The 72,089-nt window shown below is 43.5% G+C and overlaps 1 protein-coding gene and 2 non-coding genes across 3 annotated transcripts; 2 read left to right on the top strand and 1 right to left on the bottom strand.

The window, feature by feature from the left end:
- Positions 1–22,775: 22,775 nt before the first annotated feature.
- On the bottom strand, positions 22,776–34,751 carry LOC136507496 (zinc finger CCCH domain-containing protein 55-like). The gene is made up of 5 exons (XM_066502203.1): positions 34,666–34,751; positions 33,154–33,835; positions 23,730–23,801; positions 23,351–23,569; positions 22,776–22,997 (listed from the first exon to the last, which is right to left on the bottom strand). The coding sequence occupies exons 1-5, from the start codon at positions 34,749–34,751 to the stop codon at positions 22,776–22,778; spliced, it is 1,281 nt and encodes a 426-aa protein (XP_066358300.1).
- Positions 30,646–30,754, top strand: LOC136509703 (small nucleolar RNA R71). The gene has a single exon (XR_010772451.1). It is a non-coding gene; the product is annotated as a small nucleolar RNA R71 (small nucleolar RNA).
- A 31,526-nt stretch (positions 34,752–66,277) lies between the features above and the next one.
- Positions 66,278–66,386, top strand: LOC136509702 (small nucleolar RNA R71). Its single transcript, XR_010772450.1, has one exon. It is a non-coding gene; the product is annotated as a small nucleolar RNA R71 (small nucleolar RNA).
- The last annotated feature ends 5,703 nt before the right edge of the window (positions 66,387–72,089 follow it).

The following is a 72,089-nucleotide window of genomic DNA, read 5'->3' as shown; positions in this document are numbered from 1 at the left end:
CCTTAAGGGCCCCTTTGGAACACAGGATTCAAAAAACAAAGGAACAGGAAAAATATAGTAATAGGATAGGAATGCAAATGTGAAACATAGGATTGAAAAACAGAGGAATTTAAGGCCTATTTGGAACGCAGGAATCAAAAACACGGGAATAGAAAAAAACGCAGGAATGGGGTGAGCGTATAGTGGTAAAACAGAGGAAAGAAAAAACGCGGGAAATAACTAGAAGGGATGTTTGGAACGCAGGAATCCAAAATACAGGAAAAACGCTGTGACAAGCTTGGTTAGCGCACGAGCATTGCAGGAAAGTTTTCCAAGAGGTCCGCATTCTTTTTTTCCTCCAAAAGTACACGCCTTGTCACCGTTCCTCTGGAAAGGTTTTGCTGAATTTCTTTGTTCCAAACGCGCGGACGCAGTTCCTTTCCTCTGGAACCGAATCCTCTACTTTTCCTACGATTTTCCTTCATTCCAGACGCGGCCTTAGTGAGTATAGTTGTTTGGATGGCCAACAGGAAAACACAGGGTTTCTAGATTCAAGTGAAGTCAGTGGTAGATCACTTCTGTTTTTAATCAATTATCTGCAAGGATCAAGCAACCTGGGCCCTGCCTATCAATCTATCATTTGGGAGCCGGACCCATCCTACGTAGGGGATCACCTGCAAGGATGATAGAGTTGTTTGCCTCTCGATCCTATGAGTAGGAGTAGAAAAAAAATGAGGTTAAACTGGGTGGAAAGTTTCTTTTGTTTCCCCTATAGAATCAGCCGTGTAGGAAATTTTCCTCTATCTTTCCTATGGAGCTTTTCTATGAATCAAACGCTGCTACAATACTTCAATCCTAAGGAATCTGAATCCTACTGTTTTTCCTGTGTTTCACCTCCATTCCAAAGGGGCCAAAAAGTATTGAATTATATAAAAATATTAAAAATTCTTCGATTGAAAAAACTAGCGGGCAAAGGAAGGAGGGAGCTAGGAAGGTTGGGAGAAGGGGAGATAATGACTTACCTTAAAACCCTGAGATTTCTTCGTTACAATGGAGAACCGGGCGAAGGGGGGAGGGGAGAGAAAGAAAGAGAGCTACTTTCCATCTATCGTCCATATTAGTAACGCCTTTGGACCAACACAACCAAGCAACAGAGAGGCACACACGAGGTTCATGCTAGATTATTCCTTTGCCCTTTCTTTTTTATTAGATAGATTTTAATTTCTTTTCCCTAGTCATTATATTATTAAATGCACTGCATTACTGTAGTTCACAATTTAATATATTTAAAATATTTAATTCAACAATTATTCAAACCCATTTAAAAATATTGATATGTAAGCTTCAACATTTTATATAGACACTGTTAAAACAACTGATGCAACCAACCGTCTTATTTTGAAATAGTAAATTCAAAATGCTGGAAAGATGCAACAAAAGGTATTGAAATAGTGACTCCAAATGTTTAAAATGCACCCAGTGCAAAATGTTAAAACATAAAATTCAAATTGTTGAAATAGGGCACCCAAATTGTTGAAATTGTTGATTCAAATTTCTAACAAAGAAGATCAATTATGTTCAATAGTATATTCAAAGTATTGAAACAACAGACATAAATGTTGAAACAATTTTCATGTGAGCATAGGTACAAATGGTGCCACAAGAAGACTGGTGAGATGTAGTTTGAAATAGGCATCAACACTTTCCATCTGCTCTGTGGTTAAGTTAGCTTGCTTTGCTCATTAGACCCTGGATATGGCTCATTATGGTTTTGTTGGGTATGGTAACTAGGTGAGTGCCCCACGCATTGCTGCGGGTATTGAGAGATAATTTCAAGTAATCATATGGTGAATGGGGAAAATTTTGCATGTAGATTCTATAACAGGGCATATAGTACTCTATAAACATTTATAGGCAAGATTTGAAATAGTAACAATAATATTTGTAAGGAAAATGGACCATATGGGTAGTTTCTTTGGGGGACCCTATTTATACCCCCATAGCTGCCCCCTTGGAAGTTATTGGAGTATGATGAAGATATACGAGTGTTGAGACACTTCTCCGAGTGCTCTAGCCACCACAAGTGTATAAAATAAGATTAGGTTATTTTCAAAGTGCTTAGGCTAGTTAGACCCACTTAATTTTGCTAGCCCTAGGTTTAGATGTAGTGTTTAGTGAGCTTTGCATACCTATTTCCGCTTGGTGCTTGCGTGCACCATTGTTGTACATCGGTGGGGCTTGTAGTCTTGTGAGACCACACCAACCGAGTTTGTGGTGTAGCCACCACCTTGTAATAGAGGGAACAAGGCCCGTGACATTTTGGCCAGAAGCTTGATAGTGAACATGGTGGGGACCGATCTGGAGGAGGCTATCTCGGAGACCCACTTGCACGTGGGGAAGACCCGGGGGCTATCCACAGAGTAACCCAACCAGGAGCCTGATCCTTGTGAGGGCATCCTTGCAATGGGCACCAGTGAGGACTACGGGGAAGCAACGAGCTTCTCGATATCTTTGTAAAAATAGGAAGTCATTGACGGGAGTTTGCATCTCTACCATCCATAAGCTTTCGCATTTATATTGTGTACTTAGGTTGTGTGATTTACCTTACTAGATTAGTTTCATAGGCTAGTTGATATAGGATTGGAACCTAGGTTGTTTAACTCTTTTGTAGTAGGGATAGCAACACACCTAGCAAACTTTAGTTGCACATCTAAATAGCTAGATTAATTGTTGCATAGGTTTTGACTAGGTGGAAAATGGAGGCAATAATTTTTTGAAGTAGATTTTAAGTTGCCTAATTCACACCTCCTCTCAAGATTTGAAGCCATACTTGGGAGAAAAAGATGAGCTTGAGTCGATGACGACTCCACTTCAAGAGAGGGAGGATGATGAGGACATCACTCCTCTAGATGCACCCACTGATCGTCTAACCGTTATGCAAGGTCCAATGACCCGAGCTCGAATGCGACAATTAGATCCAAATGTGAGCTCGTTCTTAAGCGATCCTTTTCATAGTTTTGAAAATATATTGCTACCTAATGATGTTATCTTTTTTAGGAGCATTGGTCAAAGGTCCTAAATGGCTAGAGGGGGGTGAATAGCCTATAAAAATTCTCTACAAAATCACTAGAGCAAAGGGTTAGTAACCTAAATGGTGAAATGCAATTTTGCTCTAGCTCTACAAGGGTTGCAAGCCACCTATTCCAACAATTCTAGTTTAGAAATGTCTCTAGATCAATCAATGGCTATGTCACTACTCTCTAACTACCGAGCCCTCAAATTAACTATACTAAAGAGCTTCACTAGAGAAGCTACACATCAAAATATCAAAGTAAATACAAGAGAGTGAGTGAAGTGATTATACCGTTGTGGCAAGAGACAATGAACCAATCAATGAATACCAAGTGAATCACCAGGAGAAGTCCAATCACAACTAACACACATTTTTTCTCTCGAGGTTCACGTGCTTGCCGGCACGCTAGTCCCTGTTGTGTCGACCAACACTTGGTGGTTCGGCAGCAAATAAGTGTTTCACAAACCTAGTCCAATACTTGGGCGCCGCAAGAACCTATCCACAAGTGAGGTAACTCGACACGAGTAATCCACTAGAGTTACCTTTTGGCTCTCCGCTGGGGAAGGCACAAGACCCCTCATAATCACCGGGAGATGGCCACGAACAATCACCAATTTGTTCCAATGCTCCTCTGGTGCTCCAATCTATCTAGGTGGTGGCAACCACCAAGAGTAACAAGAAATCCGCAGCCACAACGATCCCCAAGTGCCACTAGATGCAATCACTCAAGCAAATGCACTAGGAATCACTCCCAATCTCACTATAATGATGAATCAATGATGGAGATGAGTGGGAGGGGTGTTTCTCAGCTCAAAGGGATGTACAGTACGTCAAATGGCCAAGAGAGACACCCCAAGGCCGGCCACAAAGCTTAAATAGGCGGCCACACGAAATAGAGCCATTGATCCCTTGAAGGGGTACCGGATGTACTGACTGGACTCACGCCAGCGTCAGGTCAGGTAGGTCTGATGACACCCCCGAGCTTTTCAGCGCCTGCCACATCTCCCATATTTCAAATCGAGCTGTTGGGGCCTTTGTGCGCGTGCTAGCCCAGGATCAGACGCGCCTATGCCACGACCGGATGCACGGACACCCAGAGTCCGGTTGGCTCTAGAAACTGCACAGAGAAGTTTTTCTCTAACAGGACGTGTCCAGTCAATGATGACCTGACACGCTCGGTGTCCAGTCCTCTTCTTCTCCGCATTGCGCGTGCTACACCGCCGTGACCGGACGTGTGAATAGTGTTCACCCAGCGTTCGGTCGCCCGCCGCCTCCTACGTTCGATCGACTGCCCGAGCAGTGCCCTCTCTACTGCACATGATCGGACGCTATGCATGGGTCCAGTCCAGCGTCCAAACAAGCCATCAAGGCTGGCCGAGACCCAGGGTTTGTGACCAGACTCGGCCCCTCAGGGTCCGGTCACATCGAGATCCAGAGTCCGGTCACCTAGATCATCTCCTTTTCTTTTTCTGTCTCCTCAAACACTTCACCTTGCTTCCAAGTTGCTAACCACAAAGTGTATAACTCATGTGCACATGTGTTAGCATTTTCCAAGCATTTTTCAAGGGTTAATTTTTAGCACACTAGGTCCCTAAATGCATATGCATGAATCGCATCACCTAGTGGCACTCGATAACCACTTAGCCAAAGATTTCCCCTCTTTATACTATGGCTATCGATCCTAAACACACTCACACCCTCTATGGTGTCTTGAGTGCCAAAACAAAAACCTATTTGATACCTTTGCCTTGATCAACACTTGGTTTTTGTTTTTATCTTTCTTCTTTTCCATGTTGGAGCACGTACTTGATCATCACTTTTGGTCACCACCATCACCATGAGCATCATCTAGCTCCACCACTTGGCTTTGGACCATCCTATAATTTCTTGTCTACACACTTAGCTCAAGGTTTAGTCCATAGGTTTCATCAATTATCCAAAACCAAACTAGGGCTTTCAATCTCCCCCTTTTTGGTAATTGATGACAACCTTTTCACAAAGATATTCAATAAAATCTTTTTTGGATTCATGTTGCTTGCCCAAGCATTTTGTCATGTGTAAATGATATGGATAGGTTTCATAAACCCGAATTGGTAGCATTAGCTCCCCCTACATATGTGCTAAGAGTTTGGATTTGAAAGCTTGCACATATGCATAGATAGGAAATGTGGGAGAGTAATGACTACCAAGTGATGCTAAGGTGTAAAGAATGGACCTTTGAAGCGCGATACCAATCGGAGTTGCCATTTGAACACCATCCTTAGCACCATGGTTTGCTAGATACCACTTCAAACAACAAACACTAGATACTTCATGAGATCAATATTAGAAGCAAGGCTCTAGTACCACTTATAAAACAATTCAAGTGTCTAGCTATCCTATGCATACTAGTTTTTTCATTTCATCAATCATGGTCAACAACTAGCATACACCACACAAGCATGGATATCAAATTTAAGACTTGTGCCATGCAAGCAAGCATATGTCATGCACATCCAAATGCAACATACAAGTTTATGAGCTTGCTCCCCCTACTTGTGTGCTTCAAATTTTAGTTGTTTTAGTTGATCCCCTTCCTTTGTCAATCCCCAATCTATGTTTGTAATTCTCTCCCTTTTTTCATTATCTTTGGGAAATTCTCTCCCCCTTTGTCATTAAGTACCACAAAGGTGAGCTCAAATTTTAGATAGGTTGAGGTGAAACCATGTTATGTGAGGATCATTTTCCCAAATTTGTTTCAATCTAGATTACTTGCAAAAGATATTTAACTCAGTTTGATCCAATGGCAAGCTTCTTCACACCTCATTACAAGGGTTATCTTCATAATGTTGAGTTAAACACTTATAGCTCATTTTCTAGATTAAACACTAGGTTCACAAGCCCACAAACATGTCATATGCTACCACTAGATCATTTCAACCATAGAAGCAATAGTGGTACCATACAAGCATCAAATCCATTTGATTTTCATGAATGAGCCTTGGACATATGAGGAATGACTAGATGCACTAACCAAATCTTTAGCAAAGTATGAATGACATGTCGACCAATTTTACCTTGCTTTCCTCGAAGGAGAGGCATGTCATATAATGGGGGTGCATCAACACATATTTGAGAAGTCAAGTATGTTCAATTCATTCCTTAGCTTGCAATACCTTTTCTCATCAAGTGGCTTGGAGAAAATATCGGCAAGTTGATCATTGGTGCCCACACTCTCAAAGCAAATGTCCCTTTTTGTTGATGATCTCTTATGAAATGATGACGGACATCTATATGCTTTGTTCTTCAATGCTGAATTAGGTTGTTGGTGAGCTGCACGGCACTCTCATTGTCACATAGCAATGGCACTTGTTTGAACTTGATTCCAAAGTCACTCAAGGTGGCCTTCATCCAAAGTAATTGAGCACAACAACTATTGTCCTAAATATACTCCACTTTGGCAGTTGAAAGTGCTACACTATTTTGCTTCTTTGATGACCAAGACACAAGTGATCTTCCTAGGAATTGACATGTGCCCAATGTGCTCTTTCTCTCAACTTTGCATTCTGCATAATCAAAATCCGAATATCCAATCAACTCAAATTTTGCTCCTTTGGGATGCCACAATCCAACATTTTGTATATGCTTCAAATACCTCAATATTCTCTTTGTTGCCTTCAAATGACTTTCTCTTAGAGACGCTTGAAATCTTGCACACATGCACACACTAAACTTCACATATGGCCTTGATGCAGTCACATAAAGTAGGCTTCCAATCATTAACCGATACATCTTTTGATCCACCATGTTGCCACTAACATCACTATCCAAGTTTCCATTTGTCCCCATAGGTGTACTAATAGCTTTGGCATCATCCATTCCAAACTTCTTGAGCATGTCTTTGATGTACTTGCCTTGAGTCACAAATGTGTCATTCTTTAATTGCTTGATTTGAAGACCGAGGAAGTAACTAAGTTCCCCAATCATGGACATCTCAAACTCATTAGCCATCATCTTTCTAAACTCTTCACAAAAATATTGATTGGTTGATCCAAATATGATGTCATCCTCATAGATTTGCAACACAAATAAGTCCTTGCCAATCTTCTTGGTGAAGAGAGTGGTGTCAACCTTGCCCATAATGAACCCTTTAGAGAGTAGGAAATCCCTCAACCTCTCATACCATGCCCTAGGTGCTTGCCTCAAGCCATACAATGCCTTCTTCAACTTGTACATATGGTTGGGCTTTTTGTCATCTTCAAAACCGGGTGGTTGCTCAACATAGACTTCTTCATTGATGTAGTCATTCAAGAATGCACTCTTCACATCCATTTGATAGAGCTTGATGTTGTGGTCACAAGCATAGGCTAACAAGATCCTAATTGCTTCCAATCTTGCAACCGAGGCATATGTTTCACCAAAGTCAAGACCTTCAACTTGAGTGTATTCTTGAGCCACTAATCTTGCTTTGTTCCTTACAACTATCCCATCTTGATCTTGCTTGTTGTGAAAGACCCATTTGGTTCTAATCACATTGTGTCCCTTTGGCCTCTCAACTAACTCCCATACTTGATTTCTTGTGAAGTTGTTTAGCTCTTCATGCATGACATTGACCCAATCAACATATTTCAAAGCTTCATCTATCTTCTTTGGTTCGATGGATGACACAAGTGAAAAATGCTTACAAAAAGAAGCCAATCTTGATCTAGTTTGTACACCTCTTGAAATATCTCCAATAATAGTATCCAATGAATGATCTCTTGCAATGTTGGTTGGTTGGAGTACTTGAACTTGATTGCTTGCACTTGATTGGTCATTTGGCTGAGATGATGAACTAGCCACTTGTTGTTGATCTTGCACTTAAGCACCACTTGTACTAGCTTGATTTTGATCTTGAGAACCACTAGCTTGCACACTTGAGTTAGTGAGCACTTGATTTTTGTCATCTTCAACTTCAATCACTTCTCTAGGCCTTATATCACCAATATCCATCTTCTTCATTGCACTTTCCAATTGAGTACCCCTCACATCATCTAGATTCTCATCTTCCTCTTAGGAACTATTTGTTTCATCAAATTCCACATCATGGACCTCCTCAAGAGTACCACTAGCCAAATTCCAAACTCTATAAGCTTTGCTAATAGTGGAGTAACCAAGCAAGAAACCTTCATCACATTTCTTCTCAAACTTGCTCAATCTAGTACCTTTCTTCAAGATGCAACATTTGCAACCAAAAACCCTAAAGTAGGCAATATTTGGCTTTCTACCATTCAATATCTCATATGGGGTCTTCTCCAACATTGGTTGACAATAGAGTCAGTTGCTACAATAGCAAGCCGTATTGATTGCTTCGGCCCAAAATGAATGACTAACATTGTACTCACTAAGCATTGATCTTGCCATGTCAATCAAAGTTCTATTCTTCCTCTCAACAAGGCCATTTGATTGTGGAGTATACTTAGCTAAGAATTGATGCCTAATGCCAAACTCATCACATAATTCATCAATTCTTGTATTTTTGAATTCACTACCATTGTCACTTCTAACTTTCTTGATTGTAGTTTCAAACTCATTGTGAACTCTCTTGATGAAAAACTTGAATGTAGAAAACACATCACTTTTGTCAACAAGAAAGACTACCCATGTATATCTTGTAAAGTCATCCACTATCACAAAGCCATATTTATTTTCACCAATGCTAGTGTATGTTGTTGGCCCAAATAAATCCATATGCAATAACTCAAATACCTTAGATGTGCTCATGATGCTCTTCTTAGGATGTGTGCTACCAACTTGCTTTTCGGCTTGACATGCACTACATGGCTTATTCTTTTCAAATGTGACATCTTTCAAGCCTCTAGCTAGATCATGCTTTATCAATATATTCAATTGTTTTATTTCAACATGACCAAGCCTTCTATGTCATAACCAACCCATGCTAGACTTAGTGAACAAACATGTTGACAATTGAGTTTCACTAGCATTGAAATCAACCAAGTATAGATTCTCATATCTAAATCCTTTAAATATCAAGTTAGATCCATCTACACTTATGATCTCTACATCATCAACACCAAATATGCACTTGAAACCAAGATCACACAAATGAGCTACCGACAATAGGTTGAAATTCAAGCTCTCTACTAGTAGCACATTGAAAATGCTCATGTCATTGGATATAGCAATCTTACCAAGCCCTTTGACCTTGCCTTTGCCATTGTCACCAAATGTGATACTATCATAACCATTGCTATCATTGGTGTTGATTGAATTGAACATTCTTGCATCACCGGTCATGTGTTGTGTGCACCACTCCCACTATCAAACACCCAATGCCTTCCTCCAGCTTTATAATTATCCTACAAAAGAAGATCAATTCTTTTTAGGTACCCAAACTTGCTTGGGTCCTTCAAGGTTAGTCACTAAGCTCTTTGGTACCCAAATGGCCTTATTCTTTGGGCCCAACATGGATGTACAAACAAACTTAGCCCTCACATCATTGGCACCCTTGGTAAGCAAATAACAAGAATCAAACTTAACTGAGGATACATTAGCATTCTTGTTCTTGTTCTTGTTCTTGCAATATTCCTCTATGTGACCAACTTGCTTGCAACTGGTGCAAAACTGACCATTGTTTTTCACAAAAATAGTCTTGTGAGAAGCAAAGGCCGCCTTGCCTTTCTTAGGGGTATAGCCCAATCCCTCTTTGTAGGGAGATGCTCTTTGGCTACCCAAGCACACAAGCAAGTGGTCCTCACCACCATAGCCTTTGCCTAAGGCACGAGTGAGCTCACTGACCTCCTTCTTGAGGGCCTCATTCTCAACTATTAGTAAGGCATCACAAGTGAAACCATCACTAGTAAATGAGGTAGGAGTGAAAGTGCTACAAGAAGGGTTAGTGGGAGCAACAATGATAGGTTCATAGAAAGATTCATTAATTAGTTCACATGTTGAACCTATGTCACATGTTATAACGACCTCATCCTTGCCTTGTTCAAGGTGAGTGCAGTGAGCTTTTTCAAGCATGTTGTGAGCTTTGCTAAGCTCCTCATAGTCTTCCTTTACACTCTCATGAGAAGCATTGAGTTCATCAAAGGATTGCCTGAGAGCATTAAGCTCCTTTCGTAACTCTTTGCACTCCTTCCTCTTTGCCTCAAGACAAGTATGAGTTTGTTCCAACATGTCCATGAGTTCCTCCAAGGAGGGCTCATCCACATTGTCACTCTCACTTTCTTCCCCATCACTCACATCATATTTTACCTTGGTGGACTTAGCATGAAGCATGTTGATGGAGTGTCAAAGAGAGAAGGCTTGTTGTTGACGGCGATGCTTGCTAGTGCCTTCTTGATGGATTTCTTGTCGTCATCACTAGAGTCATCATCATACAAAGAGACATCACTATCCCAAGTAACCACATAGCCACCACCCTTCTTCTTCTTCTTGAATGTCATCTTCTTCTCTTTCTTTTCCTTCTTCTCATTCTTTTCTTTCTTCTTCTCATCATCATCATTGTCACTATTGTAGGGACAATCTGCTACAACATGATCCTTGCTCTTGCACTTGTAGTATCTCCTCACATACTCTCCTTGTTGTGATCTCTTCTCTTTCTTGCGCCATAGCCCTTCTTTTTTTATGAATTTCCCATCTTGCGCACAACAAGAGCCATAGCTTCATCATCAAAGTCACTAGCTTCCTCCTCTTCACTTGATTCTTCTTTCTTAGCTTTGCCCTTACTCTTTGGATGAGGTACTAGCCTTGAATTCTACACTTTTCTTCTTCTTTTCTTCATCCTTCTTCACATCTTGGTCAACCCCCTCCCTTTCCACATAGTATGACTCTTGTTTCATGACATCACCCAGTACTTGGTTAGGGGTTAGGTCCTTCAATCCTTCTCTTATGATGATTAGTCTCAATGTCTCAAATCTTGGAGGTAAGCACATCAAGAACACATGAGAGACATCATCATCATTTATCTTCTCACCCAAAGCCTTCAAGTCATTAATGATCACTTGCAATCTATGGAACATCTCTAGAATGCTCTCATCATCCTTCATCTTGAAGCTTGTCAACTTGTCCTTAAGAATGTACAACTTGGCACTCTTGACCGCCAGTGTGCCCTCATATGTTTCCTCCAATCTCTTTCACACTTCACTAGCTCTTTCACAATCTTTGATTTGCTCAAACACCTTTGAATTAATGGCATTATAGATGGTGTTAAGAGCCATTGCATTGCATTACTTGTTTGCCTTGTCTTGGTTGGTGAGATTGGTGGGATCAAGAATAACATAGTCACTCTCAGTCACATCCCACACTTGATCATTAATTGAACAAAGATACATCTTCATATTTCTCTTCCAATAGTCATAACATGTGTCATCAAAGAATGGTGGTTTGCCCCCCACATGGTTGAACACAACTTGAGCCATCTTTTGACACCAAAGTTTGTTAAGCCTTGATTAAATGGTGACCATGGCTCTGATACCACTTGAAAGGTCCTAAATGGCTAGAGGAGGGTGAATAGCCTATAAAATTATCTACAAAATCACTAGAGCAAAGGGTTAGTAACCTAAATGGCAAAATACAATTTTGCTCCAGCTCTACAAGGGTTGCAAGCCACCTATTCCAACAATTCTAGTTTAGAAATATCTCTAGATCAATCATTGGCTATGTCACTACTCTCTGGCTAATGAACCCTCAAATTAACTACACTAAAGAGCTTCACTAGACAAGCTACACATCAAAATATTAAAGTAAATACAAGAGGGTGAGTGAAGTGATTATACCGTTGTGGCAAGGGACAATGAACCAATCAATGAATACCAAGTGAATCACTAGGAGAAGTCTAATCACAATTGACACAAGATTTTTCTCCCAAGGTTCACATGCTTTTTGGCACGCTAGTCTACTACACTCAAACCTTTCACAGCCATGTCATAACCCTCATCTTAGTCCAACTTCAGCCTCGTTAGTAAACTATCGACAGTGATGATCATAGCCCTCACCGTTGCTATCTAAGACCGTCTGTGGTGTACACTAACACCGCCGTATTGGCTTATGATCCATCCATGCTAAGGTCCTTACTTCCATCGCATTGGAGCATGCCCCACCTATGTGGGTATGCACTAACATCGCCGCATGGCTTATAATTCGTCCGTGATCAGATCCTTATTCCGTCGCAATGGAGCGCAACCCGCCTGTGTCAAGGCGAACATCACCGTTGCTTCAGCATATGAATCGTCTAGTCATAGGGCATGGTCACCGTCTGTCAGCCCCTCAATTTGAGAGTCCTAGGTGCATCTGTACTTGCGTTAGGATCACGCACAATTACGCACAGAATCACACGAATGGTACACAATTATATAGCAAAAGGTTCTGAGCTTTATTGATATCTAAAAATAGGGTCTTACAATTGTGGCCCAAAGGGGCATGGTCATAAGCTTACATATCTAGCGAAGTACTACTGCCATGAAATGGCACTATTTATGGTAGCTTCTAGTACGGTAACATTATACAGCGAAGTGGTGTCCTATTCCACAGGCAACTTGAGCACGGTCGAAACCCTAGCCTCGATGTCATACTCCTACGAACATATTTCCTTGTTGCGTAACTCCTAATCCTCATGGTACGTCTCCTCGTAAAGTCATAGTCTTCTTCTGTGCCAAAGTTTGTGAGTCAACAACGGGTGAGTACATACATACTCAGCAAGCCCTAGCCATAGGGTGGAAATAGAAGTGTAATGGTGTTTATAATTAAGGGTTGGGTCCTAGCGGAGCATTATTAATTCCCACTAGTTCCCGGGTTAACATCAATTCCATTACCAGTCTCATTATACATAAAAGTAAATCTAATCATAGTATCCCATCCTAGCATTTGCCCATTTCAAGGACGTGGCTATTCAAATAGGTTTACTTAACTCTACAGAGGTGTACAAAATTCCCCACATGATAGGTGCAACCTCATCCATGAGCAGTGGACGAAATAGACCTAACGAGACCCCGTACCCGAATGTGCGTGACCTTAGATGTCCATATAACTCTACTACAACTTCTCATGGATTGGAAACACACAATTCCAGGAGGATACCTAATCGTCCCGACATGATGATACCTAATCATCACAATAAATAACAACATGGCTCGAACACGGGCAAAACAATAATCATTGGCTCGAACGCGGAAAAAATCTCAAAAGCTTAACATTGAAGATCACATAGCATCCACGCCAACCAGACCATGGAAGAAAACCTATCCCCCATGTCTGCTCCTGATATTCCGCTGCCTACACCAGCCTCCAAGTTGAAATTATATTTCTATCTAACGGGGTGTGAGATCAAGCCTACCCATATAGACATGTGGTTGTACATAATATCTCACTAAGCAAGAGGGACTACGAACCGGTCCTTATGTGACCAAGGTGAGTATCTCCCATAGGAATCCTCTCCAGGTATCCCTGTCATGGTAAACTACCTCCATAGATTACCACCACTCGCCCCCTATCGGAGTTTAGTTTCAAGTTTACCAATTTTAAGTTCCATTATTATCTCTAAGTTTATTCATATCGTGGAGCTCATAAATTAACAAAATAACCATTTATCTTAATTCAACAACAATCATATCACAATAACTGAGCTTTCCTAGTAGGTTATTCTATAGCTATCTAACTAGGTAGAAATTTATATGCATTTCCTGGTGCATAAAAATGTATGCAAACTACATGATTAAATTCCTTAATGCATCTAGTTTATTTATAAATTTTCTAGGAATTTTTCTAAGCTTGGAAGATGCATTTTTAGCTCTTTGTGTACACTAGCCGGGTGTACCCAGCATTTTCCATCATGTACCCCACGCTGTGTGTGTGCGGGTGACAGGTGGGCCATCCTGCCACATCAGCGAAGACAGTGGTAGCGGCATTACGACCATGGGCCCATGTGTTAGCAGAACAGGGAGAGAGAGGGAGGGAGACAAATGGGGCTGACGGTAATAGCAATGCCATTCTATGTCTGGTCTCACATGGCAGAGACATGGAAGGAGGAGGAGGGGAGACAGCGATGGACGAAGGTGGCCGTCGTGATGTCAGAACAGGGGAAGGACGCCTGAGCTTGTCGGAGTTGGTTACGCCAGCGGCGTCGGTCCTCAGTGGTGACTGGTGATGGGTGGACTATGCTCGCGGAGTCATGCCATAGTTGATGGCGGGGTTGCCGTCGGCAATGGGTGCCCATGGTGGCGGTGGCGGCTCGCCGAAGGGGACACGATGGCGCTGCATCACGAACTCGGCCTTACGAGCCCCAACCGCTGCAACCAATAGCGTGTGCGTGAGAGTGGGTGAGTGGTGCGTGTAGTGGGAGTGGTGTAGTGCCCAAGGTGGCCTCACCGATGATGGCCAATGGCTGTGGCGGCTTGGCGGAGCAGGGTGCACGGTGGCAGCGCAACACAGAGAGGATTACTACCTACTAGCTAGCAAAGGAGATAGAGGAGGCGCTCTGGAACTCACCGGTCACTCTAATCGTCCAAGGACACAGTGGGGAAAGGAGAAGATGGGGAGGCAGCACCAATGGCGCTGGTGAATCCTGAATTGGGGGAAAATTGGAAGAAGATGGAAAGGAGGAGGGGAGAGGGGAAACGGAGGGGGAGATGGTGTGTTCCCATCCTCGGTGGAGCTGATGGTTGAGAGGGCGAGGCGAGGGTGTCGCTGACCGGGCCTATTTATAGGTCGGCTAGGTCAGTTCCTGCCAGAGAGATATTTCTCATGGCTACTCTTATCTACCACGTGCGCTCGTGGTTGACCTTGTTAGGTCAGTTCGCCATAGTGGCCGCTTGGCCGTGCACGCGAAGAAGTGCCTTGGCGGCTACTTTGGTAGCTCGGTGTGGAGGCGACCATGATGTCGACATTAACAAGTTCACAATAAGGGAGGAGAGGGGAGAAGAGGAGAGAAAAGGAGCATCGTGGGGTCCTAAGGTCTCATCGTGTCACCGTTTACCATTGCTAGCACCAAGGTGGAGCGGTGCTGGGCGTTGATGTGCGGGCTATGCCGCGTACGGCTACCAACCATGAGGTAGGCGAAGGAGATGATAGGTGGGGCCTAGGCATCAGTGAGAGTGGGAGAGAAGGGAGGGCGCGGGTGAGGCCGGGCCGAGCACTGGCCTGCGGCTGCTGCTACGCTCGTTGGGCGGCCCACGTGGGAGAAGGGAAGGGGAAGGGGAGAAGTGGAGGGCTGCTGCAGGTTGAAAGGGGAGAGGGGAAGAGAATCAGCCTGTGAGGTTTTTATTTATTTCTATTTCCTTTTCTTTTCCCAGCCTTCATATTCATTGTTTGAATTAGTTATTGAATTCAAATTTGAAATGCAAATATGCAGTGAGTACCACAATATGTCCAGCAAGTCAAGCAAACATTCACACACATGGTTTCATACATAATGTTTTATTTCCTACGTTGGTCTATTTATACTATAAATATCACCTAGGTTAGTTATATATTCTAGTTCCTATGCAAAATTTTAAAAAGTTCAAAATTTTAGTGATTTTTTCAACGAGGTCAAATTTCAGGGTGTTACAAACCTACCCCCCTTAAAAAGAATCTTGTCCTCATGATTAGAACTGATCCTCAAATAGGTAGGGAAATTCCTGTTTAAGATTGTCCTCTCTTTCCCATGTGGCTTCTGCCTCTGTATGATTACTCCATTATACCTGGCAAAATCTTACTGTTGTCCTCCTGGTTTGTCGGGTGACAATATCTAATATCTTGATCGGTCTTTCCTAACTGTAAATCTGGCTACAAATCCATGGCTTCCATAGGTGCTTGCTCTTCTGGTACCCTCATGCATTTCTTTAGTTGTGACACATGAAACACATCATGTATATCTGACATTTCTAGAGGTAATTCTAAGAGATAGGTGCTGACACTTCTTAATGTCACTACTAGGTTTATGTCCCTAGCAACGACGCTAGAAATGTTTGTTGATGGTTTGTATGCGTGTATATAGGAAAGGGGATTCCACAAACGAACAGAACTATCATGTAGCACTTCGCTTGGTGAGTGCCAAGTGTCAAATTTATATTTTCCCAAAGGAAGGCAGGAGGACGTGTTGGGAACTGTGGTTAGGTAGACTAGGTAGGTAGGTTTAGCAACACAGGGGTGATGAGGGTAGTATGGATGATGGACAGAAAAAGATAAAAAAGGGTTTTTGATCACACAGACAGAAGTAGCTAGAAGTGTAGTGTAGCTAAGTGTAAGAAGTAGAGTATGTAATCTTAAAGCAACAAAAGTAACTTAATCATAGTGAGATCGTCCTCAGTACGAGGGGCGTACTTGCGTTGGATTTAACCAAACACGAAGCACAACGAGCCCTACGTTTTAATAACTAGACCCAACGTGGTGGAATATAGAGGAAAGACAGGGCTGTCACCACCTGCCACTACCACAATCTATCCAAGGATCTAGCCGTACCTATAGGCAAGATATAGCCTAAGCACCACGCTTAATCTATAAACTCGTTGTTTCGATCCGACCTCTGGTGAAATAAGATCAAAACACCCTAACTAGACGGTAGAACAAGTACTAACGATGAATGAACTAAACACTAAGATAATAATGATGCAGATGCCAAAGGACAAGCACCTAGACTCACTAATGATATACAAGAGCAAGATAGGACTTGAACTAAGCAAAGCTATATTACTGAATAAAGTACTTGACAAAGTAAAGTACTAAATAAAGTAAATGCTAAACGAAAGATTACAAGAGGAGCTATACTATACCAAAATACTCTTCTGGACTCTGAGACGAGCTCTGCTCTACTCTTATCACTACTAGCTAGCTACTACTTCTAAGCTACTACTCTTGGAGAGCTTCTGAGAGCTTGGGACACTTGGAATGCTTGAGAGATGCTGAGTGATGATCTCCACCGAGCACCACAGACCCTTTTTTAGTGTGTAGAGGGCATGGGGGTACTTGTAAGCAAAGATGAGGCGGTTTGGGGTGACTTGACCGTCGGGCAACGTTAAGGGGCGTTGGGCGACCGTCCATCCCACCGCCTTGCCATCCAACAATGATGGATGGCCTCTAGATGGCGTTTGCATGGTAGGTAAGTCAGTTTCATAGCTGGTGAGGATGTTTGGAGGTCGGTTTGGCCCCCTCCAAGTGTATGACAGTGGGCTCGTGGATCCAAGGAAGCTCAACATGCACCTTTGGATCAAACCGCCATGGATCAACGCTGGAGAAGCAGTGAGGAGGCCATCCCATGGATCAGTGATGTGGCAGGGGACTGGTGGCCATCGAGCGACGCCCCCAGGCATCGAACGACGTGGCACTATGGGCCACGGCCCCCTACCACATCCACTTGCCTCCTTTGCTCCTTATTTGTCCATTTTTATGATTTTTCCTGCATACAAATATTTTTTCCAAGTACAAGTGCAACTAGGTGAATTATAAACAAAATATGGCACATGTGATGCTGTTTTACTTTGGTTTGGGTGGAATGTTGATGGTCAAATTAGGTGTTTAGTGACCATCAACAAGCTCCCCCAAGCTACCCCTTTGCTTGTCCCGAGCAAAGATGCGGGTTTAGCATGTTGGATCAGGAATTGCTTCAATGTGACGCCCTGCAAAAACTCATATACAAACCAATACTACCACTTGAGTTGAGCTAGTTAGTGCTAGAAATTCACCATCAGTCTTAGCCATATGGGGCTTATAGCTTTCGCCTTGCCATAAGCAGTTGCAAGATAGCATAGCTTAGATAGAAACTTTCTTCCCTGCATTGGTTTAGCTAAGACTTCCTAGAGGTTTTCAAGATTTTTGAAAGGAAAACTTGCCTAAGTTCCTCAAATGGTACACTCAATCAGTCAATGATGTTTAAATCCTCTCCAAGGCCAAAAGATCTTAGCCTTTTTCCTACTCTAAGGCTTATATGGAGTTCATAGGTAGGGAATAAAAAGCGAGGCTTACTTGAATTGAATTTATTGCTAAGTCAAACACTCGGATCACAAGGAGCAACAAGTCATACAAAATGATCAAGATGTGCAAGTGTGTGGTATTTGGTGGAAATGGTACTCCTTTTGAGAACTTCCCTTCCTCTAGCTTCCTTTTTTGAGAGGGCATGGCTACCTTATTCTTTCTCTGTTTCTCTTTTTCTTCTCCTTTTTTGAACTATAGAGCTTTTGCTCTTCTCTCTCTCTCTCTCTCTCTCTCTCTCTCTCTCTCTCTCTCTCTCTCTGTCTCTCTCTCTCTCTCTCTCTCTCTCTCTTTCGGTAGCCCATGCCTCTCTTTATAATGATGGATAGCTAGAGGGGGTTTCAACATATTTCTCTTATGGAGCAAGGGGTGCATAAATATGGAATGGTGGTTGCATACTTCTAGTGTAGAAGTAGCATATCTATCTACATGGAGTGTACATGATCTTGATCAAAAGGTATGACAAGCTTCTCTACTTAGATAAACAAGGCTTGACAAAGCTCAAAACAAACAATCAACTTTTTGTGTAGGCTTATCATATCAGAAATCGTATATTTGGCTCTAGTAGGAATTTTTCACCACTGAGAAACTTCTAGCAAGGGTTTTATCTTTTTGTAACAACAAACTCCAGGTTGTCTCAACTATTCCTTAGACAAGTTAAAAGGTTTACTCTAATCTTTGCCACAACGTGTCTCACAAAAGCCTATACTTGGTTCTAGCATTTGCAACTGTTGATAGATTATCGTCGGCAGTCCACCGAGGGGTATCCCACGATGGTAGATTTGTCGGTGGGGATGCGCGTAATCAGGAACCGGATGGTGACACAAGGCGTAGAGACAGCGATTTAGACAGGTTCGGGCCGTCTGATCGACGTAATATCCTACGTCCTATGTCTTTGGTGTATTGTATTGAATACATGATGTCGAGTAGAGGACCCCTGCCTCTTCTTATATACTCTGGAGGGGCAGGGTTACAAGTAAAGTATCCTATTTGGTACTATACAATGTCTTGCGGTGCACGCCGAGTAGCGCCGTGCACACCTTGATCTTGTGGGTCGGGCCACCTCCGATGGTGCGGCCCACATCTTGGGGGCCATACCCCCACAGTTAGTCCTCAAGCCTGACAGTAGGTGACGCAGTCATGTGGTGCCTAGGTCATAAAGTAGAAGACCAGCCGAGCAGGTAGCCAGTCCCTGAGCGTAGCCTCGAGATGAGAACAAGCACATTCACCGCAAGGTGAAGTGTGCCCACTTAGTCCCCGAGCCTGCTGGAAGATGAAGAATGAATCTTGTAGCAGGGTCAAAGAAGTCTGAAAGTTTGCCGACATCGTCTAACATACGTGTATCAAGACCCCAGACGTGCTGCCCAAGATCAGCACCCTGATCCGAATAGCATGGAGCAGCTTGATAGCACACCAACGAGATGTAGCAAGATCCGAGCAGCAAGGGAGTCCCCGGCGTCGCTGGCGATGACCGAGCACCGAGGAGCGAGGAGTCCCCGGCGTCACTGTCGATGACCGAGCACCGAGGAGCGAGGAGTCCCCAGCATAGGTGGTGATGTCCGAGCACCGAGGAGCGAGGAGTCCCCGGCGTAGGCAGCGATGTTTGAGCACCGAGGAGTCCCCGACATCGCTAGCGATGACCGAGCATCGAGGAGCGAGGAGTCCCCAGCGTCGCTGGCGATGACCAAGCACCGAGGAGCGAGGAGTCCCCTGCGTCGCTGTCGATGACCGAGCACCGAGGAGCAAGGAGTCCCCGGTGTTGCTGGCGATGACCGAGCACCGAGGAGCGAGGAGTCCCTGGTGTCGCTGGCGATGTCCGAGCACCGAGGAGCGAGGAGTCTCCGACGTCGCTATCGATGACCGAGCACCGAGGAGTCCCCGGCGTCGCTGGTGATGATCGAGCACCGAGGAGCGAGGAGTCCCCGGCATTGTTGTCAATGACCGAGCACCGAGGAGCGAGGAGTCCCCGGCATAGGCGGCGAGGTCTGAGCACCAAGGAGTCCCTGGTGTAGGCGGCGATGTCTGAGCACCGAGGAGTCCTTGGCGTAGGCGGCAAGGTTCGAGCACCGAGGAGTGCCCGGCGTAGGCAGCGAGGTCTGAGCACCAACGTAGCTGACGACGTCCGTGCGGTGAAGTGTGCCCACTTAGTCCTCGAGCACGAAGAATCCGAGGGCCGAGGAGTAACCGACGTAGCTAGCGATGAAGCACGAGCGGCGAATAGTCCGATCAACTGGTCAGTGACGGAGTCCATGAACCAAGCGGTCCGACCAGTTGATCGGTGGAGAAGTCTGAGCACCAGGTGGTCCGATCACCTGGACGATGATCCTGCAATACAAACATGTAGAACGGGTAGTACATGATGTAAAAATAAATAAACTTCGGAGAAAAATCAGCAATGGTGATGAAACGACGTATGCAGTTCGGCGCTCAGTTGGCGTGAAAATATATTTATGTTTAATATAAACTGCTCAAACAGTTAGTGTGTAGCTGAGTCTCCAGCCCTAGCTAGCCCATAGTCCTTAACGTCGAGCGTGGAGCCCGTGCACGTGTAGGAGGAATAGGCATGACCAAGGAGCTGCTGCCGACCGCCCATAACGCAGAGAGCGGAGCCCATAGCACGTGTAGGGAGGAGCCGGAGACAGGGCTGTCTCTAGAGGCGTCCGAGCTTCAACGTGACTATTTGAGGGTTCAGAAAATCATTTGGAGAGCAAACATGGAGAAAACAGTTCGGAGAAACAGTATGACGATATACGGAGATTGGAGAATATTTAGAAGAATATTAAAACGTGACTTAGCTTTTAGACAGAATGTCGGGTCAGCGGCGTATGGCGTTATCTGGTCAGCGATGCAGGCAGCTTGCTTGCAGCTCGGCGGTGACAAGGGATGTCAGTGAGGGCCGCTGAGGAATGACGACGAGACAACGGCAAGGGCCGTCGGCGAAGGATGTCGGCGAAGACCACCGAGCGGTGACGACGAGTCGATAGTAAGAGACTTCGACGAAGGATGTCAGCGAAGGTCGTCGAGCGGTGAGGACGAGTCGACGGCGAGGGACATCGGTGAAGGCCACCGAGCGGTGACGACGAGTCGATGGCGAGGGACGTCAGCGAAGGATGTCGGCGAAGGCCGCCGAGTGGTGACGACGAGTCGACGGCGAGGGACGTCAGCGAAAGATGTCGGCGAAGGCCATCGAGCGGTGACGCCGAGTCGATGGCGAGGGACGTCGGCGAAAGATGTTGGTGATGGCTATCGGTGAAGGCCATCGAGGGCAGCGACGGTGAGTCATCGACGAGGGACATCGGTGAAAGATGTCGGCGAGGGCTGTCGGCGAAGGCCGCCGAGGGCAGCGGTGATGAGTCGTCGACGAGGGCTAATGAGGGCAGCGGCGGCGAGTCGTCGATGAGGGCCAACCAGAGCAGCAGTGGCTAGTCATCGACAAGGGCTGACGAGAGCATCGGCGGCGAGTCGTCGACGAGGGATATCGACAAGAGCCGACGAGAGCCATGGCAAGTCATCAACGAGGGCCAGTGAGAGCGGCGACGGCGAGTCATCGACGAGGACTGATGAGAGCAGCGGGTGGCGACCTCGGAGGTGGTTCTGAGATCGGATCTGCTGTCGCAGGGGCTGGTGTAGCAGCGATGAATCGTCGTCGTGGACCGGGATGGATCTCCATGAGATTGACGACGAGAACGCGTTGTTGATTTGAAGTCCATCTGGCTCGCCATGGATCAAGCGCACACCCCTACCTGGCGCGCCAACTGTCGATAGATTATCATCGGCAGTCCATCGAGGGGTATCCCACGATGGTAGATTTGTCGGTGGGGATGCGTGTAATCAGGAACCGGATGGTGACACAAGGCGCAGAGACAGCGATTTAGACAGGTTCGGGCCGTCTGATCGACGTAATACCCTATGTCCTGTGTCTTTGGTGTATTGTATTGAATACATGATGTCGAGTAGAGGACCCCTGCCTCTCCTTATATACTCTGGAGGGGCAGGGTTACAAGTAAAGTATCCTATTTGGTACTATACAATGTCTTGCGGTGCACGCCGAGCAGCGCTGTGCACACCTTGATCTTGTGGGCTGGGCCACCTCCGATGGTGCGGCCCACGTCTTGGGGGCCATACCCCCACAGCAACCCACAAAAGTAGTCAACATAAGATGAACTCTAATTTTGCATGCTCAAAACTTGAAAAGTAAAGGGTTGTACAACAAGCTTTTGCAAAGTATCACAGAGCAATTATTCATCATTTCCAAAAGGTATTTTAACATCAATTTTCAGAGCAAGAGTGTTTAAGGCAGCTTTAATGATTCTCCTGTACAATGGTTATAATAGCATAGTTGTATTCATATTCTATTGTCATTGTTATGCTACTATTATTATTGTATATATCATGCATTTTTGTCAGTACAAAGAATTAATGCAGTTAAAAGAGAAGGTATGAATAACTTCATACCAGAGCGGGAGAGGTTCTCCCCCAAGCTTGCCTTTTGCGGAGGTTGGATTCTTCTTCTCGAGGGGCTCTTCTTGAATCTTTCCTTATTTATTACTACTACTATGATAATTTATTACTAAGCCTATTTATTATGAGATTTATTTTATTGAAATATTTTTTTCTTTTTTATATTATTATGAATGTTAGTACTTCATAAGTACCTTTATTGAAAATGTAAACAAGCAATGCAACTAATAACATTACATGTAATGCAAAGTTGAAAAGGGAAATATGCAAATGCAACATATACTAAATGCAATGGAAATGTAGTAAAAGCATACCTTCTAGTACTGGCTCATGGCTATTCTTCCTTGCGCGGAGGTTCTTCTTCCTTGTACAGGAATTCTTCCTCCTTACTTTCTTCAGAGATGTTCACAGGATTAGGCGACAGTGATGTAGATGATGTTTCCTTCTTCTTGTGCCATGTCCCTCTTGGCATTGGCTCATTCTTGCCAGGCTCTTCCTTCTTCTCAATTGGCTTAGGCTTTCTGGTTCTTCGCTTCTTTGGTTGCTTCTTCCATTCCTGTTTCTCATAAAAGATAGGCTTTCTAGAGGCAAAAGCAAATGTTTCTTTCTTTCCATCTAAGTGGAATTGATTTCATCTAGATGCCACATATATACAAGCATTGGCGGTATTAAGGAATGGATAACCAAGGATGAGGGGTGCATCCTTGCTAATTCCCAAATTTAAAACTACAAAATTAGTGGGAACGTAAGCATCTCTAATCCTGACCAGAAGGTCTAGAGCTATTCCTTCCACATAGCACACTAACTGATCAGCTAGTTGCAAATAGACAGAAGTTGGAGCTAATTCAGTGTAAAACAAGTTTTCATAAGTTTCCTTAGACATTATGTTTACACTAGATCCAAGATCACAATTGCATTTTCAAAAGTATGAGGACCAATAGAGCAAGTAACAATAGGACTTCTAGGATCACCTTTCTTAATAGGAACACCCCAACCATCTAAACCAAAATCATACCTTGATGTGACGAGGTTGGCGGTCTCCATGAATTCTTCGGGCTTTCTAGGAATTCTTCCGTTCTTAAAAGATGGGACAGCAGCTGCTAATTCTGCTAATTGAATTTCTAGAAACTATTAAAGCTAAGTTGATTCTTTATAGCGGAAGAAAAATCATCCAATTGAGCATTTATGTTTTCCAACATCTTGTCATTAGCATGGAGTTTCTTATTTATACTATCAGTCATTCTACCTTGACTATAGATAAGATCCTTAAGGAAATGATAACTATTACCTTGATTACTTGGACGTTGCGAATAATTATTGTAATTATTACCTCCTTGGTTGTTGGAGCGCTGATTCCATCCTTGATTTTGAGGACAAAAATCATTGTCATTATTGACAAAGTTGAGGTCTTCATGGTGTAAGGAAAAAGGACCCTATGCCCATTTACTTTGGATTTTGGTGTTTGATGACCAACACAACCAAATTGGACTAATGAATTTGCACGTAACTGTTTTGTAGTTCAATAGGGTGCAAGACATGACTTGTACGAAGGCGACATGATAATCCCATGATCAACATCATAAGCAAGACCCTAGAAGCACAAGATAAGACACAAGATATCCAGCATAGTCCAAGCACAAAGATGGAAACCAAGCCGGATGTAAGATCACGAAGAAACGAGCTTGGCAGAGGTGACTGGATGTGGCCCTAATAGGGATTGAACACGTCTGATCAGTTGCTTGGCAACAGTAGGCGTCAGCAGCTATGACCGAACGTTGAGCGAAGTAGTGATCGGATGCACCAATGACACTGTTCTTCATCACGGCAATGTTTTTAGCGTGACCGAACGCAGCGGCACTAATCGACCAGACGTAGGAATTGCAGCGTCTGATTGAGTCCAGAGAGGTTCCAAAGCAGCGCCAGCATGACTGGACGCATCCGATTGTCAGTGACCAGACTCAGCGCCGAGTTCGATCAACGCGCTAGCTCCAACGGTCGGGATGACTAGACGTGTCCGGTCAAGACGACAACAACGTCCGGTCAGTAGCAGAAAGCTAGGTTTCGTCCCCAACGGCTACTTTCTCAGTGGGGCTTATAAATAGACCCCCAACCAGCCATTTGAGAGGTGGAGCTGAGGAAACATACCAAGGGTGTTAATACATCATTTTAGTGATCTCCACTTGCATAGTGCTTAGTGATTCATTAGGTGATTAGCGTAGGTGCTTTGCGAAGTGCTTAGGTTGATTAGACCACCGCTTATGCGCTTTCTCTAGGTTTAGGCCTAGTGTTTAGTGAGGTTTGCATACCTCGTATACATTGCTTGCGCGCACCATTGTTGTACATCGGAGGGGCTTGTAGTCTTGTGAGATCACACCAATCGCGTTTGTGGTGTGGCCGCCACCGTGTACCAAAGGGAACAAGGCTCGCGGCGGTTCGGCCCGAAGCTTGATAGTGAAGATGGTGGGGAGCATCCAGGAGAGGCTTGCTAGAAGGCACATCAGAGACCCACTTGCGCGTGGGGAAGGCCCGAGGCTATCCACGGAGTTACCTGACCAGGAGCTTAGCCCTTATGAGGGATTCCTTGCGAGGGGCTCCAATGAGGACTAGTGGAAAGCTTGCGCGCTTCTTGATACCTTGGTAAAAATACTAGAGTCATCGATGGGAGTTTGCTTATCTCTACATTACTCTTTAGCTTCCGCATTTACATTGTTGGCATAACTCCTTTTGCGGTAGAGATAGCAACACACTAGCAAAACCTTAGTTGCATATTTAGATAGTTTATCTTTTGCATAGGTTTTTGCTAAGAATAAAAAGAGGCCATAGTTTAGAGTTAGAATTTCAAGTTGCCTAATTCAGCCCCCCCCCTCTTAGGCATCACGGTCCCTTTCAATTGGTATCAGAGCAGGTTGGCTCAATTTGGACCTTTGGCTTCACTGCCGTTGAGCCGACGCTATTTAGAGTGATTGGGATGGATACATCTAGGCCTCCGCACTTTGACGACACTAACTTCCCCTACTATAAAGCTAGAATGGCTTGTCACCTTGAGGCGGTAGACTTGGGTGTTTAGAGTCACTTGTGACAGGATGAAACCTATTAAGAATCCCGATAAACACACAAAGAGTGAAGAAAAAGAAATTAATTTCAATGCTAGAGCTAAAAATTGCTTGTTTGAATCTTTTAGCATGGATGTGTTTAACCAAGTATTCACTTTAAATACAGCACATGAAATTTGGTTAAAACTCCAAGAGCTCCATGACGACACAACTAATGTCCGTGAGTAAAAACATTGTCTAGCTAAACAAAATTATGATTCCTTTAAAATGAATGATAATGAGCTTGTTCGTGATATGTATTCTCGTTTGAATCTAATTATCAATGAGCTCCATTCAATAGGATTAAGAAAGCTAGATGATGCAGACATCATGAGGAAGATCATCTCCGTGCTACCACAAAAGAAATATGCAAGCATCATCACCATCCTTCACAACATGGAGGCTTTGAGCACCATGACCCTGGCCATAGTCATTGGCAAGATAGTGGCATTTGAAATGTCATGCAACATGGTTCAAGAAGAATCCTCTTCATCAAGCAAAGGCAAAACTCTCACATGTAGTGAGAAAAAGAAGATAAAGGGCAAGCGAGATGAGACAAGCTCAAGCTCAACTCCTCAAGTGAAGATGAAGAAGAAGATGAGGATGATGATGATGATGAATCAAGTGATGATGATCAATCTTCCTCCTCCACCTCCGACCTTGATGAACAATCTATCAAGCTTATCAACAAGGTGGAGAAGATGATCCAAAAACTCAATGTCAAGGGTGTGCCCATCCAAATTCAAGATTTCATCTTCACCAATCAAAGAAATGAGCAAAGAAAAAAAGGATGCTATGGATGTGGTGAGTTGGGGCACTTTGTGGAAGTTTATCCAAATAAGACCACACCCAAGACAAAGAAGAAGACGTGCAAGGACAAAGCCCTCACATCAATAAGGTCATGGTATGATTCTTCAAGTGAAGAAGAAGACCACCACAAGAGGAGCGGGCACAAGCACTCATCATCAAGCACCTCACGTGTGTGCCTTATGGCATGAGGTAACAAAAAGCCTATCCCTAGTGATAGTGACAATGATAGTGATGATGAGCTACCTTCTTATGATGAAACTGTGCAACAAAATCTTAACTTTGCTAAAGTTTGCACTAGTCAACAAAAGAAGCTTGAAAATTAAAAGAAAAACTAGATAGCTCACAACAAGCTTATGCTACTTTGCTTGAACAATATGAAACTTTTGCCAATCTTAATATGGAGCTATCTATTAAAATTGAGCAACTTGAGACTAGTGCAAACACAAATAATTGCACAATCAATGATGAGCAACTTATAAAGAAAAATGAAAAATTAAAGGAAAAGTTAGCTAGCTCACAAGATGATTATAAAGGTTTGCTCACTAAAATGGAAACCATGTGCAAACATTGTGATGAGCTAACTAATAAAGTTGCTAATCTTGAAGCCGTTGATACAACCCCCACCGAGGCACCTAAAAAGAAAGGTTCAATCTTTGACATGCCTAAAAAGGATGCCTCTACTTCTTGTAATGATTTATATTTAGACTCACCCTTGTGCAACCAAGTTTGTGTTGAGAAAATTGTTGTAGATACATGCACACAAGAGGTTGTAATGGAGAATAAGCAACTCAAGCAAGAAATGGCTCGCCTTACCAAGGACTTGACTCAAGTAAAAGGCAAAATGGAGCAAGCCCAATTTTATCAAGATAACACCATCAAGGGAGTGAAGAAGCTTGATGAAGGACAAACAGTGGTTTGCTACATGTGCCACATGGAAGGTCACAAAGTCCTATGAGTGCAAGGTGAAAATGGGGGAGGAGCTAAGAAGAAAGAGAAAAATAAAAAGGAAACAAGCAAGCTCTCCAACACCTACACCAACAAGGTGGACAAAAAGGCCTCCACACCTTATCCCATGAAGAAGAAAAATGACAATGTGGTGGCCATCAAGGTGAACAAGCAAGCCAGCAATGGGGCCAAATGCATTTGGGTGCCAAAGGAGATCATTTCCAACATGAAGAGCACCAAGAAGGTTTGGATCCCAAAAGGGAAGTGAGAAGTTCGATGGACTTCGGGAAATTTGGAGACTTGGCAAAGTATGGGTGCATTTCATGGTGTGCATCATTATGGACAAGGTAATTGCCAAGTGGGTTAGTGAATACTATGGACCCAAATTCCCATCCCCATGTTAGGTAACTAGATTTAATTTCTTGCAATTTCAATTAGCATCTAGTTCCTTTTCATGCCTAGGTTTGCATTTGCATGTTTAATCTTTTGTCTTGCATACACTAGGTATATCTTACGGTAGGCTTGCTCGGTTTCACTCTTAACCCTAGGAGCAAACCTACATGGTTTAAATTGTTTAGGAGCACGGCACATAGCTTGTTTTACAATTGCTTATCTAATATGTGCCAAAGTCCAAATTGTAGATAATTTCTCCTAAATATCACTTTCGAAAATGATTCTCACATTCATATGATGTCATCTTTCAAGTGGTATTTTTTATTCTAAAATCAATGTGCATGTCTCCTACAAGTATTCCATACTTGTGTGAACAAATTTAGGGTGAGGTTACTCTACAAGTAGGATGTTTTGAGACTAACACCTTTTCAAGCTTATCATGTGTGTAGTAGTCTCATTGCAAGGAAAATGGAGTCCCCGGAGTTAAGCATCATACTTCAAATATCCACCACCTATTGCAAGTGGTATAAATCAAATTGGATTCCACATGTGGTATTTCTAAGCCGATATCATGTTGATTTCACTTTGGTGTTTATATGCTTTCTTCATGCATTATATAGATTAAACTCCCTTGAGTATTAATTTGCCAATTATGCATAAACTACATTCTCCATCATATGTATGCATATATTTAGGGGGAGCTCAGTCTATGTAATTTGAGAGTCAAATTTTGTGACCTATTCCACCACATACAAAGGATCACAAAGTTTGACCCTCCCTTGTGCTACTAATGTCTTCCTTTTTGCTGTTTGATTCCAAAGGGGCAGAATTTATAGGACCAAAAGCAAGTCCGATCATAATAATTTACAAGTGGTAATGGTCCGAGAAAGGGAGGATAGTGGATTATGGAATTAGGGGGAGGCTTAAATCCATAATGCCACATGGGGACATTTGCAAGGGCAAGATAAGTTTCTAAAGATGTTTACATGTGGTATCTTTTAGCATCATATAACCTTGCCCTTTGCATTGCATCCTAGCAACTAAATAGTTTTTAAATTCCAAAAAAAATATTATTTGCTTGTTTTGGTCGTGTTGTCATCAATCACCAAAAAGGGGGAGATTGTAAGGAAAATGGACCCAAGGCCCATTTACTTTGCATTTTGGTGTTGGATGACCAACACAACCAAATTGGACTAATGAATTTCCAAGTAATTGTTTTGTAGTTCAATAGGGTGCAAGACATGACTTGGACGAAGGCGACATGATGATTCCACGATCAACACCATAAGCAAGACCCTAGAAGCACAAGAGAAGACCCATGATATCAAGCATAGTCCAAGCACGAAGATGGGAACCAAGCCGGACACAAGATCGCAAAGAAATAAGCTCAGTAGAGGTGACCAGACGTGGCCCTAATAGGGACTGAACATGTCTGATCAGTTGCTCGGTTACAGTAAGCGTCATTAGCTATGACCAGACGCTGAGCGAAGCAGTGATCGGATGCACTGATGACACTGTTCTTCATCACAGCAATGTTTTCAGCGTGATCGGACGTAGTGGCACTGATCAATCGAACGTAGGAATTGTAGCGTCCGATCGAGTCTAGAGAGGTTCCAAAGCGGGCACCGGCATGTTCGGACGTGTCCGATCGTCAATGACCGGACAACGCCGAGTCCGATCAATGCGCTAGCTCCAATGGTCGGGTCGATCGGATGCGTCTGGTCAGGACGACAACAACGTCTGGTCAGTAGCAGAAAGCTAGGTTTTGTCTCCAATGGCTACTTTCTCAGTGGGGCTTATAAATAGACCCCCCAACTGGCCATTTGAGAAGTGGAGCTGAGGAAACACACTAAGGGTGTTGATACACCATTTTAGTGATCTCCACTTGCATAGTGCTTAGAGATTCATTAGGTGATTAGCGTAGGTGCTTTGCAAAGTGCTTAGGTTGATTAGACCACCGCTTATATGCTTGCTCTAGGTTTAGGCCTAGTCTTTAGTGAGGTTTGCATACCTCTTACCACTCGGTGCTTACGCGCACTATTGTTGTACATCGGAGGGGATTGTAGTCTTGTGAGATCACACCAACCGCGTTTGTGTTGTGGCCACCACCGTGTACCAAAGGGAATAAGGCCCACGACAGTTTGGCCAGAAGCTTGATAGTGAAGACGGCGGGGAGCATCCGGGAGAGGCTTGCCGGAAGGCACATCAGAGACCCACTTACGTGTGGGGAAGGCCTAAGGATATCCACAAAGTTACCCGACCAAGAGCTTGGCCCTTGGGAGGGATTCCTTGCGAGGGGCTCCAATGAGGACTAGGGGGAAGCTTGCGCACTTCTTGATACCTCGGTAAAAATACCGGAGTCATCGATGGGAGTTTGCATATCTCAACCTTACTCTTTAGCTTCCGCATTTAAATTGTTGGCATAACTCCTTTTGCGGTAGAGATAGCAACACACTAACAAAACCTTAGTTGCACATTTAGATAGTTTATCTTTTGCATAGGTTTTTGCTAAGAATAAAAAGAGGCCATAGTTTAGAGTTAGAATTTCAAGTTGCCTAATTCAACCCCCCCCCCCACCTCTTAGACGTCATGGTCCCTTTCACATGGGTCTCAGGGCAGAAATTGCCTAAATCTCCGATCTCTCCACAAACTTCACAAGTCATGTAGGTGTCCATGGCTTGTACAGTTTCTTGGGCACTCATTTTCTCACAAATTTCTAGTCTCTTTGCGAGCAGATTTACCTTGGCTGCAAGCATGTCAGCATCTTTAAGAGAATGCATACCTTGTTTGTGGGGCTGTAGTCATTCATCGCTCCATCCTTGGTTGGAAACCATCTTCTTGATCAATGCCTTGGTATCTCTGACATTAAGCAAAAAGAATGCTCCTCCTACGGTAGCATCTAAATGGCCCCTATCCAATGGAATTAAACCATGGTAGAAGTTCTGGATCAAAAGCTAGTCTTCCATGCCATGGTGTGGGCATGCGGCGACATACTCTTGCATTCATTTCCAAGCTTTGGGAATTGACTCATCAGCTTACTGTTGAAAGCTAGAGATTTTATTGCGAAGAGCATTGGTCTTACCTATCAGGAAGAACTTAACTTGGAAAGCGTTGGAACACTTATCCCATGTATCTACAGCGTTGCGGTTCGAGTAGAACCATTCTTTCGCTTTTCCCAACAAAGAGAAGGGAAAAAGACGAAGACGTATGGCCTCTTGGGTCACTCCCTTAATGGTAAAAGTACTATAGATCTCCAAGAAATGTTGGAGATATGCATTAGCATCTTTGAGGGCTTTACCACAGAAAGGACTAGCTTGCACCATTATGATCAGTGCAGGCTTAAGCTCAAAGTGAGTGTCTGCATTGATGACATCAGGGCCAGTGGCTACATTAGCAGCCAAAGGGGCAGAAAACCTATGGATCGTCCTATTGGCCATGACCGTGCTAGGAAGAAAAAAAGATAACTAAAAGGAAAATGAAAAAGGAAAAGAAGGTTGCTAAGATGAAGACCTAGCTAGTAGAACCTAACAACAAATTGGTAACATGCACCAGTTGTCTTCCTTGGCAACAGCGCCAGAAATGCTTGTTGACACTTCTTAATGTCGCTACTAGGTTTATGTCCCTAGCAACAGTGCTAGAAATGTTTGTCGATGGTTCATATGTGTGTATATAGGAAAGGGGATTCCGCAAGCACACAGAACTATCATGTAGCACTTCGCTTGGTGAGTACCAAGTGTCAAATTTATATTTTCTAAAAGGAAGGCAGGAGGACGTGTTGGGAAATGTGGTTAGGTAGACTAGGTAGGTAGGTTTAGCAACACGGGGGTGATGAGGGTAGTATAGATGATGGACAGAAAAAGATAAAAAAAGGTATTTGATCACACAGACAGAGGTAACTAGAAGTGTAGTGTAGCTGAGTGTAAGAAGTAGAGTATGTAATCTTAAAGCAACAAAAGTAACTTAATCATAGTGAGATCATCCTTAGTACGTGGGGCGTACTTGCGTTGGATTTAACCAAACACGAAGCACAACGAGCCCTACATTTTCATAACTAGACCCAACATGGTGGAATCTAGAGGAAAGGCAGCGTTGTCACCACCTGCCACTACCACAATCTATCCGGGGATCAAGCCATACCTACAAGCAAGATATAGCCTAAGCACCACGCTTAATCTATAAACTCGTTGTTGGTATCCGAGCTCTGGTGAAATAAGATCGAAACACCCTAACTAGACGGTAGAACAAGTACTAACGATGAACGAACTAAACACTAAGATAATAATGATGTAGATGCCAAAGGACAAGCACCTAGGCTCACTAATGATATACAAGCGCAAGACAAGACTTGAACTAAGCAAAGCTATATTACTAAATAAACTACTTGACAAAGTAAAATGCTAAATAAAGTAAGTGTTAAAAGAAAGATGACAAGAGGAGCTATACCAGACCAGAAGACTCTTCTGGACTCTGAGGCGAGCTCCGCTCTACTCTTATCACTACTAGCTAGCTACTACTTCTAAGCTACTACTCTTGGAGAGCTTCTGAGATCTTGGAACACTTTTAATGCTTGAGAGCTATTGAGTGATGATCTCCACCAAGCACCATAGCCCCTTTTATAGTGTGTAGAGGGCATAGGGGTCATTGTAGGTGTCGAGGCAGTTTGGGGGTGACGGCAAAGGGCCTCGGTCGACTGTCCAGCCCACCTCCTTGCCATCCAACGATGATGATTGGCCTCTGGATGGTGGTTGCATGGCAGGTATGTCGATTTCCTAGCTGGTGGGATGGTTTAGCCCCCTCCAAGTGTATGACAGTGGGCCCGTGGATCCAAGGTAGCTCAACGTGCACCTTTAGATCAAAACGCCATGGATCAACGCTCGAGAAGCAGTGAGGAGGTCATCCCATGGATCAGTGATGTGGCAGGGGCCAGGTGGCCATCGAGCGACTCGCCTAGGCGTCGGCCGATGTGGCACAGTGGGCCCATGGCCCCCTACCATGTCCACTTGTCTCCTTTGCTCCTTATTTGTCCATTTTATGATTTTCCTGCATACAAACATTTTTCCAAGTACAAGTGCAACTAGGTAAATTATAAACAAAATATGGCACATGTGATGTTGTTTTACCTTGGTTTGGGTGGAATGTTGATGGTCAAATTAGGTGTTTAGTGACCATCAACAATAGGCTACCACTCCAATCTTTTCAATGATCTGATATGGCCCAATATACCGCGGTGCTAATGTTGACACAGAAATTCATCACGTGCCAAGGGCACACGAGCAAGCCGGAAGGGTCCGTTTGATGGAGCTAGAGATCCGCCTAGCTTCAGCACAAGGGTGGTCGATCCTGCACACTCCTCCCAAGACATGCCAGTCAATCAACATGGCTTAGTGAGAACACAAAAAACCATAAGTATCCACTTTAACGATTTCTCAATGACATTAAAAAAGAGTGAACGGGTTGGATAATGTGCACGACCTGTATGAGTTTTTTTATTTTTCCCTTGCAGAGGCTCAAGTACTTTCCAATCCTCTCTTCTGTGCTGGGGATATTTTTTTCCAACCGCAAAATATTGTCCACGGTCTTCTGCACAATGAAATCACTGAACTCTTTTGCTGTGTGGCCTTGGTCCCTTGTTTTCTCAATTTGTTTAGTCACAAACTCTTTTAGTGCAGTTTTAAACATCATTCGCACCATGGTCTGATTATCATCATGAGCTTCTCTGTCCTTCACACCACTATGACTGGGTTGCCCTTTGGTACTATTTGAAGGATCAACCACAGAGTTGGGAGCATGGTGATGGTCAGTTACTTCAACTGTGTGAGACAATATTACAGAGTGGTTTACCCTGAACGTATGAATCGGTACTCCAGAAGGAAAAGAGATCATGGCTGGGACAGGTTGATTTGCTGGATCATGACTAGTAAGCTCAACCGAGTGGGACAAGAGTAAAGGGAGGCCATCACGAGGATCGATTATTATCTTTAATATAGTGACCCGCCGGTGAGGTGAAAGTGCTGGTTGGATCATGGATGTTTCTTGCTGCATGGGTCGAGTATGTAGAGATGCAGCTAGCCTTGGATCCCGACTACGCCGGGTTGATTGCTTTGATACTGAATGGGCGGTGACAGGAGCCTTGCCATTGTTCAGTTCCAGATCTCTGTAAGCACAAACATTTTAAAACTAATTATGCTATATTACGTTTGGATCACTGTAAAAGCTTTGAAGATCTATTAAACAGATGTCTGACATACAGAAAAATAATATTTAAAATAATAGACTCTCCACAGTACACATAAAAATACAATCAATGTTGTAATTTATTAGTTGCTTGTATCATAATTCATATATGCCATGAATATAGTGAGCATTAGTCATGCCATGTTTTATTAAGCTGTATCAAATAAGGCAGCGTACTTCAATACACGCATGCACAAGTCTTAGCTTACGAGCCCCTCCTCTCTGGCTTGGTTCCCCATGGGTATGGTTACCAGGTCATTCAACATAAGGTCTACCCATTTTTTATGCATGTGAGTATCCTGAATATCCATCCCAATGCAAGTCTAAAAATTTCATCACACTTTTTGATGGTGACAGACAATTTTCTGAACATATTATACTGTTGGTGAATGGCAATTAGGTAGGGCAAGGTACCTAGAGTAGGTAGACAGGATGGTGCCGCCAAACACCTAGCCACAATTCTTATAACAGAAAAAATAACTTTTCTGTACTGACTAGGCAAGGCAGCACATGAGCCTTTCATGCATTGTTGATAGCACATGAGCCTTTCAGGTGCTAATAAGGTAATAGGTAGTAGAAGTTCGATTTGTCACTGGAAAACGTGAAGGCATGGTTGTCTATGAATACACAAGCAAAAATTTTCGCACATTGTAAAAGGTAGTCAGGAAGTAAACTGATGAGGAGTTAACACAAGATCAAAATGCTTATACTTGCATGCTTAAGTAGAACAATTATTTTGTTCAACTATACCTGTGGGACTGGTTCACAGCACTTTCTGAAGATCCTCCTTTGATTGCATCAGCCCTGACCCACTCCTTGCAAACTGATGTCTTCATCTGAACTTTTCTTCAGTTATTAATCTGACGAACTACAAGATGTAAACTAGTTTCAGCTACACGGCACTGCTCATCCAAAATGTCATCTGAAGCTTTTAGCAAAATATGAATGTAGTGATCACAGGCTTAATAAAGGATAATGTCACTAGTAAAAGAAACAAAAATTGGTAATCTCTATGATGAAATCATGTCTCGTGGCTAAGGTAAATTGTATATGTGCATAAACAGACAGCATTTTTATCTTAAAGTCCAAAAGATCATCATTAGCACTGACAAGGCCTATGGAGCTCACTACTCTTCTAGGAGACAATGTGCATGCAGAGTCATGATCCTGGAGGCAAAACCAAGATGACGGCAAAATGAAACTATACATGATCGAGTTGATTGCAAAGGGGCAAGAAATGTGATGAGCTGACCTCCACCTATCAGTTTTGACAGCTCACACCTAGCATATTGAGGAGGAGCTAATTGCAAATAGGGGTGGAAACAATGTTACAAGCTCAAATGTGTCCCATGGCCCAACTATCGGAACTGGATGTCGTCCTTGCACAACAATCCATACTATTTTAGTCCAATTCCTCTTTACTTCTACCCAAGTTACTATTAAATACTATGGACACAACACTACCTTTCACACACTCTCTCCCCCCACCTCCCTCCACTTCCCCAAACCCTCTACCTCATCGTAGGGCGTGTTCAGTTGACACCTTTTCTCTTTATCTCCAACTCCCTCTCATGGTTCTGACAATGGGTCTAGAAACGAAAAATACTAAAAGAAATTTTTACCTAGCCTCCGCACAATCAGATCCAAAAACTTAATTAAACATTTCATGTAAAACTAGGCGAGCACAATAAAAGAGATAATATTGAGAAAAAGATTTACCTTAAGGGCCCCTTTGGAACACAGGATTCAAAAAACAAAGGAACAGGAAAAATATAGTAATAGGATAGGAATGCAAATGTGAAACATAGGATTGAAAAACAGAGGAATTTAAGGCCTATTTGGAACGCAGGAATCAAAAACACGGGAATAGAAAAAAACGCAGGAATGGGGTGAGCGTATAGTGGTAAAACAGAGGAAAGAAAAAACGCGGGAAATAACTAGAAGGGATGTTTGGAACGCAGGAATCCAAAATACAGGAAAAACGCTGTGACAAGCTTGGTTAGCGCACGAGCATTGCAGGAAAGTTTTCCAAGAGGTCCGCATTCTTTTTTTCCTCCAAAAGTACACGCCTTGTCACCGTTCCTCTGGAAAGGTTTTGCTGAATTTCTTTGTTCCAAACGCGCGGACGCAGTTCCTTTCCTCTGGAACCGAATCCTCTACTTTTCCTACGATTTTCCTTCATTCCAGACGCGGCCTTAGTGAGTATAGTTGTTTGGATGGCCAACAGGAAAACACAGGGTTTCTAGATTCAAGTGAAGTCAGTGGTAGATCACTTCTGTTTTTAATCAATTATCTGCAAGGATCAAGCAACCTGGGCCCTGCCTATCAATCTATCATTTGGGAGCCGGACCCATCCTACGTAGGGGATCACCTGCAAGGATGATAGAGTTGTTTGCCTCTCGATCCTATGAGTAGGAGTAGAAAAAAAATGAGGTTAAACTGGGTGGAAAGTTTCTTTTGTTTCCCCTATAGAATCAGCCGTGTAGGAAATTTTCCTCTATCTTTCCTATGGAGCTTTTCTATGAATCAAACGCTGCTACAATACTTCAATCCTAAGGAATCTGAATCCTCTGTTTTTCCTGTGTTTCACCTCCATTCCAAAGGGGCCAAAAAGTATTGAATTATATAAAAATATTAAAAATTCTTCGATTGAAAAAACTAGCGGGCAAAGGAAGGAGGGAGCTAGGAAGGTTGGGAGAAGGGGAGATAATGACTTACCTTAAAACCCTGAGATTTCTTCGTTACAATGGAGAACCGGGCGAAGGGGGGAGGGGAGAGAAAGAAAGAGAGCTACTTTCCATCTATCGTCCATATTAGTAACGCCTTTGGACCAACACAACCAAGCAACAGAGAGGCACACACGAGGTTCATGCTAGATTATTCCTTTGCCCTTTCTTTTTTATTAGATAGATTTTAATTTCTTTTCCCTAGTCATTATATTATTAAATGCACTGCATTACTGTAGTTCACAATTTAATATATTTAAAATATTTAATTCAACAATTATTCAAACCCATTTAAAAATATTGATATGTAAGCTTCAACATTTTATATAGACACTGTTAAAACAACTGATGCAACCAACCGTCTTATTTTGAAATAGTAAATTCAAAATGCTGGAAAGATGCAACAAAAGGTATTGAAATAGTGACTCCAAATGTTTAAAATGCACCCAGTGCAAAATGTTAAAACATAAAATTCAAATTGTTGAAATAGGGCACCCAAATTGTTGAAATTGTTGATTCAAATTTCTAACAAAGAAGATCAATTATGTTCAATAGTATATTCAAAGTATTGAAACAACAGACATAAATGTTGAAACAATTTTCATGTGAGCATAGGTACAAATGGTGCCACAAGAAGACTGGTGAGATGTAGTTTGAAATAGGCATCAACACTTTCCATCTGCTCTGTGGTTAAGTTAGCTTGCTTTGCTCATTAGACCCTGGATATGGCTCATTATGGTTTTGTTGGGTATGGTAACTAGGTGAGTGCCCCACGCATTGCTGCGGGTATTGAGAGATAATTTCAAGTAATCATATGGTGAATGGGGAAAATTTTGCATGTAGATTCTATAACAGGGCATATAGTACTCTATAAACATTTATAGGCAAGATTTGAAATAGTAACAATAATATTTGTAAGGAAAATGGACCATATGGGTAGTTTCTTTGGGGGACCCTATTTATACCCCCATAGCTGCCCCCTTGGAAGTTATTGGAGTATGATGAAGATATACGAGTGTTGAGACACTTCTCCGAGTGCTCTAGCCACCACAAGTGTATAAAATAAGATTAGGTTATTTTCAAAGTGCTTAGGCTAGTTAGACCCACTTAATTTTGCTAGCCCTAGGTTTAGATGTAGTGTTTAGTGAGCTTTGCATACCTATTTCCGCTTGGTGCTTGCGTGCACCATTGTTGTACATCGGTGGGGCTTGTAGTCTTGTGAGACCACACCAACCGAGTTTGTGGTGTAGCCACCACCTTGTAATAGAGGGAACAAGGCCCGTGACATTTTGGCCAGAAGCTTGATAGTGAACATGGTGGGGACCGATCTGGAGGAGGCTATCTCGGAGACCCACTTGCACGTGGGGAAGACCCGGGGGCTATCCACAGAGTAACCCAACCAGGAGCCTGATCCTTGTGAGGGCATCCTTGCAATGGGCACCAGTGAGGACTACGGGGAAGCAACGAGCTTCTCGATATCTTTGTAAAAATAGGAAGTCATTGACGGGAGTTTGCATCTCTACCATCCATAAGCTTTCGCATTTATATTGTGTACTTAGGTTGTGTGATTTACCTTACTAGATTAGTTTCATAGGCTAGTTGATATAGGATTGGAACCTAGGTTGTTTAACTCTTTTGTAGTAGGGATAGCAACACACCTAGCAAACTTTAGTTGCACATCTAAATAGCTAGATTAATTGTTGCATAGGTTTTGACTAGGTGGAAAATGGAGGCAATAATTTTTTGAAGTAGATTTTAAGTTGCCTAATTCACACCTCCTCTCAAGATTTGAAGCCATACTTGGGAGAAAAAGATGAGCTTGAGTCGATGACGACTCCACTTCAAGAGAGGGAGGATGATGAGGACATCACTCCTCTAGATGCACCCACTGATCGTCTAACCGTTATGCAAGGTCCAATGACCCGAGCTCGAATGCGACAATTAGATCCAAATGTGAGCTCGTTCTTAAGCGATCCTTTTCATAGTTTTGAAAATATATTGCTACCTAATGATGTTATCTTTTTTAGGAGCATTGGTCAAAGGTCCTAAATGGCTAGAGGGGGGTGAATAGCCTATAAAAATTCTCTACAAAATCACTAGAGCAAAGGGTTAGTAACCTAAATGGTGAAATGCAATTTTGCTCTAGCTCTACAAGGGTTGCAAGCCACCTATTCCAACAATTCTAGTTTAGAAATGTCTCTAGATCAATCAATGGCTATGTCACTACTCTCTAACTACCGAGCCCTCAAATTAACTATACTAAAGAGCTTCACTAGAGAAGCTACACATCAAAATATCAAAGTAAATACAAGAGAGTGAGTGAAGTGATTATACCGTTGTGGCAAGAGACAATGAACCAATCAATGAATACCAAGTGAATCACCAGGAGAAGTCCAATCACAACTAACACACATTTTTTCTCTCGAGGTTCACGTGCTTGCCGGCACGCTAGTCCCTGTTGTGTCGACCAACACTTGGTGGTTCGGCAGCAAATAAGTGTTTCACAAACCTAGTCCAATACTTGGGCGCCGCAAGAACCTATCCACAAGTGAGGTAACTCGACACGAGTAATCCACTAGAGTTACCTTTTGGCTCTCCGCTGGGGAAGGCACAAGACCCCTCATAATCACCGGGAGATGGCCACGAACAATCACCAATTTGTTCCAATGCTCCTCTGGTGCTCCAATCTATCTAGGTGGTGGCAACCACCAAGAGTAACAAGAAATCCGCAGCCACAACGATCCCCAAGTGCCACTAGATGCAATCACTCAAGCAAATGCACTAGGAATCACTCCCAATCTCACTATAATGATGAATCAATGATGGAGATGAGTGGGAGGGGTGTTTCTCAGCTCAAAGGGATGTACAGTACGTCAAATGGCCAAGAGAGACACCCCAAGGCCGGCCACAAAGCTTAAATAGGCGGCCACACGAAATAGAGCCATTGATCCCTTGAAGGGGTACCGGATGTACTGACTGGACTCACGCCAGCGTCAGGTCAGGTAGGTCTGATGACACCCCCGAGCTTTTCAGCGCCTGCCACATCTCCCATATTTCAAATCGAGCTGTTGGGGCCTTTGTGCGCGTGCTAGCCCAGGATCAGACGCGCCTATGCCACGACCGGATGCACGGACACCCAGAGTCCGGTTGGCTCTAGAAACTGCACAGAGAAGTTTTTCTCTAACAGGACGTGTCCAGTCAATGATGACCTGACACGCTCGGTGTCCAGTCCTCTTCTTCTCCGCATTGCGCGTGCTACACCGCCGTGACCGGACGTGTGAATAGTGTTCACCCAGCGTTCGGTCGCCCGCCGCCTCCTACGTTCGATCGACTGCCCGAGCAGTGCCCTCTCTACTGCACATGATCGGACGCTATGCATGGGTCCAGTCCAGCGTCCAAACAAGCCATCAAGGCTGGCCGAGACCCAGGGTTTGTGACCAGACTCGGCCCCTCAGGGTCCGGTCACATCGAGATCCAGAGTCCGGTCACCTAGATCATCTCCTTTTCTTTTTCTGTCTCCTCAAACACTTCACCTTGCTTCCAAGTTGCTAACCACAAAGTGTATAACTCATGTGCACATGTGTTAGCATTTTCCAAGCATTTTTCAAGGGTTAATTTTTAGCACACTAGGTCCCTAAATGCATATGCATGAATCGCATCACCTAGTGGCACTCGATAACCACTTAGCCAAAGATTTCCCCTCTTTATACTATGGCTATCGATCCTAAACACACTCACACCCTCTATGGTGTCTTGAGTGCCAAAACAAAAACCTATTTGATACCTTTGCCTTGATCAACACTTGGTTTTTGTTTTTATCTTTCTTCTTTTCCATGTTGGAGCACGTACTTGATCATCACTTTTGGTCACCACCATCACCATGAGCATCATCTAGCTCCACCACTTGGCTTTGGACCATCCTATAATTTCTTGTCTACACACTTAGCTCAAGGTTTAGTCCATAGGTTTCATCAATTATCCAAAACCAAACTAGGGCTTTCAATCTCCCCCTTTTTGGTAATTGATGACAACCTTTTCACAAAGATATTCAATAAAATCTTTTTTGGATTCATGTTGCTTGCCCAAGCATTTTGTCATGTGTAAATGATATGGATAGGTTTCATAAACCCGAATTGGTAGCATTAGCTCCCCCTACATATGTGCTAAGAGTTTGGATTTGAAAGCTTGCACATATGCATAGATAGGAAATGTGGGAGAGTAATGACTACCAAGTGATGCTAAGGTGTAAAGAATGGACCTTTGAAGCGCGATACCAATCGGAGTTGCCATTTGAACACCATCCTTAGCACCATGGTTTGCTAGATACCACTTCAAACAACAAACACTAGATACTTCATGAGATCAATATTAGAAGCAAGGCTCTAGTACCACTTATAAAACAATTCAAGTGTCTAGCTATCCTATGCATACTAGTTTTTTCATTTCATCAATCATGGTCAACAACTAGCATACACCACACAAGCATGGATATCAAATTTAAGACTTGTGCCATGCAAGCAAGCATATGTCATGCACATCCAAATGCAACATACAAGTTTATGAGCTTGCTCCCCCTACTTGTGTGCTTCAAATTTTAGTTGTTTTAGTTGATCCCCTTCCTTTGTCAATCCCCAATCTATGTTTGTAATTCTCTCCCTTTTTTCATTATCTTTGGGAAATTCTCTCCCCCTTTGTCATTAAGTACCACAAAGGTGAGCTCAAATTTTAGATAGGTTGAGGTGAAACCATGTTATGTGAGGATCATTTTCCCAAATTTGTTTCAATCTAGATTACTTGCAAAAGATATTTAACTCAGTTTGATCCAATGGCAAGCTTCTTCACACCTCATTACAAGGGTTATCTTCATAATGTTGAGTTAAACACTTATAGCTCATTTTCTAGATTAAACACTAGGTTCACAAGCCCACAAACATGTCATATGCTACCACTAGATCATTTCAACCATAGAAGCAATAGTGGTACCATACAAGCATCAAATCCATTTGATTTTCATGAATGAGCCTTGGACATATGAGGAATGACTAGATGCACTAACCAAATCTTTAGCAAAGTATGAATGACATGTCGACCAATTTTACCTTGCTTTCCTCGAAGGAGAGGCATGTCATATAATGGGGGTGCATCAACACATATTTGAGAAGTCAAGTATGTTCAATTCATTCCTTAGCTTGCAATACCTTTTCTCATCAAGTGGCTTGGAGAAAATATCGGCAAGTTGATCATTGGTGCCCACACTCTCAAAGCAAATGTCCCTTTTTTGTTGATGATCTCTTATGAAATGATGACGGACATCTATATGCTTTGTTCTTCAATGCTGAATTAGGTTGTTGGTGAGCTGCACGGCACTCTCATTGTCACATAGCAATGGCACTTGTTTGAACTTGATTCCAAAGTCACTCAAGGTGGCCTTCATCCAAAGTAATTGAGCACAACAACTATTGTCCTAAATATACTCCACTTTGGCAGTTGAAAGTGCTACACTATTTTGCTTCTTTGATGACCAAGACACAAGTGATCTTCCTAGGAATTGACATGTGCCCAATGTGCTCTTTCTCTCAACTTTGCATTCTGCATAATCAAAATCCGAATATCCAATCAACTCAAATTTTGCTCCTTTGGGATGCCACAATCCAACATTTTGTATATGCTTCAAATACCTCAATATTCTCTTTGTTGCCTTCAAATGACTTTCTCTTAGAGACGCTTGAAATCTTGCACACATGCACACACTAAACTTCACATATGGCCTTGATGCAGTCACATAAAGTAGGCTTCCAATCATTAACCGATACATCTTTTGATCCACCATGTTGCCACTAACATCACTATCCAAGTTTCCATTTGTCCCCATAGGTGTACTAATAGCTTTGGCATCATCCATTCCAAACTTCTTGAGCATGTCTTTGATGTACTTGCCTTGAGTCACAAATGTGTCATTCTTTAATTGCTTGATTTGAAGACCGAGGAAGTAACTAAGTTCCCCAATCATGGACATCTCAAACTCATTAGCCATCATCTTTCTAAACTCTTCACAAAAATATTGATTGGTTGATCCAAATATGATGTCATCCTCATAGATTTGCAACACAAATAAGTCCTTGCCAATCTTCTTGGTGAAGAGAGTGGTGTCAACCTTGCCCATAATGAACCCTTTAGAGAGTAGGAAATCCCTCAACCTCTCATACCATGCCCTAGGTGCTTGCCTCAAGCCATACAATGCCTTCTTCAACTTGTACATATGGTTGGGCTTTTTGTCATCTTCAAAACCGGGTGGTTGCTCAACATAGACTTCTTCATTGATGTAGTCATTCAAGAATGCACTCTTCACATCCATTTGATAGAGCTTGATGTTGTGGTCACAAGCATAGGCTAACAAGATCCTAATTGCTTCCAATCTTGCAACCGAGGCATATGTTTCACCAAAGTCAAGACCTTCAACTTGAGTGTATTCTTGAGCCACTAATCTTGCTTTGTTCCTTACAACTATCCCATCTTGATCTTGCTTGTTGTGAAAGACCCATTTGGTTCTAATCACATTGTGTCCCTTTGGCCTCTCAACTAACTCCCATACTTGATTTCTTGTGAAGTTGTTTAGCTCTTCATGCATGACATTGACCCAATCAACATATTTCAAAGCTTCATCTATCTTCTTTGGTTCGATGGATGACACAAGTGAAAAATGCTTACAAAAAGAAGCCAATCTTGATCTAGTTTGTACACCTCTTGAAATATCTCCAATAATAGTATCCAATGAATGATCTCTTGCAATGTTGGTTGGTTGGAGTACTTGAACTTGATTGCTTGCACTTGATTGGTCATTTGGCTGAGATGATGAACTAGCCACTTGTTGTTGATCTTGCACTTAAGCACCACTTGTACTAGCTTGATTTTGATCTTGAGAACCACTAGCTTGCACACTTGAGTTAGTGAGCACTTGATTTTTGTCATCTTCAACTTCAATCACTTCTCTAGGCCTTATATCACCAATATCCATCTTCTTCATTGCACTTTCCAATTGAGTACCCCTCACATCATCTAGATTCTCATCTTCCTCTTAGGAACTATTTGTTTCATCAAATTCCACATCATGGACCTCCTCAAGAGTACCACTAGCCAAATTCCAAACTCTATAAGCTTTGCTAATAGTGGAGTAACCAAGCAAGAAACCTTCATCACATTTCTTCTCAAACTTGCTCAATCTAGTACCTTTCTTCAAGATGCAACATTTGCAACCAAAAACCCTAAAGTAGGCAATATTTGGCTTTCTACCATTCAATATCTCATATGGGGTCTTCTCCAACATTGGTTGACAATAGAGTCAGTTGCTACAATAGCAAGCCGTATTGATTGCTTCGGCCCAAAATGAATGACTAACATTGTACTCACTAAGCATTGATCTTGCCATGTCAATCAAAGTTCTATTCTTCCTCTCAACAAGGCCATTTGATTGTGGAGTATACTTAGCTAAGAATTGATGCCTAATGCCAAACTCATCACATAATTCATCAATTCTTGTATTTTTGAATTCACTACCATTGTCACTTCTAACTTTCTTGATTGTAGTTTCAAACTCATTGTGAACTCTCTTGATGAAAAACTTGAATGTAGAAAACACATCACTTTTGTCAACAAGAAAGACTACCCATGTATATCTTGTAAAGTCATCCACTATCACAAAGCCATATTTATTTTCACCAATGCTAGTGTATGTTGTTGGCCCAAATAAATCCATATGCAATAACTCAAATACCTTAGATGTGCTCATGATGCTCTTCTTAGGATGTGTGCTACCAACTTGCTTTTCGGCTTGACATGCACTACATGGCTTATTCTTTTCAAATGTGACATCTTTCAAGCCTCTAGCTAGATCATGCTTTATCAATATATTCAATTGTTTTATTTCAACATGACCAAGCCTTCTATGTCATAACCAACCCATGCTAGACTTAGTGAACAAACATGTTGACAATTGAGTTTCACTAGCATTGAAATCAACCAAGTATAGATTCTCATATCTAAATCCTTTAAATATCAAGTTAGATCCATCTACACTTATGATCTCTACATCATCAACACCAAATATGCACTTGAAACCAAGATCACACAAATGAGCTACCGACAATAGGTTGAAATTCAAGCTCTCTACTAGTAGCACATTGAAAATGCTCATGTCATTGGATATAGCAATCTTACCAAGCCCTTTGACCTTGCCTTTGCCATTGTCACCAAATGTGATACTATCATAACCATTGCTATCATTGGTGTTGATTGAATTGAACATTCTTGCATCACCGGTCATGTGTTGTGTGCACCACTCCCACTATCAAACACCCAATGCCTTCCTCCAGCTTTATAATTATCCTACAAAAGAAGATCAATTCTTTTTAGGTACCCAAACTTGCTTGGGTCCTTCAAGGTTAGTCACTAAGCTCTTTGGTACCCAAATGGCCTTATTCTTTGGGCCCAACATGGATGTACAAACAAACTTAGCCCTCACATCATTGGCACCCTTGGTAAGCAAATAACAAGAATCAAACTTAACTGAGGATACATTAGCATTCTTGTTCTTGTTCTTGTTCTTGCAATATTCCTCTATGTGACCAACTTGCTTGCAACTGGTGCAAAACTGACCATTGTTTTTCACAAAAATAGTCTTGTGAGAAGCAAAGGCCGCCTTGCCTTTCTTAGGGGTATAGCCCAATCCCTCTTTGTAGGGAGATGCTCTTTGGCTACCCAAGCACACAAGCAAGTGGTCCTCACCACCATAGCCTTTGCCTAAGGCACGAGTGAGCTCACTGACCTCCTTCTTGAGGGCCTCATTCTCAACTATTAGTAAGGCATCACAAGTGAAACCATCACTAGTAAATGAGGTAGGAGTGAAAGTGCTACAAGAAGGGTTAGTGGGAGCAACAATGATAGGTTCATAGAAAGATTCATTAATTAGTTCACATGTTGAACCTATGTCACATGTTATAACGACCTCATCCTTGCCTTGTTCAAGGTGAGTGCAGTGAGCTTTTTCAAGCATGTTGTGAGCTTTGCTAAGCTCCTCATAGTCTTCCTTTACACTCTCATGAGAAGCATTGAGTTCATCAAAGGATTGCCTGAGAGCATTAAGCTCCTTTCGTAACTCTTTGCACTCCTTCCTCTTTGCCTCAAGACAAGTATGAGTTTGTTCCAACATGTCCATGAGTTCCTCCAAGGAGGGCTCATCCACATTGTCACTCTCACTTTCTTCCCCATCACTCACATCATATTTTACCTTGGTGGACTTAGCATGAAGCATGTTGATGGAGTGTCAAAGAGAGAAGGCTTGTTGTTGACGGCGATGCTTGCTAGTGCCTTCTTGATGGATTTCTTGTCGTCATCACTAGAGTCATCATCATACAAAGAGACATCACTATCCCAAGTAACCACATAGCCACCACCCTTCTTCTTCTTCTTGAATGTCATCTTCTTCTCTTTCTTTTCCTTCTTCTCATTCTTTTCTTTCTTCTTCTCATCATCATCATTGTCACTATTGTAGGGACAATCTGCTACAACATGATCCTTGCTCTTGCACTTGTAGTATCTCCTCACATACTCTCCTTGTTGTGATCTCTTCTCTTTCTTGCGCCATAGCCCTTCTTTTTTTATGAATTTCCCATCTTGCGCACAACAAGAGCCATAGCTTCATCATCAAAGTCACTAGCTTCCTCCTCTTCACTTGATTCTTCTTTCTTAGCTTTGCCCTTACTCTTTGGATGAGGTACTAGCCTTGAATTCTACACTTTTCTTCTTCTTTTCTTCATCCTTCTTCACATCTTGGTCAACCCCCTCCCTTTCCACATAGTATGACTCTTGTTTCATGACATCACCCAGTACTTGGTTAGGGGTTAGGTCCTTCAATCCTTCTCTTATGATGATTAGTCTCAATGTCTCAAATCTTGGAGGTAAGCACATCAAGAACACATGAGAGACATCATCATCATTTATCTTCTCACCCAAAGCCTTCAAGTCATTAATGATCACTTGCAATCTATGGAACATCTCTAGAATGCTCTCATCATCCTTCATCTTGAAGCTTGTCAACTTGTCCTTAAGAATGTACAACTTGGCACTCTTGACCGCCAGTGTGCCCTCATATGTTTCCTCCAATCTCTTTCACACTTCACTAGCTCTTTCACAATCTTTGATTTGCTCAAACACCTTTGAATTAATGGCATTATAGATGGTGTTAAGAGCCATTGCATTGCATTACTTGTTTGCCTTGTCTTGGTTGGTGAGATTGGTGGGATCAAGAATAACATAGTCACTCTCAGTCACATCCCACACTTGATCATTAATTGAACAAAGATACATCTTCATATTTCTCTTCCAATAGTCATAACATGTGTCATCAAAGAATGGTGGTTTGCCCCCCACATGGTTGAACACAACTTGAGCCATCTTTTGACACCAAAGTTTGTTAAGCCTTGATTAAATGGTGACCATGGCTCTGATACCACTTGAAAGGTCCTAAATGGCTAGAGGAGGGTGAATAGCCTATAAAATTATCTACAAAATCACTAGAGCAAAGGGTTAGTAACCTAAATGGCAAAATACAATTTTGCTCCAGCTCTACAAGGGTTGCAAGCCACCTATTCCAACAATTCTAGTTTAGAAATATCTCTAGATCAATCATTGGCTATGTCACTACTCTCTGGCTAATGAACCCTCAAATTAACTACACTAAAGAGCTTCACTAGACAAGCTACACATCAAAATATTAAAGTAAATACAAGAGGGTGAGTGAAGTGATTATACCGTTGTGGCAAGGGACAATGAACCAATCAATGAATACCAAGTGAATCACTAGGAGAAGTCTAATCACAATTGACACAAGATTTTTCTCCCAAGGTTCACATGCTTTTTGGCACGCTAGTCTACTACACTCAAACCTTTCACAGCCATGTCATAACCCTCATCTTAGTCCAACTTCAGCCTCGTTAGTAAACTATCGACAGTGATGATCATAGCCCTCACCGTTGCTATCTAAGACCGTCTGTGGTGTACACTAACACCGCCGTATTGGCTTATGATCCATCCATGCTAAGGTCCTTACTTCCATCGCATTGGAGCATGCCCCACCTATGTGGGTATGCACTAACATCGCCGCATGGCTTATAATTCGTCCGTGATCAGATCCTTATTCCGTCGCAATGGAGCGCAACCCGCCTGTGTCAAGGCGAACATCACCGTTGCTTCAGCATATGAATCGTCTAGTCATAGGGCATGGTCACCGTCTGTCAGCCCCTCAATTTGAGAGTCCTAGGTGCATCTGTACTTGCGTTAGGATCACGCACAATTACGCACAGAATCACACGAATGGTACACAATTATATAGCAAAAGGTTCTGAGCTTTATTGATATCTAAAAATAGGGTCTTACAATTGTGGCCCAAAGGGGCATGGTCATAAGCTTACATATCTAGCGAAGTACTACTGCCATGAAATGGCACTATTTATGGTAGCTTCTAGTACGGTAACATTATACAGCGAAGTGGTGTCCTATTCCACAGGCAACTTGAGCACGGTCGAAACCCTAGCCTCGATGTCATACTCCTACGAACATATTTCCTTGTTGCGTAACTCCTAATCCTCATGGTACGTCTCCTCGTAAAGTCATAGTCTTCTTCTGTGCCAAAGTTTGTGAGTCAACAACGGGTGAGTACATACATACTCAGCAAGCCCTAGCCATAGGGTGGAAATAGAAGTGTAATGGTGTTTATAATTAAGGGTTGGGTCCTAGCGGAGCATTATTAATTCCCACTAGTTCCCGGGTTAACATCAATTCCATTACCAGTCTCATTATACATAAAAGTAAATCTAATCATAGTATCCCATCCTAGCATTTGCCCATTTCAAGGACGTGGCTATTCAAATAGGTTTACTTAACTCTACAGAGGTGTACAAAATTCCCCACATGATAGGTGCAACCTCATCCATGAGCAGTGGACGAAATAGACCTAACGAGACCCCGTACCCGAATGTGCGTGACCTTAGATGTCCATATAACTCTACTACAACTTCTCATGGATTGGAAACACACAATTCCAGGAGGATACCTAATCGTCCCGACATGATGATACCTAATCATCACAATAAATAACAACATGGCTCGAACACGGGCAAAACAATAATCATTGGCTCGAACGCGGAAAAAATCTCAAAAGCTTAACATTGAAGATCACATAGCATCCACGCCAACCAGACCATGGAAGAAAACCTATCCCCCATGTCTGCTCCTGATATTCCGCTGCCTACACCAGCCTCCAAGTTGAAATTATATTTCTATCTAACGGGGTGTGAGATCAAGCCTACCCATATAGACATGTGGTTGTACATAATATCTCACTAAGCAAGAGGGACTACGAACCGGTCCTTATGTGACCAAGGTGAGTATCTCCCATAGGAATCCTCTCCAGGTATCCCTGTCATGGTAAACTACCTCCATAGATTACCACCACTCGCCCCCTATCGGAGTTTAGTTTCAAGTTTACCAATTTTAAGTTCCATTATTATCTCTAAGTTTATTCATATCGTGGAGCTCATAAATTAACAAAATAACCATTTATCTTAATTCAACAACAATCATATCACAATAACTGAGCTTTCCTAGTAGGTTATTCTATAGCTATCTAACTAGGTAGAAATTTATATGCATTTCCTGGTGCATAAAAATGTATGCAAACTACATGATTAAATTCCTTAATGCATCTAGTTTATTTATAAATTTTCTAGGAATTTTTCTAAGCTTGGAAGATGCATTTTTAGCTCTTTGTGTACACTAGCCGGGTGTACCCAGCATTTTCCATCATGTACCCCACGCTGTGTGTGTGCGGGTGACAGGTGGGCCATCCTGCCACATCAGCGAAGACAGTGGTAGCGGCATTACGACCATGGGCCCATGTGTTAGCAGAACAGGGAGAGAGAGGGAGGGAGACAAATGGGGCTGACGGTAATAGCAATGCCATTCTATGTCTGGTCTCACATGGCAGAGACATGGAAGGAGGAGGAGGGGAGACAGCGATGGACGAAGGTGGCCGTCGTGATGTCAGAACAGGGGAAGGACGCCTGAGCTTGTCGGAGTTGGTTACGCCAGCGGCGTCGGTCCTCAGTGGTGACTGGTGATGGGTGGACTATGCTCGCGGAGTCATGCCATAGTTGATGGCGGGGTTGCCGTCGGCAATGGGTGCCCATGGTGGCGGTGGCGGCTCGCCGAAGGGGACACGATGGCGCTGCATCACGAACTCGGCCTTACGAGCCCCAACCGCTGCAACCAATAGCGTGTGCGTGAGAGTGGGTGAGTGGTGCGTGTAGTGGGAGTGGTGTAGTGCCCAAGGTGGCCTCACCGATGATGGCCAATGGCTGTGGCGGCTTGGCGGAGCAGGGTGCACGGTGGCAGCGCAACACAGAGAGGATTACTACCTACTAGCTAGCAAAGGAGATAGAGGAGGCGCTCTGGAACTCACCGGTCACTCTAATCGTCCAAGGACACAGTGGGGAAAGGAGAAGATGGGGAGGCAGCACCAATGGCGCTGGTGAATCCTGAATTGGGGGAAAATTGGAAGAAGATGGAAAGGAGGAGGGGAGAGGGGAAACGGAGGGGGAGATGGTGTGTTCCCATCCTCGGTGGAGCTGATGGTTGAGAGGGCGAGGCGAGGGTGTCGCTGACCGGGCCTATTTATAGGTCGGCTAGGTCAGTTCCTGCCAGAGAGATATTTCTCATGGCTACTCTTATCTACCACGTGCGCTCGTGGTTGACCTTGTTAGGTCAGTTCGCCATAGTGGCCGCTTGGCCGTGCACGCGAAGAAGTGCCTTGGCGGCTACTTTGGTAGCTCGGTGTGGAGGCGACCATGATGTCGACATTAACAAGTTCACAATAAGGGAGGAGAGGGGAGAAGAGGAGAGAAAAGGAGCATCGTGGGGTCCTAAGGTCTCATCGTGTCACCGTTTACCATTGCTAGCACCAAGGTGGAGCGGTGCTGGGCGTTGATGTGCGGGCTATGCCGCGTACGGCTACCAACCATGAGGTAGGCGAAGGAGATGATAGGTGGGGCCTAGGCATCAGTGAGAGTGGGAGAGAAGGGAGGGCGCGGGTGAGGCCGGGCCGAGCACTGGCCTGCGGCTGCTGCTACGCTCGTTGGGCGGCCCACGTGGGAGAAGGGAAGGGGAAGGGGAGAAGTGGAGGGCTGCTGCAGGTTGAAAGGGGAGAGGGGAAGAGAATCAGCCTGTGAGGTTTTTATTTATTTCTATTTCCTTTTCTTTTCCCAGCCTTCATATTCATTGTTTGAATTAGTTATTGAATTCAAATTTGAAATGCAAATATGCAGTGAGTACCACAATATGTCCAGCAAGTCAAGCAAACATTCACACACATGGTTTCATACATAATGTTTTATTTCCTACGTTGGTCTATTTATACTATAAATATCACCTAGGTTAGTTATATATTCTAGTTCCTATGCAAAATTTTAAAAAGTTCAAAATTTTAGTGATTTTTTCAACGAGGTCAAATTTCAGGGTGTTACAAACCTACCCCCCTTAAAAAGAATCTTGTCCTCATGATTAGAACTGATCCTCAAATAGGTAGGGAAATTCCTGTTTAAGATTGTCCTCTCTTTCCCATGTGGCTTCTGCCTCTGTATGATTACTCCATTATACCTGGCAAAATCTTACTGTTGTCCTCCTGGTTTGTCGGGTGACAATATCTAATATCTTGATCGGTCTTTCCTAACTGTAAATCTGGCTACAAATCCATGGCTTCCATAGGTGCTTGCTCTTCTGGTACCCTCATGCATTTCTTTAGTTGTGACACATGAAACACATCATGTATATCTGACATTTCTAGAGGTAATTCTAAGAGATAGGTGCTGACACTTCTTAATGTCACTACTAGGTTTATGTCCCTAGCAACGACGCTAGAAATGTTTGTTGATGGTTTGTATGCGTGTATATAGGAAAGGGGATTCCACAAACGAACAGAACTATCATGTAGCACTTCGCTTGGTGAGTGCCAAGTGTCAAATTTATATTTTCCCAAAGGAAGGCAGGAGGACGTGTTGGGAACTGTGGTTAGGTAGACTAGGTAGGTAGGTTTAGCAACACAGGGGTGATGAGGGTAGTATGGATGATGGACAGAAAAAGATAAAAAAGGGTTTTTGATCACACAGACAGAAGTAGCTAGAAGTGTAGTGTAGCTAAGTGTAAGAAGTAGAGTATGTAATCTTAAAGCAACAAAAGTAACTTAATCATAGTGAGATCGTCCTCAGTACGAGGGGCGTACTTGCGTTGGATTTAACCAAACACGAAGCACAACGAGCCCTACGTTTTAATAACTAGACCCAACGTGGTGGAATATAGAGGAAAGACAGGGCTGTCACCACCTGCCACTACCACAATCTATCCAAGGATCTAGCCGTACCTATAGGCAAGATATAGCCTAAGCACCACGCTTAATCTATAAACTCGTTGTTTCGATCCGACCTCTGGTGAAATAAGATCAAAACACCCTAACTAGACGGTAGAACAAGTACTAACGATGAATGAACTAAACACTAAGATAATAATGATGCAGATGCCAAAGGACAAGCACCTAGACTCACTAATGATATACAAGAGCAAGATAGGACTTGAACTAAGCAAAGCTATATTACTGAATAAAGTACTTGACAAAGTAAAGTACTAAATAAAGTAAATGCTAAACGAAAGATTACAAGAGGAGCTATACTATACCAAAATACTCTTCTGGACTCTGAGACGAGCTCTGCTCTACTCTTATCACTACTAGCTAGCTACTACTTCTAAGCTACTACTCTTGGAGAGCTTCTGAGAGCTTGGGACACTTGGAATGCTTGAGAGATGCTGAGTGATGATCTCCACCGAGCACCACAGACCCTTTTTTAGTGTGTAGAGGGCATGGGGGTACTTGTAAGCAAAGATGAGGCGGTTTGGGGTGACTTGACCGTCGGGCAACGTTAAGGGGCGTTGGGCGACCGTCCATCCCACCGCCTTGCCATCCAACAATGATGGATGGCCTCTAGATGGCGTTTGCATGGTAGGTAAGTCAGTTTCATAGCTGGTGAGGATGTTTGGAGGTCGGTTTGGCCCCCTCCAAGTGTATGACAGTGGGCTCGTGGATCCAAGGAAGCTCAACATGCACCTTTGGATCAAACCGCCATGGATCAACGCTGGAGAAGCAGTGAGGAGGCCATCCCATGGATCAGTGATGTGGCAGGGGACTGGTGGCCATCGAGCGACGCCCCCAGGCATCGAACGACGTGGCACTATGGGCCACGGCCCCCTACCACATCCACTTGCCTCCTTTGCTCCTTATTTGTCCATTTTTATGATTTTTCCTGCATACAAATATTTTTTCCAAGTACAAGTGCAACTAGGTGAATTATAAACAAAATATGGCACATGTGATGCTGTTTTACTTTGGTTTGGGTGGAATGTTGATGGTCAAATTAGGTGTTTAGTGACCATCAACAAGCTCCCCCAAGCTACCCCTTTGCTTGTCCCGAGCAAAGATGCGGGTTTAGCATGTTGGATCAGGAATTGCTTCAATGTGACGCCCTGCAAAAACTCATATACAAACCAATACTACCACTTGAGTTGAGCTAGTTAGTGCTAGAAATTCACCATCAGTCTTAGCCATATGGGGCTTATAGCTTTCGCCTTGCCATAAGCAGTTGCAAGATAGCATAGCTTAGATAGAAACTTTCTTCCCTGCATTGGTTTAGCTAAGACTTCCTAGAGGTTTTCAAGATTTTTGAAAGGAAAACTTGCCTAAGTTCCTCAAATGGTACACTCAATCAGTCAATGATGTTTAAATCCTCTCCAAGGCCAAAAGATCTTAGCCTTTTTCCTACTCTAAGGCTTATATGGAGTTCATAGGTAGGGAATAAAAAGCGAGGCTTACTTGAATTGAATTTATTGCTAAGTCAAACACTCGGATCACAAGGAGCAACAAGTCATACAAAATGATCAAGATGTGCAAGTGTGTGGTATTTGGTGGAAATGGTACTCCTTTTGAGAACTTCCCTTCCTCTAGCTTCCTTTTTTGAGAGGGCATGGCTACCTTATTCTTTCTCTGTTTCTCTTTTTCTTCTCCTTTTTTGAACTATAGAGCTTTTGCTCTTCTCTCTCTCTCTCTCTCTCTCTCTCTCTCTCTCTCTCTCTCTCTCTCTCTCTCTCTCTCTCTCTCTCTCTCTCTCTCTCTTTCGGTAGCCCATGCCTCTCTTTATAATGATGGATAGCTAGAGGGGGTTTCAACATATTTCTCTTATGGAGCAAGGGGTGCATAAATATGGAATGGTGGTTGCATACTTCTAGTGTAGAAGTAGCATATCTATCTACATGGAGTGTACATGATCTTGATCAAAAGGTATGACAAGCTTCTCTACTTAGATAAACAAGGCTTGACAAAGCTCAAAACAAACAATCAACTTTTTGTGTAGGCTTATCATATCAGAAATCGTATATTTGGCTCTAGTAGGAATTTTTCACCACTGAGAAACTTCTAGCAAGGGTTTTATCTTTTTGTAACAACAAACTCCAGGTTGTCTCAACTATTCCTTAGACAAGTTAAAAGGTTTACTCTAATCTTTGCCACAACGTGTCTCACAAAAGCCTATACTTGGTTCTAGCATTTGCAACTGTTGATAGATTATCGTCGGCAGTCCACCGAGGGGTATCCCACGATGGTAGATTTGTCGGTGGGGATGCGCGTAATCAGGAACCGGATGGTGACACAAGGCGTAGAGACAGCGATTTAGACAGGTTCGGGCCGTCTGATCGACGTAATATCCTACGTCCTATGTCTTTGGTGTATTGTATTGAATACATGATGTCGAGTAGAGGACCCCTGCCTCTTCTTATATACTCTGGAGGGGCAGGGTTACAAGTAAAGTATCCTATTTGGTACTATACAATGTCTTGCGGTGCACGCCGAGTAGCGCCGTGCACACCTTGATCTTGTGGGTCGGGCCACCTCCGATGGTGCGGCCCACATCTTGGGGGCCATACCCCCACAGTTAGTCCTCAAGCCTGACAGTAGGTGACGCAGTCATGTGGTGCCTAGGTCATAAAGTAGAAGACCAGCCGAGCAGGTAGCCAGTCCCTGAGCGTAGCCTCGAGATGAGAACAAGCACATTCACCGCAAGGTGAAGTGTGCCCACTTAGTCCCCGAGCCTGCTGGAAGATGAAGAATGAATCTTGTAGCAGGGTCAAAGAAGTCTGAAAGTTTGCCGACATCGTCTAACATACGTGTATCAAGACCCCAGACGTGCTGCCCAAGATCAGCACCCTGATCCGAATAGCATGGAGCAGCTTGATAGCACACCAACGAGATGTAGCAAGATCCGAGCAGCAAGGGAGTCCCCGGCGTCGCTGGCGATGACCGAGCACCGAGGAGCGAGGAGTCCCCGGCGTCACTGTCGATGACCGAGCACCGAGGAGCGAGGAGTCCCCAGCATAGGTGGTGATGTCCGAGCACCGAGGAGCGAGGAGTCCCCGGCGTAGGCAGCGATGTTTGAGCACCGAGGAGTCCCCGACATCGCTAGCGATGACCGAGCATCGAGGAGCGAGGAGTCCCCAGCGTCGCTGGCGATGACCAAGCACCGAGGAGCGAGGAGTCCCCTGCGTCGCTGTCGATGACCGAGCACCGAGGAGCAAGGAGTCCCCGGTGTTGCTGGCGATGACCGAGCACCGAGGAGCGAGGAGTCCCTGGTGTCGCTGGCGATGTCCGAGCACCGAGGAGCGAGGAGTCTCCGACGTCGCTATCGATGACCGAGCACCGAGGAGTCCCCGGCGTCGCTGGTGATGATCGAGCACCGAGGAGCGAGGAGTCCCCGGCATTGTTGTCAATGACCGAGCACCGAGGAGCGAGGAGTCCCCGGCATAGGCGGCGAGGTCTGAGCACCAAGGAGTCCCTGGTGTAGGCGGCGATGTCTGAGCACCGAGGAGTCCTTGGCGTAGGCGGCAAGGTTCGAGCACCGAGGAGTGCCCGGCGTAGGCAGCGAGGTCTGAGCACCAACGTAGCTGACGACGTCCGTGCGGTGAAGTGTGCCCACTTAGTCCTCGAGCACGAAGAATCCGAGGGCCGAGGAGTAACCGACGTAGCTAGCGATGAAGCACGAGCGGCGAATAGTCCGATCAACTGGTCAGTGACGGAGTCCATGAACCAAGCGGTCCGACCAGTTGATCGGTGGAGAAGTCTGAGCACCAGGTGGTCCGATCACCTGGACGATGATCCTGCAATACAAACATGTAGAACGGGTAGTACATGATGTAAAAATAAATAAACTTCGGAGAAAAATCAGCAATGGTGATGAAACGACGTATGCAGTTCGGCGCTCAGTTGGCGTGAAAATATATTTATGTTTAATATAAACTGCTCAAACAGTTAGTGTGTAGCTGAGTCTCCAGCCCTAGCTAGCCCATAGTCCTTAACGTCGAGCGTGGAGCCCGTGCACGTGTAGGAGGAATAGGCATGACCAAGGAGCTGCTGCCGACCGCCCATAACGCAGAGAGCGGAGCCCATAGCACGTGTAGGGAGGAGCCGGAGACAGGGCTGTCTCTAGAGGCGTCCGAGCTTCAACGTGACTATTTGAGGGTTCAGAAAATCATTTGGAGAGCAAACATGGAGAAAACAGTTCGGAGAAACAGTATGACGATATACGGAGATTGGAGAATATTTAGAAGAATATTAAAACGTGACTTAGCTTTTAGACAGAATGTCGGGTCAGCGGCGTATGGCGTTATCTGGTCAGCGATGCAGGCAGCTTGCTTGCAGCTCGGCGGTGACAAGGGATGTCAGTGAGGGCCGCTGAGGAATGACGACGAGACAACGGCAAGGGCCGTCGGCGAAGGATGTCGGCGAAGACCACCGAGCGGTGACGACGAGTCGATAGTAAGAGACTTCGACGAAGGATGTCAGCGAAGGTCGTCGAGCGGTGAGGACGAGTCGACGGCGAGGGACATCGGTGAAGGCCACCGAGCGGTGACGACGAGTCGATGGCGAGGGACGTCAGCGAAGGATGTCGGCGAAGGCCGCCGAGTGGTGACGACGAGTCGACGGCGAGGGACGTCAGCGAAAGATGTCGGCGAAGGCCATCGAGCGGTGACGCCGAGTCGATGGCGAGGGACGTCGGCGAAAGATGTTGGTGATGGCTATCGGTGAAGGCCATCGAGGGCAGCGACGGTGAGTCATCGACGAGGGACATCGGTGAAAGATGTCGGCGAGGGCTGTCGGCGAAGGCCGCCGAGGGCAGCGGTGATGAGTCGTCGACGAGGGCTAATGAGGGCAGCGGCGGCGAGTCGTCGATGAGGGCCAACCAGAGCAGCAGTGGCTAGTCATCGACAAGGGCTGACGAGAGCATCGGCGGCGAGTCGTCGACGAGGGATATCGACAAGAGCCGACGAGAGCCATGGCAAGTCATCAACGAGGGCCAGTGAGAGCGGCGACGGCGAGTCATCGACGAGGACTGATGAGAGCAGCGGTGGCGACCTCGGAGGTGGTTCTGAGATCGGATCTGCTGTCGCAGGGGCTGGTGTAGCAGCGATGAATCGTCGTCGTGGACCGGGATGGATCTCCATGAGATTGACGACGAGAACGCGTTGTTGATTTGAAGTCCATCTGGCTCGCCATGGATCAAGCGCACACCCCTACCTGGCGCGCCAACTGTCGATAGATTATCATCGGCAGTCCATCGAGGGGTATCCCACGATGGTAGATTTGTCGGTGGGGATGCGTGTAATCAGGAACCGGATGGTGACACAAGGCGCAGAGACAGCGATTTAGACAGGTTCGGGCCGTCTGATCGACGTAATACCCTATGTCCTGTGTCTTTGGTGTATTGTATTGAATACATGATGTCGAGTAGAGGACCCCTGCCTCTCCTTATATACTCTGGAGGGGCAGGGTTACAAGTAAAGTATCCTATTTGGTACTATACAATGTCTTGCGGTGCACGCCGAGCAGCGCTGTGCACACCTTGATCTTGTGGGCTGGGCCACCTCCGATGGTGCGGCCCACGTCTTGGGGGCCATACCCCCACAGCAACCCACAAAAGTAGTCAACATAAGATGAACTCTAATTTTGCATGCTCAAAACTTGAAAAGTAAAGGGTTGTACAACAAGCTTTTGCAAAGTATCATAGAGCAATTATTCATCATTTCCAAAAGGTATTTTAACATCAATTTTCAAAGCAAGAGTGTTTAAGGCAGCTTTAATGATTCTCCTGTACAATGGTTATAATAGCATAGTTGTATTCATATTCTATTGTCATTGTTATGCTACTATTATTATTGTATATATCATGCATTTTTGTCAGTACAAAGAATTAATGCAGTTAAAAGAGAAGGTATGAATAACTTCATACCAGAGCGGGAGAGGTTCTCCCCCAAGCTTGCCTTTTGCGGAGGTTGGATTCTTCTTCTCGAGGGGCTCTTCTTGAATCTTTCCTTATTTATTACTACTACTATGATAATTTATTACTAAGCCTATTTATTATGAGATTTATTTTATTGAAATATTTTTTTCTTTTTTATATTATTATGAATGTTAGTACTTCATAAGTACCTTTATTGAAAATGTAAACAAGCAATGCAACTAATAACATTACATGTAATGCAAAGTTGAAAAGGGAAATATGCAAATGCAACATATACTAAATGCAATGGAAATGTAGTAAAAGCATACCTTCTAGTACTGGCTCATGGCTATTCTTCCTTGCGCGGAGGTTCTTCTTCCTTGTACAGGAATTCTTCCTCCTTACTTTCTTCAGAGATGTTCACAGGATTAGGCGACAGTGATGTAGATGATGTTTCCTTCTTCTTGTGCCATGTCCCTCTTGGCATTGGCTCATTCTTGCCAGGCTCTTCCTTCTTCTCAATTGGCTTAGGCTTTCTGGTTCTTCGCTTCTTTGGTTGCTTCTTCCATTCCTGTTTCTCATAAAAGATAGGCTTTCTAGAGGCAAAAGCAAATGTTTCTTTCTTTCCATCTAAGTGGAATTGATTTCATCTAGATGCCACATATATACAAGCATTGGCGGTATTAAGGAATGGATAACCAAGGATGAGGGGTGCATCCTTGCTAATTCCCAAATTTAAAACTACAAAATTAGTGGGAACGTAAGCATCTCTAATCCTGACCAGAAGGTCTAGAGCTATTCCTTCCACATAGCACACTAACTGATCAGCTAGTTGCAAATAGACAGAAGTTGGAGCTAATTCAGTGTAAAACAAGTTTTCATAAGTTTCCTTAGACATTATGTTTACACTAGATCCAAGATCACAATTGCATTTTCAAAAGTATGAGGACCAATAGAGCAAGTAACAATAGGACTTCTAGGATCACCTTTCTTAATAGGAACACCCCAACCATCTAAACCAAAATCATACCTTGATGTGACGAGGTTGGCGGTCTCCATGAATTCTTCGGGCTTTCTAGGAATTCTTCCGTTCTTAAAAGATGGGACAGCAGCTGCTAATTCTGCTAATTGAATTTCTAGAAACTATTAAAGCTAAGTTGATTCTTTATAGCGGAAGAAAAATCATCCAATTGAGCATTTATGTTTTCCAACATCTTGTCATTAGCATGGAGTTTCTTATTTATACTATCAGTCATTCTACCTTGACTATAGATAAGATCCTTAAGGAAATGATAACTATTACCTTGATTACTTGGACGTTGCGAATAATTATTGTAATTATTACCTCCTTGGTTGTTGGAGCGCTGATTCCATCCTTGATTTTGAGGACAAAAATCATTGTCATTATTGACAAAGTTGAGGTCTTCATGGTGTAAGGAAAAAGGACCCTATGCCCATTTACTTTGGATTTTGGTGTTTGATGACCAACACAACCAAATTGGACTAATGAATTTGCACGTAACTGTTTTGTAGTTCAATAGGGTGCAAGACATGACTTGTACGAAGGCGACATGATAATCCCATGATCAACATCATAAGCAAGACCCTAGAAGCACAAGATAAGACACAAGATATCCAGCATAGTCCAAGCACAAAGATGGAAACCAAGCCGGATGTAAGATCACGAAGAAACGAGCTTGGCAGAGGTGACTGGATGTGGCCCTAATAGGGATTGAACACGTCTGATCAGTTGCTTGGCAACAGTAGGCGTCAGCAGCTATGACCGAACGTTGAGCGAAGTAGTGATCGGATGCACCAATGACACTGTTCTTCATCACGGCAATGTTTTTAGCGTGACCGAACGCAGCGGCACTAATCGACCAGACGTAGGAATTGCAGCGTCTGATTGAGTCCAGAGAGGTTCCAAAGCAGCGCCAGCATGACTGGACGCATCCGATTGTCAGTGACCAGACTCAGCGCCGAGTTCGATCAACGCGCTAGCTCCAACGGTCGGGATGACTAGACGTGTCCGGTCAAGACGACAACAACGTCCGGTCAGTAGCAGAAAGCTAGGTTTCGTCCCCAACGGCTACTTTCTCAGTGGGGCTTATAAATAGACCCCCAACCAGCCATTTGAGAGGTGGAGCTGAGGAAACATACCAAGGGTGTTAATACATCATTTTAGTGATCTCCACTTGCATAGTGCTTAGTGATTCATTAGGTGATTAGCGTAGGTGCTTTGCGAAGTGCTTAGGTTGATTAGACCACCGCTTATGCGCTTTCTCTAGGTTTAGGCCTAGTGTTTAGTGAGGTTTGCATACCTCGTATACATTGCTTGCGCGCACCATTGTTGTACATCGGAGGGGCTTGTAGTCTTGTGAGATCACACCAATCGCGTTTGTGGTGTGGCCGCCACCGTGTACCAAAGGGAACAAGGCTCGCGGCGGTTCGGCCCGAAGCTTGATAGTGAAGATGGTGGGGAGCATCCAGGAGAGGCTTGCTAGAAGGCACATCAGAGACCCACTTGCGCGTGGGGAAGGCCCGAGGCTATCCACGGAGTTACCTGACCAGGAGCTTAGCCCTTATGAGGGATTCCTTGCGAGGGGCTCCAATGAGGACTAGTGGAAAGCTTGCGCGCTTCTTGATACCTTGGTAAAAATACTAGAGTCATCGATGGGAGTTTGCTTATCTCTACATTACTCTTTAGCTTCCGCATTTACATTGTTGGCATAACTCCTTTTGCGGTAGAGATAGCAACACACTAGCAAAACCTTAGTTGCATATTTAGATAGTTTATCTTTTGCATAGGTTTTTGCTAAGAATAAAAAGAGGCCATAGTTTAGAGTTAGAATTTCAAGTTGCCTAATTCAGCCCCCCCCCTCTTAGGCATCACGGTCCCTTTCAATTGGTATCAGAGCAGGTTGGCTCAATTTGGACCTTTGGCTTCACTGCCGTTGAGCCGACGCTATTTAGAGTGATTGGGATGGATACATCTAGGCCTCCGCACTTTGACGACACTAACTTCCCCTACTATAAAGCTAGAATGGCTTGTCACCTTGAGGCGGTAGACTTGGGTGTTTAGAGTCACTTGTGACAGGATGAAACCTATTAAGAATCCCGATAAACACACAAAGAGTGAAGAAAAAGAAATTAATTTCAATGCTAGAGCTAAAAATTGCTTGTTTGAATCTTTTAGCATGGATGTGTTTAACCAAGTATTCACTTTAAATACAGCACATGAAATTTGGTTAAAACTCCAAGAGCTCCATGACGACACAACTAATGTCCGTGAGTAAAAACATTGTCTAGCTAAACAAAATTATGATTCCTTTAAAATGAATGATAATGAGCTTGTTCGTGATATGTATTCTCGTTTGAATCTAATTATCAATGAGCTCCATTCAATAGGATTAAGAAAGCTAGATGATGCAGACATCATGAGGAAGATCATCTCCGTGCTACCACAAAAGAAATATGCAAGCATCATCACCATCCTTCACAACATGGAGGCTTTGAGCACCATGACCCTGGCCATAGTCATTGGCAAGATAGTGGCATTTGAAATGTCATGCAACATGGTTCAAGAAGAATCCTCTTCATCAAGCAAAGGCAAAACTCTCACATGTAGTGAGAAAAAGAAGATAAAGGGCAAGCGAGATGAGACAAGCTCAAGCTCAACTCCTCAAGTGAAGATGAAGAAGAAGATGAGGATGATGATGATGATGAATCAAGTGATGATGATCAATCTTCCTCCTCCACCTCCGACCTTGATGAACAATCTATCAAGCTTATCAACAAGGTGGAGAAGATGATCCAAAAACTCAATGTCAAGGGTGTGCCCATCCAAATTCAAGATTTCATCTTCACCAATCAAAGAAATGAGCAAAGAAAAAAAGGATGCTATGGATGTGGTGAGTTGGGGCACTTTGTGGAAGTTTATCCAAATAAGACCACACCCAAGACAAAGAAGAAGACGTGCAAGGACAAAGCCCTCACATCAATAAGGTCATGGTATGATTCTTCAAGTGAAGAAGAAGACCACCACAAGAGGAGCGGGCACAAGCACTCATCATCAAGCACCTCACGTGTGTGCCTTATGGCATGAGGTAACAAAAAGCCTATCCCTAGTGATAGTGACAATGATAGTGATGATGAGCTACCTTCTTATGATGAAACTGTGCAACAAAATCTTAACTTTGCTAAAGTTTGCACTAGTCAACAAAAGAAGCTTGAAAATTAAAAGAAAAACTAGATAGCTCACAACAAGCTTATGCTACTTTGCTTGAACAATATGAAACTTTTGCCAATCTTAATATGGAGCTATCTATTAAAATTGAGCAACTTGAGACTAGTGCAAACACAAATAATTGCACAATCAATGATGAGCAACTTATAAAGAAAAATGAAAAATTAAAGGAAAAGTTAGCTAGCTCACAAGATGATTATAAAGGTTTGCTCACTAAAATGGAAACCATGTGCAAACATTGTGATGAGCTAACTAATAAAGTTGCTAATCTTGAAGCCGTTGATACAACCCCCACCGAGGCACCTAAAAAGAAAGGTTCAATCTTTGACATGCCTAAAAAGGATGCCTCTACTTCTTGTAATGATTTATATTTAGACTCACCCTTGTGCAACCAAGTTTGTGTTGAGAAAATTGTTGTAGATACATGCACACAAGAGGTTGTAATGGAGAATAAGCAACTCAAGCAAGAAATGGCTCGCCTTACCAAGGACTTGACTCAAGTAAAAGGCAAAATGGAGCAAGCCCAATTTTATCAAGATAACACCATCAAGGGAGTGAAGAAGCTTGATGAAGGACAAACAGTGGTTTGCTACATGTGCCACATGGAAGGTCACAAAGTCCTATGAGTGCAAGGTGAAAATGGGGGAGGAGCTAAGAAGAAAGAGAAAAATAAAAAGGAAACAAGCAAGCTCTCCAACACCTACACCAACAAGGTGGACAAAAAGGCCTCCACACCTTATCCCATGAAGAAGAAAAATGACAATGTGGTGGCCATCAAGGTGAACAAGCAAGCCAGCAATGGGGCCAAATGCATTTGGGTGCCAAAGGAGATCATTTCCAACATGAAGAGCACCAAGAAGGTTTGGATCCCAAAAGGGAAGTGAGAAGTTCGATGGACTTCGGGAAATTTGGAGACTTGGCAAAGTATGGGTGCATTTCATGGTGTGCATCATTATGGACAAGGTAATTGCCAAGTGGGTTAGTGAATACTATGGACCCAAATTCCCATCCCCATGTTAGGTAACTAGATTTAATTTCTTGCAATTTCAATTAGCATCTAGTTCCTTTTCATGCCTAGGTTTGCATTTGCATGTTTAATCTTTTGTCTTGCATACACTAGGTATATCTTACGGTAGGCTTGCTCGGTTTCACTCTTAACCCTAGGAGCAAACCTACATGGTTTAAATTGTTTAGGAGCACGGCACATAGCTTGTTTTACAATTGCTTATCTAATATGTGCCAAAGTCCAAATTGTAGATAATTTCTCCTAAATATCACTTTCGAAAATGATTCTCACATTCATATGATGTCATCTTTCAAGTGGTATTTTTTATTCTAAAATCAATGTGCATGTCTCCTACAAGTATTCCATACTTGTGTGAACAAATTTAGGGTGAGGTTACTCTACAAGTAGGATGTTTTGAGACTAACACCTTTTCAAGCTTATCATGTGTGTAGTAGTCTCATTGCAAGGAAAATGGAGTCCCCGGAGTTAAGCATCATACTTCAAATATCCACCACCTATTGCAAGTGGTATAAATCAAATTGGATTCCACATGTGGTATTTCTAAGCCGATATCATGTTGATTTCACTTTGGTGTTTATATGCTTTCTTCATGCATTATATAGATTAAACTCCCTTGAGTATTAATTTGCCAATTATGCATAAACTACATTCTCCATCATATGTATGCATATATTTAGGGGGAGCTCAGTCTATGTAATTTGAGAGTCAAATTTTGTGACCTATTCCACCACATACAAAGGATCACAAAGTTTGACCCTCCCTTGTGCTACTAATGTCTTCCTTTTTGCTGTTTGATTCCAAAGGGGCAGAATTTATAGGACCAAAAGCAAGTCCGATCATAATAATTTACAAGTGGTAATGGTCCGAGAAAGGGAGGATAGTGGATTATGGAATTAGGGGGAGGCTTAAATCCATAATGCCACATGGGGACATTTGCAAGGGCAAGATAAGTTTCTAAAGATGTTTACATGTGGTATCTTTTAGCATCATATAACCTTGCCCTTTGCATTGCATCCTAGCAACTAAATAGTTTTTAAATTCCAAAAAAAATATTATTTGCTTGTTTTGGTCGTGTTGTCATCAATCACCAAAAAGGGGGAGATTGTAAGGAAAATGGACCCAAGGCCCATTTACTTTGCATTTTGGTGTTGGATGACCAACACAACCAAATTGGACTAATGAATTTCCAAGTAATTGTTTTGTAGTTCAATAGGGTGCAAGACATGACTTGGACGAAGGCGACATGATGATTCCACGATCAACACCATAAGCAAGACCCTAGAAGCACAAGAGAAGACCCATGATATCAAGCATAGTCCAAGCACGAAGATGGGAACCAAGCCGGACACAAGATCGCAAAGAAATAAGCTCAGTAGAGGTGACCAGACGTGGCCCTAATAGGGACTGAACATGTCTGATCAGTTGCTCGGTTACAGTAAGCGTCATTAGCTATGACCAGACGCTGAGCGAAGCAGTGATCGGATGCACTGATGACACTGTTCTTCATCACAGCAATGTTTTCAGCGTGATCGGACGTAGTGGCACTGATCAATCGAACGTAGGAATTGTAGCGTCCGATCGAGTCTAGAGAGGTTCCAAAGCGGCACCGGCATGTTCGGACGTGTCCGATCGTCAATGACCGGACAACGCCGAGTCCGATCAATGCGCTAGCTCCAATGGTCGGGTCGATCGGATGCGTCTGGTCAGGACGACAACAACGTCTGGTCAGTAGCAGAAAGCTAGGTTTTGTCTCCAATGGCTACTTTCTCAGTGGGGCTTATAAATAGACCCCCCAACTGGCCATTTGAGAAGTGGAGCTGAGGAAACACACTAAGGGTGTTGATACACCATTTTAGTGATCTCCACTTGCATAGTGCTTAGAGATTCATTAGGTGATTAGCGTAGGTGCTTTGCAAAGTGCTTAGGTTGATTAGACCACCGCTTATATGCTTGCTCTAGGTTTAGGCCTAGTCTTTAGTGAGGTTTGCATACCTCTTACCACTCGGTGCTTACGCGCACTATTGTTGTACATCGGAGGGGATTGTAGTCTTGTGAGATCACACCAACCGCGTTTGTGTTGTGGCCACCACCGTGTACCAAAGGGAATAAGGCCCACGACAGTTTGGCCAGAAGCTTGATAGTGAAGACGGCGGGGAGCATCCGGGAGAGGCTTGCCGGAAGGCACATCAGAGACCCACTTACGTGTGGGGAAGGCCTAAGGATATCCACAAAGTTACCCGACCAAGAGCTTGGCCCTTGGGAGGGATTCCTTGCGAGGGGCTCCAATGAGGACTAGGGGGAAGCTTGCGCACTTCTTGATACCTCGGTAAAAATACCGGAGTCATCGATGGGAGTTTGCATATCTCAACCTTACTCTTTAGCTTCCGCATTTAAATTGTTGGCATAACTCCTTTTGCGGTAGAGATAGCAACACACTAACAAAACCTTAGTTGCACATTTAGATAGTTTATCTTTTGCATAGGTTTTTGCTAAGAATAAAAAGAGGCCATAGTTTAGAGTTAGAATTTCAAGTTGCCTAATTCAACCCCCCCCCCACCTCTTAGACGTCATGGTCCCTTTCACATGGGTCTCAGGGCAGAAATTGCCTAAATCTCCGATCTCTCCACAAACTTCACAAGTCATGTAGGTGTCCATGGCTTGTACAGTTTCTTGGGCACTCATTTTCTCACAAATTTCTAGTCTCTTTGCGAGCAGATTTACCTTGGCTGCAAGCATGTCAGCATCTTTAAGAGAATGCATACCTTGTTTGTGGGGCTGTAGTCATTCATCGCTCCATCCTTGGTTGGAAACCATCTTCTTGATCAATGCCTTGGTATCTCTGACATTAAGCAAAAAGAATGCTCCTCCTACGGTAGCATCTAAATGGCCCCTATCCAATGGAATTAAACCATGGTAGAAGTTCTGGATCAAAAGCTAGTCTTCCATGCCATGGTGTGGGCATGCGGCGACATACTCTTGCATTCATTTCCAAGCTTTGGGAATTGACTCATCAGCTTACTGTTGAAAGCTAGAGATTTTATTGCGAAGAGCATTGGTCTTACCTATCAGGAAGAACTTAACTTGGAAAGCGTTGGAACACTTATCCCATGTATCTACAGCGTTGCGGTTCGAGTAGAACCATTCTTTCGCTTTTCCCAACAAAGAGAAGGGAAAAAGACGAAGACGTATGGCCTCTTGGGTCACTCCCTTAATGGTAAAAGTACTATAGATCTCCAAGAAATGTTGGAGATATGCATTAGCATCTTTGAGGGCTTTACCACAGAAAGGACTAGCTTGCACCATTATGATCAGTGCAGGCTTAAGCTCAAAGTGAGTGTCTGCATTGATGACATCAGGGCCAGTGGCTACATTAGCAGCCAAAGGGGCAGAAAACCTATGGATCGTCCTATTGGCCATGACCGTGCTAGGAAGAAAAAAAGATAACTAAAAGGAAAATGAAAAAGGAAAAGAAGGTTGCTAAGATGAAGACCTAGCTAGTAGAACCTAACAACAAATTGGTAACATGCACCAGTTGTCTTCCTTGGCAACAGCGCCAGAAATGCTTGTTGACACTTCTTAATGTCGCTACTAGGTTTATGTCCCTAGCAACAGTGCTAGAAATGTTTGTCGATGGTTCATATGTGTGTATATAGGAAAGGGGATTCCGCAAGCACACAGAACTATCATGTAGCACTTCGCTTGGTGAGTACCAAGTGTCAAATTTATATTTTCTAAAAGGAAGGCAGGAGGACGTGTTGGGAAATGTGGTTAGGTAGACTAGGTAGGTAGGTTTAGCAACACGGGGGTGATGAGGGTAGTATAGATGATGGACAGAAAAAGATAAAAAAAGGTATTTGATCACACAGACAGAGGTAACTAGAAGTGTAGTGTAGCTGAGTGTAAGAAGTAGAGTATGTAATCTTAAAGCAACAAAAGTAACTTAATCATAGTGAGATCATCCTTAGTACGTGGGGCGTACTTGCGTTGGATTTAACCAAACACGAAGCACAACGAGCCCTACATTTTCATAACTAGACCCAACATGGTGGAATCTAGAGGAAAGGCAGCGTTGTCACCACCTGCCACTACCACAATCTATCCGGGGATCAAGCCATACCTACAAGCAAGATATAGCCTAAGCACCACGCTTAATCTATAAACTCGTTGTTGGTATCCGAGCTCTGGTGAAATAAGATCGAAACACCCTAACTAGACGGTAGAACAAGTACTAACGATGAACGAACTAAACACTAAGATAATAATGATGTAGATGCCAAAGGACAAGCACCTAGGCTCACTAATGATATACAAGCGCAAGACAAGACTTGAACTAAGCAAAGCTATATTACTAAATAAACTACTTGACAAAGTAAAATGCTAAATAAAGTAAGTGTTAAAAGAAAGATGACAAGAGGAGCTATACCAGACCAGAAGACTCTTCTGGACTCTGAGGCGAGCTCCGCTCTACTCTTATCACTACTAGCTAGCTACTACTTCTAAGCTACTACTCTTGGAGAGCTTCTGAGATCTTGGAACACTTTTAATGCTTGAGAGCTATTGAGTGATGATCTCCACCAAGCACCATAGCCCCTTTTATAGTGTGTAGAGGGCATAGGGGTCATTGTAGGTGTCGAGGCAGTTTGGGGTGACGGCAAAGGGCCTCGGTCGACTGTCCAGCCCACCTCCTTGCCATCCAACGATGATGATTGGCCTCTGGATGGTGGTTGCATGGCAGGTATGTCGATTTCCTAGCTGGTGGGATGGTTTAGCCCCCTCCAAGTGTATGACAGTGGGCCCGTGGATCCAAGGTAGCTCAACGTGCACCTTTAGATCAAAACGCCATGGATCAACGCTCGAGAAGCAGTGAGGAGGTCATCCCATGGATCAGTGATGTGGCAGGGGCCAGGTGGCCATCGAGCGACTCGCCTAGGCGTCGGCCGATGTGGCACAGTGGGCCCATGGCCCCCTACCATGTCCACTTGTCTCCTTTGCTCCTTATTTGTCCATTTTATGATTTTCCTGCATACAAACATTTTTCCAAGTACAAGTGCAACTAGGTAAATTATAAACAAAATATGGCACATGTGATGTTGTTTTACCTTGGTTTGGGTGGAATGTTGATGGTCAAATTAGGTGTTTAGTGACCATCAACAATAGGCTACCACTCCAATCTTTTCAATGATCTGATATGGCCCAATATACCGCGGTGCTAATGTTGACACAGAAATTCATCACGTGCCAAGGGCACACGAGCAAGCCGGAAGGGTCCGTTTGATGGAGCTAGAGATCCGCCTAGCTTCAGCACAAGGGTGGTCGATCCTGCACACTCCTCCCAAGACATGCCAGTCAATTTGACCCTGCAAATGACAAGGAGAGAAATAATCAGTAATTTTAAGGCAGAACATGCCGGTGTTGCCAAACAGTCCCAAATGTGCGGCTCTGAGAGCCAATATGGAAGGAGATCGACTAAATAGTCAATTCTAGCATATTCATAAGAATAAATCAGTTGAAGCTCATGGAATTATGGAAGGTAAATCGGTTATTGTTCAGGATGAATCTTGTTATTTAGACAAATATTAATCAATGGCAATAGGATATCAATAATAATCAGTTTATGCTAAGCCAATGACTACAAGTAACCGAATCCCTTTTATAAAAGAAGTAGCCCATCATCATTTAACCATTTAATAAAGATAAATCTAATGAATATATTAGATCTCATCTATCACTATGACCAGTGAGGCATGAGGTAGAATCATGCAGGCCGTAGAAACAACAATAGATTTGATGACCCTAACTTATTACTAATATCAGTAGGGGCATGAGGCAGAATCATGCAGGCCATAATACAATAATAAGATCATGTGGCTAACACATCTTTCAACCTATCTCTACTTCAATGATCTTGTGACGCGAACTGTGTATGTGAAAGCACTCGATATTGGCTAAAACAGTCGATTCAGGCATAGCGTACTGTTAAGGTCATGCCCTATCAGAAACAGATCTACCAGATAATGATCCCCACTCCACGGTGCTAACAGTGGGGTGTGAGGCAAAATCACACATGCTGTGATAATGGGCCATGGAATGGTTTTTGTTAGCCAATAGATCTATTCAAGACAAAACATGCCTTAACCGCATACTATGCATGATCAAGATTGACATAAAACAGCCGATAAAACATAACTCATCGTTTAAGATGTAGATTAGATCAGTTTAGATTTACAAATGATGGGTTAAATAGGATATAAGGCCGATCTAGATCAATCCCAATCGGGCGAGTGATATTACTGTAATTAAATAGATAATAGAAGCAATAAGCAATATCGGTAACTTAATGAATCTATCCGAAGGAACGCCACCCTTAGATAGAGCCGATAACTTGACCTTAATCTAGTTCGAGCAGTGGAGGTCAACCAGATCGATGCAGCCATACTTGAACTAAACAAGAGTCCATAACTAGCTTATACTAGAGTTGCAGTGGAGGTCAACCGGATTGATGCAGCTGTACGAATAGAAGTATAAGCCATGACGGTACTTACAGACAAGCCGGAGGTCGGCCGGACTGATGCAGCCCTGCTCACTGAAGAACTTGCTGAGATCTACTCTACTCCTACTCCTAAGGGGGTGGCTGGAGCCGAAAAAAGTAAGTAACTTATATTGGATTGATTGTGTGTCCTTTACAATAGCTGGGGTCCAATATTTATACCCGAAGCCTAAACATGAACCCTACTCGAGCATGACTCATCACAATCTTCAGCATAGAAGAAAATATTTCTAATTTAAGATAATTTGGACCCTAATCTTTCCCTTTTTGTAGAGTCCGATATGTAGTTTCCTGGCGCCAACCGTAGCTCATCATCGCTATCTACTGACGTCATCGAAAGAGATCTGATTCTAGAGTCGTATCTGAATCAGCTGATATCGATCCTTATGCAATCGATTCCTTGATTGGCATGATTTTGGAAGTTTTCGAGTTCCCGCAGTTTTCTCTCCAAATTTTGTTATAAACACATGCCCCCCTAATTTTAGGATAAAAGTGATTTTATTCCTAAAATTCCTATTTATCTATTTACCACACCGCAACCAGTTTCACTCCAAGATATACGCAGTGGCTCCTGACTTCTTGGGCCTGAGTCTTATATAATGTCCCAATAGTATCTTTTCTGACTCACTCGGCTGAAAGCATCTAGGCTCCTAGTTGGGTTTCGGTGATTAATGACAATACGTGATTACTAGTGACTAACGTGTGTTTTGCAGAGGCAATTAAGTTAGGTCACGGTAATGGAGATCGATTGGGCAATCAAGGTTTTGGTGTTTGACGCCAAAGGAGGAGAGGGTTCGAGTATGTTAGCCTTAGGGGGAGCAACATATCTAGGGGGAGCTTAGTTATTATATTAGCTTATCTATTACATTTGGAGTTTTTATCTATGATACACTATTATGCATTCATCATGTGTTTACTTTCATGCATTGAACTATATATATGTGATAGTGATATCTACGTGATCATGATATATGACATGTGTGCTCTCTACTTTGAATTATTTATATGTCATATCACTTGTGCAATGCTCATTTGCTTTTGCTTCCGTGTTTTACTCTGATGCAAATGAGCTTCATTACTTGTACTCACGCTTATTTCATATCTTTTGAGTACATCAGGTTGGCTTGGGTCAAATAAGCTTGCCTAACCCTTTTGTTCTTATTGCTAAAAGCTTATATGAACTAAGCATGTTAAAAACATCATCTCTTTCACAAACTCGAGGTAGTATTGTCATCAATCACCAAAAAGGGGGAGATTGAAAGCATCTAGGCCCATAGTTGGGTTTCGGTGATTAATGACAATACATGATTGCTGCGACTAACGTGTATTTTACAGAGGCAATTAAGTTAGGTCACGGTAATGGAGATCGATTGGGCAATCAAGGTGGCCATGCCCCTACGATGGAAATCATTTCAGTTTTCAAAGGATGGACGACAAGGTTAAGGATAGACTAGTTCTAAGTGTCGATTGGAGTTGGAGAGACACTTAGAGTAGTTTAGGACTTTGTTTTTCCTTTGACCACACTATAAAGGGGGGTATGGATGGGTAGCTTGACCTAAGTGAGTCTAGTGAGTTAGGTGTGGTGCACACTTGTTGAAACTAGCACTAGGTAGCTCCAAAACAGCCCTTAGATCCAATGGAGCAATCTTCATTCACATATGATCGAGAGTTGGAAGTGAATGGAGGATCAAATACGGGTCTAGTCAGTTCATTTGACCAAGGTGAAAGCATCTAGAAGTGACCAGACGCTAAGAGGTCAAGTGACCGGATGCTGAGGGCCAGCGTCTGGTCGACTCCAGTAAGGTCCCAGAGAGTGAGAATCCTAATCGGATGCGTTTGGTTAATGCTAACCGGATGCTGATCAGGTTCCGGCTACTGATCGGACGCTGCTCAGCAAGTGACTAGACGCTGGGGGTCCAGCGTCTGGTCGACATCAGTAAGGTTCTAGTGAAGGGAAAACATGACCGAACACGTCCGGTCAGTGCTGATCGGACGCTATCTAGCGTCCGGTCAACACTTAACCACTAGAGTTTGGGGTGTACTGACCGGAGCGTTCGGTCAACATGACTGGAGCGTCCAGTCACCCCACAGAGGCAAATAACGGTTCGTTTTTTAGCCAGTGTTATAAGTACAACCTCCACTCGTGTGTGGGGGTACTTTTGCTCATTTCAACAGCTGAGAAACACCTTAGAGAGTGCCAAGAAGAGCA

This window comes from Miscanthus floridulus, chromosome 15 (assembly GCF_019320115.1).
Source record: "Miscanthus floridulus cultivar M001 chromosome 15, ASM1932011v1, whole genome shotgun sequence".
Classification (NCBI taxonomy): Eukaryota; Viridiplantae; Streptophyta; class Magnoliopsida; order Poales; family Poaceae; genus Miscanthus; species Miscanthus floridulus.
This window is presented reverse-complemented; position numbering and strand designations above follow the sequence as displayed.

What these genes read in the sequence shown, in the direction of transcription:
- LOC136507496 (XM_066502203.1), bottom strand. Translation starts at nt 34,751, where the DNA reads ATGAAGACATCAGTTTGCAAGGAGTGGGTCAGGGCTGATGCAATCAAA. An exon ending in GCAACGTCCAAGTAATCAAG is followed by an intron (nt 23,570 to 23,729) that starts GTAATAGTTATC and finishes TAGCTTTAATAG; the next exon opens with TTTCTAGAAATTCAATTAGC. An exon ending in ATACTTTTGAAAATGCAATT is followed by an intron (nt 22,998 to 23,350) that starts GTGATCTTGGAT and finishes TATGAGAAACAG; the next exon opens with GAATGGAAGAAGCAACCAAA.